The sequence below is a fragment of the Magnolia sinica genome, chromosome 1 (genome assembly GCF_029962835.1).
Source record: "Magnolia sinica isolate HGM2019 chromosome 1, MsV1, whole genome shotgun sequence".
Classification (NCBI taxonomy): domain Eukaryota; kingdom Viridiplantae; phylum Streptophyta; class Magnoliopsida; order Magnoliales; family Magnoliaceae; genus Magnolia; species Magnolia sinica.
In genome coordinates this window covers 23249984-23322072 of record NC_080573.1, presented here as the reverse complement: position 1 = coordinate 23322072, position 72089 = coordinate 23249984, and the positions used below count along the sequence as shown (strand labels likewise).

The 72089-nt window shown below is 40.0% G+C and overlaps 1 protein-coding gene and 1 long non-coding RNA gene across 8 annotated transcripts; one reads left to right on the top strand and one right to left on the bottom strand.

Moving 5' to 3' along the window:
* Positions 1 to 33934: 33934 nt before the first annotated feature.
* Positions 33935 to 54760, top strand: LOC131243086 (uncharacterized). Of its 7 annotated transcripts, none has more exons than XR_009169860.1 (7): positions 33935 to 34506; positions 38429 to 38584; positions 38939 to 39278; positions 40819 to 40893; positions 53312 to 53438; positions 53857 to 53962; positions 54225 to 54760. It is a non-coding gene; the product is annotated as an uncharacterized LOC131243086 (long non-coding RNA). The 7 variants fall into 7 exon arrangements; XR_009169856.1 differs by having other exon boundaries at positions 53847 to 53962; XR_009169857.1 differs by lacking the exon at positions 40819 to 40893 and having other exon boundaries at positions 54379 to 54760.
* A 3128-nt stretch (positions 54761 to 57888) lies between these two features.
* On the bottom strand, positions 57889 to 60700 carry LOC131243081 (F-box protein At5g46170). Its single transcript, XM_058242167.1, has 2 exons — positions 59427 to 60700; positions 57889 to 58251 (listed from the first exon to the last, which is right to left on the bottom strand). Exon 1 carries the CDS (start codon positions 60644 to 60646, stop codon positions 59456 to 59458), a length of 1191 nt encoding a protein of 396 aa, XP_058098150.1. The 5' UTR covers positions 60647 to 60700; the 3' UTR covers positions 57889 to 58251; positions 59427 to 59455.
* Positions 60701 to 72089: the final 11389 nt, after the last annotated feature.

The following is a 72089-nucleotide window of genomic DNA, read 5'->3' as shown; positions in this document are numbered from 1 at the left end:
TACAACAGTTATAGAGCTGATGTATTGATGTCATCAAGTGTGGTGGGCCCCTTCATGCAGTATGTTGTATCCCAACCGTCCACTGATGTGGACCCCACCAGCTAACGACAGATGAATTGGCATCAGCAAGTGTTGTGGGTCCCATGCAACTCAAAGCTGTTGACTGACATCAGCAACTTCTGAGGGTCTGATCATGGGTACGTGTTATACCTAAACCGTCCATCTATGTGGGTCCGACCTTGACATATATGTCGTACCATGGACCCCACCATGGCAGTGTTTAGGGCCCATCTTGATATCATGTGTTACATCCACACCGTCCAATCCATGAATGGTGGATGTGGATTGGCTGGTATACCTCACGCAATGATAAACTATTGTAGTTGACGTCTGTAAGTTCTGTTGGTCCCATGCATGATGCATGCTCTAGCCTACACCATCCAGATCATGGACCCCACCTGTTGGGCACGTGTGGTGCATCCACACCATTCCAGACCAAGGTAGAGGCAACCCTCTGGTGGGCCATGTGCGTGGAACCCACCTTGCTGCATGTATTATATATCCACACCGTCCACCTCTGGACGATGCTGTATAGGCCGCACCATGATGTATAGGTATATCCCCACCCTAGTGTATGTATTATGTCAGCACCATCCATATGGACGAATTGTGTGGTGTCGACCGTGATGTATATGCCTTACATCCGCACTGTGCAGTGATTTGGACGGTGGAAACCCACCTTGATATGTATAATATATATATATATATATATGCAGTGTTGTGGAACGCACTATGACGTATGTATTTTACTTGTGCACCATCCATCTAGATGGTGCATGTGAGGCCCATCTTGAGGTATATGTTGTATATTTACACCAGGCCATGGGGCCATATGATGTATGTGTTTTGTCCTTGCTGGCCATCAGCGATGGAGTCCACCATGATATATGCATTGTATATCCTAGCTATCCATCTAGTGGGGGCCCATTTGAAATTTGCAAGGCCCACCTCGATGTGTCGTATGTGAGGCCCATTATGATGTATTTGAGGCCCAGATATGAGGCCCATTGTGATGTGTTGGAGGCCCATGGGTTATGGACCATTGTGATGTATATGAGGCCCATATATTATGGCCCACTTGATGTATACGAGGCCCATGTGATGCAGCCCACTTGATATATATGAGGCCCATATATCATGGCCCACTTGATGTATAAGAGGCCCATTGTTCTGGCCCATTGCGATGTATATAAGGCCCATGAGATGTGGCCCATTATGATGTATATGCGGCCCGTATTTGAGACTCATTGTGATGTATATGCGGCCCGTACTTGAGGCTCATTGTGATGTATATGTGGCCAGTATTAGAAGCCCATTATGATGTATATACGGCCTGTGTAATGAGGCCTAACGTGATGTATTTGAGGCCCATGAGTGTGGCCCAATGCGATGTATATGAGGTCCTTGTATGAGGCCTATTATGATACATATTAGGCCCATGTGATGCGACCCATTGTGATGTATTTGAGGCCCATGAGAGGCCCATTATGATGTATATTAGGCCCTTATGTGAGGTCATGGACCCATTATACGTTAAGCTCCTTGTGGGCGACTCCTTGAGAGCAATGTTGGTTAAATGTCCACATTGTGACCTTCCCTTAGGCCTTTGTTAAGCCTATTCCCATCATTCTCTAAGTGGGTTGACCCTAATCATTAGGCCCTATTAATGTTTGCATGACCCACCTATTCATATTGGATTAGCCTATAACGTTGGGCCCCCATTAGTTGCTCGTAGGATTATTTACTTTTAATCTTGGAATCCATCTAGGACTTATTTGGGCCCCCTAAGGCATCTAGTGGGCCATATGATGGTATGGCGAAAGAAGGCCACTCTGAATCCTTAAGAATATAGGTAGGCTACCAAGGCCCGACCTTGATATAAGGGGATTACAACATCACCATAGATGGAGGGATTCGTGTTATCTAATTTGGTATATTCACTATCGAGGACCGATCCTCATATTATGGATTAGATCTACTATCCTTCTATGGACCCCGACATATATAGGCTGATCATTGATTACGACTATGTTGGTATATATTCACACCCCAAGTATAGGGTTGTGATGTAGTAATAAACTCGGTAAGACCGAGGTCGAATCCATAGGGACTGAACCTGTACGTAATTTGAAAACAACCAGAACTAGAACTAAAATGAGATGAAATCTAAATCAAGTGAATATGAGGGAATAATGGTAAAATAGGAAACTAAAATTTGTAGAAATCAAAGGTAGGGAACTAGGGATTCAGAGGATCCACTTGTAGAGATCAGGGAGGTCTACGCTTGATTCACGAACTTAACTGGACTTCGAGTCCCATCTTCATCCAGTTGGAAGATATATCACTAAAGCTCAATCTGAACTTCCTTCGATCTAGTTTTCAAAGAGCTGAGAGGCATGAGAATTAGAATGGATTCCATCACAAAACCATACCCATGAGACAAAGCAAACAACAGAATTAAACCAATTCACAACCAATCAGAAAGATGTATGAGTATTAGGAGGGATTCCATCATTCAACCATGTCTAAGGGGCAATGGTGAACAACAGGGCTTCCTAACATCACAATCACAATAATGAAAAGGAAATACTCAAAGCCATTGCAGATCTATTGTAATATCCGTCACAACAAACCATTAAAAACTAAAGGCATTCCTTAAAATCAAACCAGGATCAATATCAGTTCAAACATGAATTAAAGCCATAGAGATCTTCCCATCACGCCATAAGCTTCACCTCTTAGCCTAAGTGTAAGACCCATATCTTAGCCCGTACCGTTCCGTAGACTTTCGCAGTCCTCCCAGTTGAATTCCAACGACCCACGATCTGTTATTTGCAGTTGCGCGCGACCTTGAGTTGTGTCTCATATTTCAAAGTCAGCTCAATTCGAGACTTATACCCCAGTGACCGCGCCGTCGTCGTGTATTACGCACCGAGGCGATACCCAGGCCAAAAGATACAGACCCGCGTTCAGTTCGAGGAAAACGTCACGCATTTGTAAATCCAAGACAATCCTTCAAATCAATTACATCACATCCCATCAATCAAGTACCACATCACCTCATATGTCAAGTACATGCCCCATCCACAAGCAACCCCAAAGTCAACTCTCTCTCTCTCCACCCGTCACTCCCCCATCTCTCTCTCTCTTACAACCCTCTCTCTTATCTCTCTCCCTTATTCTCCAAGCAACCCACGTCTAACATTTTCATGGGAGAGAGGAGAAGCTAGTGTGGCCCACCTCCCTACCACTCAATCCCACCATCCAAAGACCATCTCCACCATTGAAATGCATCCCTTGGAGCTATAGGATGCGTTGATAGAAGAAGTCCAAGAAGATCAAAGGTGGGTGATTTTATTTGTTAATTTTGATGATTAGAGGGCCCACTTATGGTGGGACCCATCTTGATGTATGATATGTATCAAGAGGGGCCCATAGTGGTGGGGCCCCTCCGCTACTCTGATCCTCCTCTCTCTCTCTCCTGATGTGTGGCCCACCAACGATGCATGCGTTTCATCCATGTTGTGGGACCAACCGTGATGTTTATGCCTTGCATCCACCGTCCAGATATGCTGGACGTGGAGCCCACCATGATGTATGTGTTTCATCCAGGCTGCCCACCATCCAGACCTTGGACGGTGGGGCCAGCCCCAATGTGCATGTTTTATCCACCATCCACGTGGATGTGTGGACCTCACCGTGATGAACGAGATGTGGGACTCACCTATAATGAAAATCCAAACTGTCCAGGGGGTGGTGGGTCCCAGCAGCCTTAGCTGCGTTGACATCAACAAGTTCTGTAACCCCACCATAACTTATGTTTTTTAATCCATACCGTCCATTTTTTGGGCATGCGGACCCACTGCCATGTGGGCCCCTCTGTGGTGTATGTGTAGATCTTCACCGTCCAATAGATCTGGACGGTGGGCCACATCTGGAAGTATGTGTTTTACTTCTGCCGTCCACCTATCTGGCTGGTGTACTAGCTGCTGCTTAGACATAGTAAATTTTGTGGGTCCCACCAGATATAACCATCCAGTCATTCATCTGCTATGGGATGCCACCGTGATGCAGTGTTTTATCCTTGCTTTAGAACGTGTGGCCACACCCATGTGGGACCCACCTCGCTGAATGTACCATGCCATCCACTATGTGGGATGGTGTGACCCACTATGATGTACGTGTCTTATCTCCACCGTCCAATGATCAGGACGGTGGACACCTCCATGATGTATTTATTTCTTCCACACCGTCCATAATGTTTGGACAATGCTGATCTTCATGGACAATGTTTGGACGGTGCTGTCCAATGTTTGGATGGTGCTGATTTACATAGACAATGTTTGGATGGTGCTAATTTACATAGACAATGTTTGGATAGAGCTGATTTACCTGGACAATGTTTGGATAGTGTCGATCATCATTAGTGGGCCATGTGCCCCATGGAATGACCGTGTATAGTGATACACAGGTTGCACCTGCAACTATTGAAATGATTTTAGAAGTGATCCAAGCTCTCACTTGTGAAGCCCACTTTGATGTATTTCATGGCCCATTCGAGAGACCCACTTTGATGTATTTTGTGGCCCATTCAAGAGGCCCACTTTGATATACTTGTGGCCCATCAAAATCCATCCGTGAGGCCCACCTTGATATATTTATAGCCCATTTATGAGGCCCATTAGTGCGGCCCATTGATGTAAACCACTTGATGTGTATGAGGCCCATTAATGCGGCCCATGTGATGCTTCCCATTGTGATGTATGTGGCTCACCGTGATATGGCCCATTGTGACGTGTATGAGGCCCGATGTGTTGTATATGAGACCCATATGATGCGGCCCGATGTGTTGTATAAGGCCCATGTGTAGGGCTCACATGTTATGTATTCGAGGCCCATGAGCAGGGCCCACTTGTTGTATATATGAGGCCATGGGCCCACTATAAGTTTAGCCCTATGAGGACCACTCCTTGGGAGCAATGTTGGTTAAATGTTCACATTAATGGGCGATGGTGGTTAAATGTCCACATTGTGACCTTCCCTTGGGCCCTTAGGCCGATTCTGATTATCGAGGCTGATTCTAATTGTCGAGGCTGATTCCAATTCTGATTGTTCAGGCTGATTATCGAGGTCAATTCTAATTGTTGATTCTGATTGTTGAGGCCGATTATCGAAGCCGATTCCAATTGTTGATACCGATTCCAATTGTCAAGGCCGATTCCGATTGTTGATACCGATTCCGATTGTTGAGGCTGATTCTAATTCCGATTGTCGAGGCCAATTCTAATTATCGATACTGATTCCGATTGTTGAGGTCGATTCCAATTTCGATTGTTGAGGCCGATTCCGATTCCGATTGTCGAGGTCGATTATTGAGGTCGATTCCAATTTCGATTGTCGAGGCCGATTCCAATTGTCGATACTGATTCCGATTGTCGAGGCCAATTTTTGAGGCTGATTCCGATTTTGATTATCAAGGCCGATTGTTGAGGCCAATTTCAATTCTGATTGTTGAGGTCGATTCCAATTGTCAATACTGATTCCAATTGTTGAGGCCGATTTCAATTGTCGAAGTTGATTATCGAGGCCGATCCCAATTATTGAGGTCGATTCCGATTCCGATTGTTGAGGCCGATTCCCATTCTGATTGTCGAAGCCAATTTCGATTGTTGAGGCCTACCTCAATTATCGAGGCTGATTGTTGAGGCCGATTCCAATTCTGATTGTCGAGGGCGATTTTGATTGTCTATTCAATTCTGATTGTTGAGGCCAATTCCGATTTCGATTGTCGAGGGCCAATGAAATGCATATACGACCCGTATTTGAGGCCATTGTGATGTGCATTTGGCTTGTGTTTGAGGCCTAATGTGATGTATATGCTGCCCGTTTTTGAGGCCCGTTGTAATGTGTATTCAGCCCATGTTTAAGGCCCAATGTGATGTATATGAGGCTTATATGATGAGGCCCATTGTGATGATTTGAGGGCCAGGCGAAGGAACCCATTGTGATATATGTTAGGCCCATCGTGATGTGTATTAAGCTCTTGACTGAGGCCCATGGTGTTATATATTTGGCCATTGTGTGAGGCCATAAGTCCACTATATGTTAGGCTCTATGTGGGTCATTCCTTGGGGGCAATGTTGGTTAAATGTCTACATTGTCGAGGTTAATTGTCGATGCCGATTATTGATACTGATTATGAGTATGAGATAAATGTACGTTAAAAATCTTCCTTGTAGGATCCCAAGATCGGAATTTGGCGTATGACGCTAGAAGCCGAGAATGGGGTACTACGGAGGCTGTCAGCACCGGATTCGGTGATCGAGAATTTTGTGAGCCCATTTTCCGAGTTTGAGGCGTGACACCTAGCTAAGAGGTTTAGCCCGACATGATCGAACTAGATCTATCAAAAATAATCATTAAAAAAAACAGTAAACAAATAAAGACTCAAAAAAAACTTTAAAACAAACTCTCTTTCTCTGACTCCTAACGTCCCAAGCACTTGATTGATCCCTTTCCTTCTCTTCTCCTTTCCTTTATATAGAACCAGAGGAGTCGGTGGAGAGAGGATGGTCGGTTGGATGTTCACAGCTGGAGTCGGTCACCGACCCTGTTTACGCACACCAATTCGCAGAAAAACAAACCACGCACATCTGTTTTGCACAGCAAAACACAACTTGCTGAAGTTGATCTGATTTTAAGAGAACTGATCAACCCATTCAAGCAATCTGACTTCTTGGACAGGGTCAACACCCTCTTATTTGGCTTTTGGATGGTCTGGATCATTGATCCAATCACGTCCTTGATTATAGAATGGCCCACGGAGGGCCGGACGGCGTCCGCACGATGCTGCTGCGAATCTTGGTGTCGGTGGCATCGGTGGGGCCCATGATCGACATCTTCAGCGGAATCCACTCCGTCCATTAAATGCGGCTTGAAAATTCATGGAGATGGACGTTTTTCAGATTAAAGTCAGTGTGGCCCATAGGATTTTCTTTCCTGCCATCCATCAGACGTAATGGATGGTTGGAGACACATCCTGACCAGTTTTCAGCGGAGTTCGGGAAAGGTTTGGTCGGCGGCATCTTCTACTCTCACTGGACGATCCAGATCATCCTTTTGGATGATCGTGGTGGCCCACATCATGATCTCAATGGCCGGTCATGCATTCAAAATGCCAGCGGTGGGAAACAGTGGTAGCTCTCTGTTTCTTTGGAAAGTTGATCAAACTGACTTTGACCAAAGGAGTCGGTCCAGTGCACGTTGAGTGCACTTGTGCCCTGTGCACTGGCAGTGCCAGTTGGGTCCACTTGTGCTGTTTTTGAGAAATCCCCTCCATTCATCTATTCTGTTATCTTATATAATGGGTTAAAACCACACTTGAAGCATATCCAGATCTTAGGTGGGCCCCAAATCATCAATTCATGGACTGATCTGATCGTTGGACCACTTTCACAAGGATCTAATGGCTTAATTTCAACGTGTACGGTTAATTTATGGTTCCCAGGCCAGATCTAAAGTTTCATGCCAAACGAATGGTGGGAACCCTGTAATCTTGCATTCTAGACGACTTTCAGGCCTCTTTAGTGTGACACACGTGATTTTCTTAAATCTCGGCCATGTAAAATCGTCAATCTTGGTCTCTTGGAGTCCGTCCTTGCCTTGGTGACTTTAGACCGTCAAATCCACACTTTTAGTGCCATTTTTCAGTCCATGCTCGTAAATACATCTTGCATCACAAACATGATCAAAATAGTGTGTTAAACAGTATCATGCTCATAAAATCAGGTAATAAATGGGATCTAATATGCAATATTTGACCCTTAACAGTATACGCACTAAGTATGTTTTAGCATAACATTATGATTATATTATGCCCATTATGACTATGTGAGGCCCATTGTGATTACCTGAGGCCCATTGTGTGAGGCCCATTGTGATTGTATAAAGCCCCATCATGACCATGTAAGGCCTATTGTGATGGTATGAGGCCTACTGTGAATGTATGAGGCCCATTGCAATGTGTAAGGATCATTATGTTGTGATGGTATGAGGCACATTGTGATTGTATGAGACCCATTGTGAGTATATGAGGCCCATTACGATTGTGTGAGATCAATCATTATTATTTTCAATAATCATGCATAGCATCATGTTATATGCCCATACGCATCATTTACATGTTTGATATGAGATGTGATTGACCATTGCATATGCTATTGGGTAGGTTGTTTATGAGACTCCCTGATAGGAGGAGTTGCCCCATATGAGCGCGCGGTACACGCAAGTTTAATGTATAACTAGATGGTATGACTCATACATCTCATATTTTTTTATATGACCATCATACGCCCTAGTGACATCAAGATCGTAACCTCCACAAGCATATCGTGGATGGCTAGATAGGACACCGAAAATCTTTTCTACATGGGGTGTCATAGATGTCCCTGGGTGAAAGTTCTTAAACCCTCTTGGTACCAGAGAATGCCCCAATGTCTAGATCGAATGGATATATATGAGTGCATGAGGACCGGATACTAGTAGGCCGCGTCTTCCACTGTGTCGTGGTCGGTTGAGAGGGGGTATGGCCTTACCTTCCTAAGAGAGTAAGCAATGTTAGGCTAAGTCTAACCAGCTCATAAATGGATCTGCTATCAACGAGTCGGGCTCGATACTGGCAGGTGGATAGTGAGGTCTCTTCTACTCACCTAATTTGCGCTTGATGGGGCGGTAGATGGCGTAAAGTGTACTAAACCCCGGTGATGATCCCAAAGATGTATGGTACTAATATGTGGACTTATTGAGCATCAATTGCATACTCAGTATTTTACTCATTCATTCATTCATTCATTATCGACTCGGGTTGGTGGTGCGTAACTATTTTGATATGTGTACCTTTAAAATGGCCAGAATTTCGGTTAGGCATGCAACTAACCTGAGATCAAGAGTTTATCACATTGAGTCTAACTATCTAAATTTAGGTATGAGACTGGTTTGGATAGAAGTCCCTTGTGATGGACCCCACGACTTGCGATACTACGTACTATCATCCCAACTTCACGCTCTAGCTTGGTCATTTCATTCACACCGCATATTGCATTGCATTCTCAGCACATAGCATTTGGTTTACTATGCTCATGTATTGCATATTCTGAATGAGGTTGATAGTATGATGGACTCGCCAGGATTTGTATATTGCATTATATCCAAGGCATATAGGATTTGGGTCGCTATGTTTCAGCATTTATATAGCCTAGATGAGACTGGTAGAATTCATGGACTTGTCAGGATTTACATATTGTATTGCATCCTTAGTATATGATATTTGGCTTACTATGTCTCCACATTGCATAGCTGATCTACATTACTTCCTCAATATATAATATTGGCTTATTATGTTTTTGTACCGCATAGCCTGGATAAGGCTGATAGTACTTATGGACTTACTAGCATGTTTCCACATTACTTTGATATTGAATGACTTATAGCCTTGCCAGTATTCCGCTTACGCGGATATTTGCGTGCTTGACACTTATCTTGCACACACACATACATCACCCTCTAAGTTTTCTATAAGCTTATGCACGATAGATGCGTGCAGGTGACGATAAGACGTGATCGAGCTGAGGTAGAAGAGTGCAGCAGAGCTTTTGGAGCTTTTGACATTTACCTTGTATTTCTCTTTCAACACTGTATTCAACTATTAATATTAGTGGATATGTGATGATTATATTGCCTTTGTGATTTGGGTAAACTTGTGGTTATGCTTCTTACGATATAAATGTACATTGAAAAATCCTCCTTGTAGGATCCTAGGATTGGAATCTAACATATAGGTGCTGGGAGCCAATAATGGGGTATTATTGAGGCTGTCGGCACCGGTTTTAGCAATCAGGAATTCTAAGAGCCTGGTTTCCGAGTTTGGGGCGTGATATCCCAAATCAGCATTTTGCTAGTCCCGAGATGCGAAAAATATTTTAAGAATTACAAGACGATTTCTTATAAACCCGAGTGATTTTTGAAAAACAATCTAGTTAATAAAATTCTAAGATTCATAAATGTTGGGCATTACTTTCTCCTAGACTCAAGCGCATGGTAAACTTCATAGTTAAGTTCAAAGTATTAATCCATCCATTAAAACAATTCTAAACATTGAGTTCCACGGGTGTATAGTGTAACCTTTGCTTATCATCATTAAGAGTCTAATTATCAATTTTCATGATAAGATTGATAATTGAACAGAGCATTCCTGGATAACCCAACCTAAACCGAAACTTTCTTTATAGTTCAACCTTCTTATTCTTCCAGCTTTTGATTTTTCTATTGATGGCACCTTTTTAAAGATCTTTAACAGCTAGCCATTTTCGAAGACAACTGTTTTTTAGCTAGATATTCTTCTCTGTTTTCTTTTTTTCTTTTTTATTTTTTCAATGAACATGATGGACAAATTCCCAGGCTGGTTCCTTCTATGCTTAGTGATTACCAGGTTAATAATTTAATATCGAACTAAAACCTTAATGTGTAAGCTAGATGTGACATGTAAAATCATAACTCAATCAATGTTTAAAATTTCTAATCATGGATTAATAATCCAAATTTAACTGTGAAATCTAATAGGTAGCTAAATCCAAGAGTCATAATTACCAACATTACATATCTTATACTTCTAAATCAAAGATGACCGTCAAAATCACTTCAAATTCACAAAAAATTTCAGCAAAATTTGAAAAAAAATTCACAATTTTTTCTCAAGACCAAGAAAATACTGATTAGGTAACCTAATCTCCTATCCCAAACCTAAAATCTATATTGTCTTCAATGTAAAAGATATAAGCATGCAATGCACGTGAGATAATGAAATTGAAGGAGAAGTGATGGAAAGATGGTACCTGAAGAAGGAATCAAGAGGCTTTTTCCAAAGAGATCTCAGCGTGAAAGTAGGTCAGCATAACAGTGAAACCAACAAAAAGCAAATTATCCTAGAGCAACTAGAAAGCAAACTATCCTAATGGCATAAAGCCGACTATCTTAGAATGACAAAAAGTAAACTACCGTAGTCCTATGAAAGTAGGGAAAAAGATACTCAGTCATGCCATAAGGTTCCTCCTCCGGCCAATATCTTGATAAATTTCTCAGTAGGTTTCTCAACAAAATCATCCAAAAGCCCCTTTTGCAATAGGCTTGGATGCCCTAGAGCATGAATTTCACAAGAAATTGATGAACCTCAACAAAAATTTATCGTTGAATCGCTTGAAGTATCCAAAGTATATATGATTCACCTGTGACAAAAAAAAAGTGTCAATATTAGTACTCCATGGTGAATTAAAGACTACAAGCAAATAAAATTCAGAAAAATTCTCAGCAGATAATGTAGTCTTAACACATTCTGAAGTTTCATATTTCGGTTTAATTTCTATCTCCTTCTCCTTTAATGATAAACATTCAAGATCTGGGGAAGGAGGGGCTTTAGAATAAGGGTTCTTTTGGTCAGTGACAACTACCGAGGTATTGTCTTATGAGGCATCCACTACGTCCTATATCATAGGATCGTTTGAATTTGCATAGTATGCCAAATAATCATCCAAAGAGTTGGAAAATTCAGTTGAGAGTGACTTATTTTTTCCATTAAAGTGTGTGATGATTTGCCCAAGGATTCCATCATCTTTGGAAGTGGATGGAGGCATGCTCTCTTGCTCTTACCCTGCACAAATAAACTGAGGATCAATGAGTGACGCATTGATATGAAAACTCTGTTCATCGGTACCATCCAGTAGAGGCATTGTATTATCAAGGGTTGACAACTAGATGGTTTTAATTCCTAGAGTCATATGAGCTACTCGTCCATCTCCCAAATCATATCATCATTCAATTCAGTTGAGTAGTCCAAACATGTCTCGCAAGAGTTAGAAGGGTTGGTTGTAAGGGGCTCATCTTCCACATGTAAATCAGACATGTTAGATTAGTGGAGTAGATCCTTATGATTGACAAGTTCCTGAACCTCTTGATCATTGATATGGGCCAAACTTGAGATTGAATCCCAATACTCATTATCGTCTAATTCAGTACAGGCTACACTTGGGATGGGATCACATTCCTCATATTCTATTCTTAGATTGGGTTGAGGTTCAAATAAACTAACCTCTTCCTCATAATCAATTGTGTCATGTGAGTGAGGTGTGTCAGAATCATTATATTTGAAAGACACCCACGTCTCTTGATCTTTCCTTTATATTTTCATTGAGAACTACTCACCGGGAAATTGAACCATATGCTCATTAATAGAATCCAACTCCTCATTCCAGATTTCTAAATTCTCCACAAATGAGTTAGGATCACTCTCCTCGCATTATGTTTCTGGACTGGGTTGAGGCTGTGGTGAATTATCCTCCACTATCTTATCAATGTGCAAATTAAGCGCTTCTAATGTTTTTCTAATTTCCGCAAGACAGTCCATGTTATGCTGAAATGAATCCTCTTGGATCATTTCTGGTTGGATCTCAAAAGTAGAGGATCCAAGAGAATAATCACTATAACATGTTGTTGGTTCATCTTCCCAATTTTGATGTTTTCACTAGTTATAGTCATACGGATCATAGGTGGGAGAATATGATGGTTATTGATACATTTTATCAACCATAATATAATCTCTCATTGTTTTCTTCTTGTTTGATGGTTGATTATAATTCTCACTCCCATAATTCTGATAATCCCAACATTTACACACTGTTTCCTTAATCCATGGGGTGTAATATTCTCCCGCATATGATCATGTAAGGACTTCTCAACCAGTGGAATATTATACTTTAGTCGGTTCTCGATGATGGTTTTAGAAAATTTTTGAGACATAACTTGATTTCTATCATCATCATCATCATACATCCCTTCACACTTTTTCGCATTCTCAAAAGCTGTCTCAGCATATTGACGTTCCCACTCATGCATATACACGGTGAAACCCTAATCTTAAACCTAATCCTAAAAGAAAATAAAAGAAATAAAAATTCCTAGAGCAAATATGGAAAGTAGAAAGTTAGAAGGAAGTTACCAAATTAGAAGTTCCTATGTTAAGATCCTATAAAAGAAAACAAAAGAAATTAGTTTCTAAAAATAAAAATTCTAGAGTTAGAAAGTTCTTAAAATAGAAAGTAAACTAGCTTCTTAAAAAAAAAAAAAAATCTAGAAAGTTTCTAAAAACAAATTAGGAAAGCTCTAAACCTAAAATTAGAAAGTACGTTAGTTTCTAAAAATAAAAGAAAACCTAGAATTAGAAATTTTCTAAGAAAAGAAAATAAAACCCTAATCCTAAAAATAGAAGATAAAAAAATTAAAAAATTAGAAAGAGATTACAAATTTAGAAAATCTATGTCAAGATCCTACAAAACGGGAAAGGTTAATTTCTAAAAATCAAACAGAAAAACCCTAGACCTAAAATTAGAAAACCTTAATCTTAACATAATTCTTCAACTAGCTAATCTCAGAAAAACGTAACCGTCAATCCTCGACAACGGTGCAAAAACTTGTTCACCACCGCAAGTATAAGGTTACTCGCAGAGATTAGGGAGATCTATGCTTGATCCATGAACACAACTAGATTTAAAGTCTCATCTTCATCCAGTTGGAGGATATAACATTAAAAATCAAATCTGAACTTCCTTTGATCTAGTTTTCAAGAAATGAGAGGTATGAGAATTAGACTTGATTCCATCACAAAACTATACCCATGAGACAAAGCAAACAACAAAATTTAACCAATCCACATCCAATCTGAGAGAGTTATAAACGTAGGGGAGGATTCTATCATCCAACCATGTTCATGAGACGATGGTGAACAACAGGGTTCCTATGACCATAACCTATATTCATGCATGGAAAATACTCAAAGATATCGTAGATCTATTGTAATTTAAGTCACAACAAACCATTAAAAACTATGAATACTCCATATAACCAAACTATAATCAAAGCATAGAAAAACACCCCATCACACTACAAGCTTCACCTCTTAGCCCTAACTAAGAGGTTTATCCGATCATCACCATGATTAAACTAGACTCTTAAAAACATAAGGGAGGAAGAAAGAAAACCGAAGAGGAAGGATAGAAAAGGATGAAGAAGGAAGAGGCCGGCCAACGCCCACACACACTCTCTCTCTTTTTCTCTCTTCCTCCATGTCTCCACACGTCCCAAAATGCCAAGAATGAATTATTCTCTCTCTTTCTCTCTCCCTTTTATAGATAAAAGGAGGCTAGGTTGGTGGGTATATAGGTTACACAGCAAAAGCGTGCGCATAAAATAGCAAAACACAAACAAGTTACGTTTGGATGGACATTTTAGGACGCTGACCGTCCCAAACCCCTTTTGGTCTTCATGGTTGGGGTCGTGGCCACCCTTTAAAGATTCTGAATGGTTTAGATCTTGCATCCGATCACAGGTATGCTCGTACAATGCCCCACAACATCTGGTTTTCCTGGACGTGCGTTGCATGCGAAATCTATTGCGTTGAGATGCTCGGTGGGCCCCACAGTGATGTTTTTGGAGAAATCCACCCGTTCGTTAGATTCCTGGCGAGATTTCAGTCAGAAAGGGTGGTTTTCATCGAGTTTTGGTGTGGCCCACTGTATCAAATCACCCCCACCATTCATCCTGCACTTGATGGCGATCTACATGTGTACACGTGCATGGGAGCATTTAGACTCCATGAGTACGGTTGAAATTCTCTCCCGGACGCAATGTACGGTCATGATCGTCCAACGGGACGATGTCGGTGGCCTATTACATGTCCCAGCAGAGCCCACATCGGTCCGCTGCTCTCTCGTGTAAGAAGAGTTGGGTCAGCCCGACTTTGACCGGGCTTGCCGGTCCCGTGCGGTGCGTGATTACAACGCCTGTGCACTCCCACGTGTACATGTGGGGTCCATTGTGATGTATATGAAAAATTTGCTTCGTCCATCCAACTTCCCATCTAATTTTGAGGGTTGAGACCAAAATTGAAGCATATCCAGATATCAAGTGGGCCCCAAATCAGAGATTTAGTGGTCGATCTGTCCGTTAGGCTACTTCCACAAGGATCCAAGGGTTGAATTTAGACATGTACAGTTAATTTAGGGTCCTCAGGCCAGATATAAAGTTTCAAGCCAAGCGGATGGTGGGAACCCTGTGATCTTTCATTCAGGATGACTTTCAGGCCTCTTTATCATTGATCACTCGATTTTCTCAGATCTTTGGCATATAAATTCTTCGATCTCGATCCTCTAAGATCCGTCCCTTGCCTTGGTAACTCTTAAGTATCAAATCCATGCCTTTAACACCCTTTTTCAATCCAAGCTCTTAAATTCACCTTGCAATGAAAACACAATTAAAATAGGACGATAAATAGTATCATGTTCGTAAAATCATGTTATAACTGGGGGCTAATATGCAATATTTGACCTTCAACAGGCTTCAAATATGCTTAAATTTGGGACTCATTTTATAAAATGCACTGTTAAAATGGATGGACAGCGCGGATTAGACACATACATCATATGTAGGCCCCACATAATTTAATTAGTTTGCTTAGTTTAGAGGGTGTTAGTCGTTGTTACCCAGGCAACTACTTATAGAGAGAGAGAGAGAGAGAGAGAGAGAGACATGGGAGTGGATAAGTTGTTACCCAAGTAACAGCTTACCGGGTATTACCCCTACTGTGGGGCCCACCATGATGATTTATTGGATATCCACACCGTCCATCCATTTTCATGGCTCATTTTAGGATGCTTATTAAAAAATTAAGTATATCCAATGATTTTTTCTTTAGCCACTGGGAAAATCCGTCGGGAAATCACACTAATTTCTTGTAGTGTACTTTCTTAAAAACATTAATTGTGGATTCCACGTGATTGGGATGTTGATTAGGCGATCGTTTCCACCATTTGATTAAAACTACATTCGTCATAAAAGGTCTAATTTAGTGTTTTTATAACAAGTTTAACCAGTCGTCGCAAAAAATCTTTTCTGTCACGTAATTTCCCGTGAAAAAATTCAAGTGACAAGTTTTTACAACGACAATTGCAACTCATTACAAATAAGTTGACTATTGGGGATGATTTCAAATTGTAACGTCCTTAATTTTCATTATTTTGAAAATTTTAAAAATCCTCAAAATTTTTCAATATAACTAGCCTACATTGTCAATTACTGACCTTTGACGCTCGAGGTGAGCCTCTATATGGGTGGTACTAGTAAAGAACCACATAAAGCCGATTAATCAACCGTAGAAAGCCAATGAATCCACTCGATCACTTAAACATTAGGCTTTTTTTAAAAGAAGGGACAAGCCCCTATTCTATTGATGAAATAAACAGGAGATGTACAAACTGAAATTTCGGATGGGCCCTACACAAAACGAAGCAAGCCACATCTATCATATGGTCGGGTTAGCCTCTTAATTTATTCACATATGGACCAAATCAAGCTAGCTGACCTATCATTGACCAATCAAGACAATCGCATCTAAATAAAGACCTACCAAAAGCCAAGACAAGTAGAGGTCGAACCTTAATTGACAAACCAAATTGACCCAATTATCATTTTAGCCTAAGAACCAACGATTTAGGGCGATTATGATCGAATAGCTATTTTTGTTATTTGTAAATAGGCCACACTATGAACTTACATAATCTAAATCCTAATCATTACGCACAAGAAATCTTGATACCCAATTCATTTCAAAAATACCCTGATTATCCACACAAGCTTCAGACCGCACATTAGTGGGCCACTAAACCTGATGTTATAGAAATATGTTCGTCTTAGTGGGCTTGATGTCCATTGTGAGATATCGAACTGAGATCGCGTCTCGAATCGTTCAACTTGGACTCGCAAGACGAGTGCTTGAGTTGTGAAAATACCTTATATAAAAATCTAAAACTTAAACGAAATGAGTCCATTTGTTCTTTCAAAAAATTATAGCTTTCGGACAGTCAATTCACAACCAAATTCAAGGTGCCAACTAAAAACATTTCCTCACATATATCTGTATAGCCATGGCCCCGATTGATCATCGGTGACTGCCGATCTAAGTTAGGACCTTCCCAATATGTCTAATCATCAAATGATTATGTCCAAATATAGATCGCCTATTGAGACACTTATTACATGGCTTAGATTGACCCTTACACCTCTTAGTGGGTCCTATTAGTGGGAAACAACCCTTAATGGTTAATGTAAAGAATAAAGGGCCATTGAGGTCATTTGCACCACTTCTGGCATTATATAATGGGCTTGTTTGGGCACCCCCTCCTCCCATATGAATTTCAACAAGAGAAGAAGGGAGAAAGGGAGAAGAAAAAGAGGAGAAAGGAGAAGAGAGAGAGAGAGAGAGCTAGGGGTGTGAGTGTTGGTGCACTTCCACCCTCTCATCCCCTCTCTAGCCACATTGCTATAATAAGAGCTGTTGTCAAAACTTTTTCAGCAATGATTAGAGGTAAGTGTTGAATCTCACTTATAATTTAGAGCTTCAATAGGTGTTTGTCCCTATTCTTACAAGCTTGCATCTTATTTAAGTCTTTCAATGATATTTCTCTAACACTCTAACCCTACAAGAGCCGTAAGTCGAGCGGATCGTCAAAAGGTGCGGACCATTATTCGTAGGTTACCATTTATCGACCCTTGAGGGTCTCAGTTAATGATTTTGTTGTTTGTAGATAAGTTAGTGTATGCTAACATGTTCACACTTTAATCTGATCGTAACATGTGTTATTACTTAGTTATGGATACTCATATATTTGATAAAATGCGTAAGTGAATGAATGTGTGATTTATTGATGCTTACATGTTTGATGGAATGCCTAGGTGAATGTTTAGTTTTTTCAATACTCACATGTTCGATGAAATGCTTAAGTGATGGTGTTATATTATTGATGCTCATATATTCGAAAAAATGCATGGGTAATTATGTTATTAAATTTAAGTTTCATATAAAATCTTGTTTTGATTTCTTAATCAATTATTAGCCCGTAGCGATGTTTAGAATTGCTTAGGATATTGGGTCAGTCGGTAAATCACCCAAACCAATAGGTGGCCCGAGTTGGGGCAGCCACTCTAGGCTTGTTCGATTAACCCAAGTTGAATATGGATGACCGATAGTAGTTGGACTACATGGGATGCTTGCACCCAATGCTGGTTGTGCCGGGGTTCTCCCAAGTTAATCAAATTAGCCCACTAGTCGACTAATCATGTATGTTCAGAATATGTGACACGACCAAATAGAATCTAGGATACCCCATTCATAATGGATGAGTCCATTCATAACCGTTAGTTCGACATAATACTAGTAAGACTCATGAGTCGGGCATGGTGGTATGGGACACCGTGTCTGAGCTATTGACCTACGCTGAGGTGACGAGTTTTCTTGTAGTGACCAGTGAGCATTGATGGAGGTGAAAGATTGTTGTTCGAACGGCTCCCGTCAAATTACCTAGCCGATGGTTTCGTGCCAGAGTACGGTTCGAACGACCCAGGCATGAATGAAATTGGGTAACAAGCTCTTTCCTTTGTGGTAGTTTAGTTTTATGTGACAAGTTCACAACTCAGAACTAAGTGATCATACTTGGTGTTTAGGTAACGACTATACCGGGTTGATTCTCATACCTTTGGGTATCATGTCATTTGAAATTATTGATTAGTGAGATAAATGAGTGATACATAAAAGTGGATCAAGGGACACTGGTGAGGAGCTGCTAGGTGTCGCAACGAGCTACATGATCCGGATAAGAACTCGTAATATAACGTCGATATCGTAGCTTCGCCAATATGCTAGGTGAATAGAATTTAATAATCACTTGGCTAACATATGCATTAATCACAATATATTAGATAGGATGTAGCGATTTGGCATTGGAGTCGCGTGATGAGAAAGTGTTGGTATTTACGAAATAGGTGTTGAAGTCGGTTGTGAAGGAGTGTTAGATTGTGAGGTGCATGTATCGTTTCATAATCTCATTCATACTTTTAATAAGAGTATTTAGGAATTGTTTAATTTTTAGTTTTATCATTAACTACGCTGATTCAGTTGATAACATGTGTAACTTAGAACTAATGGAACCATTAAGTTAGCTACTCACTCCTACCTGGGATGGTATTTTAAAACACCAACCAGACAATATTATTAATCTAAGTACTAGCGAGCCCTCATATGGGTAGGCATAGATTGACTTGTGCCACCGTCGTTATGTTTTGGAGGATATGGTGAAAATGAAAAACTTTACACTTTAATCATCTTGGGTATGTATATTGTGACTTATATAATCTCCATTTTGGGCAATCACCACCATTGAAATTGTATTTTTTCTCTTAGCCCTATATTTATTAACTATTATTATCTTTACCTTGCTTTGGATCCGTTAATTTGAATTGCATTACTCTGATTGCCTGTATGTGAAATGAATGTAAATCCAAACTAAGTCACACGTGCATTTTCATTTAGTTAACACCCGGGAACTCGAGATTAGAATCTATGTACTTGGGTGCCGAATTTCAGGGTGTTATAAAAATATCATTGCAAATAGTTTACCTTTTCACAATGAAACTACATTCATCTTAAAAAGTCTAATTTGGTATTTTTGAACCAGTCATCGCTAAAATCGATTTTTGCAACAACTTTTGTGTTGTCACAAAAAATAACATTTTGTGACGACACCCAATTCATTGCATAAAGTAGCCATTAGCAATTATAATTGAAATGCGTCGCTGAAAGTCTTTCCCGCCACATAATTTCCCTCAAAAATTTTTGCATGATAAGTTTTTGCGACAACAATTGTAATTCGTCACAAAAATTGACTAGTGGCAACAATTTAAAATATTGTTGCAAATAGTCTACTTTTTCGCAATGAAACTACATTCGTCTTAAAAAGTTAATTTGGTATTTTTTGCAACGAGTTCAACCAGTCGTCATCAAAATTAACTTTTTGCGACAACTTGTGTGTCGCAAAAAATAACATTTTATGATGATATGTAATTCATTGTAAAAAGTCGCTTATTGTGACGACAATTTAAACTCATCGTATAAAGTCTTTCCTGCAACATAATTTCTAGTGAAAATTTTTACACTAAGGTATTTACAAAAAGTTTTTATGATGACAATTGCAGCTCGTCGCAAAATAGTTGACTAGTGACGATGATTGGAAATGCCGTCACAAATAGTCAATTTTTTGCGACGAGTTAAAATGTCGTCTAAAAAAAATTGACTTTTGCAATGACATTAGACTCATTGTTAAAAATGTCATCGCAAAAAGTCCAAATTGTTGTAGCGTGTGTTGAGGTCAGACTAGGGCCTTGCTATACACCATAAGGCCCTGAGGCAGCTAGATTTGATTGGGTTAGCATAGTGAATATGCTTTGGAGAAATTGACCATACTGGCCTCGATGTATGGTCAAATTCTCTAAAGAGATTCAACCTTTCAAATATTCCATAGGTGGCCTTCTGACACGCCTTTGAAAATTACTTCGACCAAAATGCCCTTGTAGTTGTATAATTTTTAAGGAATAAGAAGTTGCATCGTATTTAATGGCAAGAAAGTGATATATACGGAACCCTTTTTTGCGCGTGGGCAAGGACCAAACTCATGGGGCCCACATTGAAGTATGTGTATAATCCATGTCGCCCGTCTTCTTTGCCTTGTCATTTTAGGGCTAGGGCCCAAATATCAACCTAATCCAGAGCTCGTGTGGGTCACATAATAGAAAATAATGGTGACAATGGAACCCACTGTTGAAACTTTCCAAGCTCACTGTGATATTTGTTGGAAGTGGACACTGCCTAAGTCAGGACTTTTTGGGCCCATGGGGAGCTGGCTGACAAGGTGGATGGAACAAATCACCCCATTATGGGCCTTAGGCTACTATACCAATGGCTATCCTTTTATTTGGTAGTAAAAGAAGTAAACATGTAACAACCACGGCCCATATAACATAAGAACCAAGACTCATATAACATAATAACTATGACCCATGACAACCACGACCCATGACAACTACGACCCTTACCACATTACAACCACGACCCTTATCGCATTACAACCACGACCCGGGTATGGGTCGTGGTTGCCATGATATATGGGTCGTGGTTGTCATGGGGTAAGGGTCGTGGTTGTCATGCTATATGGGTTGTAATCTTCATTTTATAGGCCTTAGCAAAGACCAACTACTGGGGCCTACATTGATGTATGTGAATAATCCATGCCTCCCATCCTTTTTGTCGTGTCATTTTAGAGCTAGGGCTATCAGCCTGATCTAGAGCTTGTGTTGGCTCAAATATCAACATGGGTGTCATTGTCACCATTATTTTCTATTATGTGGCCCCCACGAGCTCTGGATCAGGCTGAAATTTGGGCCTAGGCCCTAAAATGACTCTGCAAAAAGGATGGGCGGCATGGATTATTCACATACATCAACGTAGGCCCCAATAGTTGGTCCTTGGCAAGGCCCATAAAATGAAGACTACGATCCATATAGCATGATAACCACAACCCTTACCTCATAACAACCACGACCCATACCCAGGTCATGGCTGTAATGTAGTAAGGGTCGTGGTTGTAATGTGGTAAGGGTCGTAGTTGTCATGGGTCATGGTTATCATGTTATATGTGGTAAGTGAACATGTAACAACCGTGACCCATATAACATGAGAATCACAACCCATATAACATGATAACTACAACCCATGACAACTAAGACCCATGACAACCATGACCAATGACAACTACGACCCTTACCACATTACAACTACGACCCATACTGCATTACAACCACGACCCGGGTATGGGTCATGGTTGTCATTATATATGGGTCGTGGTTTTCATGAGATAAGCGTCGTGGTTGCCATGATATATGGGTCGTGGTTTTCATGAGGTGAGGGTCATGGTTGTCATGAGATAAAGGTCATGGTTGTCATGCTATATGGGGCGTAGTCTTCATTTTATAGGCTTTGGCAAGGACCAACTAATGGGGCCTACATTGATGTATGTGAATAATCCATGCCGCCCATCCTTTTTGCCGTGTCATTTTAGGGCTAAGACTCAAATATCAGCCTAATCCAAAGCTCATGTGGGCTCAAATATCAACATTGGGTGCCATAGTCACCATTATTTTCTTTTATGTGGCCCACACGAGCTCTGGATCAGGCTGATATTTGGAACCTAGTCCTAAAATGACACGGCAAAAAGGATGGGCGACATGGATTATTCACATACATCAATGTAGGCCCCACTAGTTACTCCTTGCCAAGGCTTATAAAATGAAGACTACGACCCGTATAACATGACAACTACGACCCTTACCTCATGACAACCACGACCCTTACCTCATGAGTCATGACAACCACGACCCATATATCATGGCAACCATGACCCATACCTGGGTCATGGTTGTAACACGGTAAGGATCATGGTTGTAATGTGGTTAGGGTTGTAGTTGTCATGGGTCGTGGTTGTCATGCGTCGTAGTTGTCATGGGTCGTAGTTATCATATTATATGGGTCGTGGTTTTCATGTTATGTGGGCCGCGGTTGTTACATGTTCACTTCCTTTACTACCAAATGAAAGGATAGTCATTGGTACAATAGCCTAAGGCCCACAATGGGTTGATCTGTACAGTCCACCTTGTCGGCCAGCTCATCGTGAGCCCGAAAAGTCCTGACTTGGGCAGTGTCCACTTCTAACAAACATCACAATGAGCTTGGAAAGTTTCAACTATGAGTTCCATTATCACCATTATTTTTTATTATGTAACCCACACAACCTCTAGATCAGGCTGATATTTGGGCCCTAGCCCTAAAATGACACGGCAAAAAGGATGGGCAGCATGGATTATATACATACATCAATGTGGGCCCCACGAGTTTGGTCCTTGCCCACGTGCAACAAAGAGTTCCGTACATATCACTTTCTTAGTATTAAATAAGACGTAACTTCTTATTCCCTAAAAAACCGTACAACTACTGAAACAAGGACAAGGGCAATTTGGCTCAATTAATTTTCGGAAGCTTGTTAGAAGGCCAGCTTCGGAATATTTAAAAGGTTGAATCTCTCTAGGGAACTTGACCATACACCGAGGCTAGTACAGTCAATTTCTCTATGCTTTGCATGGTGTAGATGGCCCAATGAAATCAGCCACACTGGGGCCTTACCGTGTTCATAGAGACCTAGCCTCATGTAATCCGATCTCATTTTCAACATGCTTTGTGTGGTTCACTTATAATAGTCGCGTGAGACCCAATTAAATCTCACACATCATAGGCGAGACGAGGGATTACAGGGATTGCATATGACATTGCCAGGAGTGACTTTCTACTGGATGGTGCTTTATGGCCTCACTATGATATATGTGTTTTATCTATGCCATTCATCCATTCTATGGCCAACTTATTTCAGTGCGTGAGCCCAGTAACAAGGCTGATCCAAATCTCAAGTAGGTCACACCACAGGAAAAAATGGTGATCGAGAACCCACCATTAAAAACTCATTGAGGGCCACAAAATTTTTGGATCAAACTGATATTTTTGTTTTCCCTTCATCCATCATCGAGGTCTGTGACCTAATGTTGATCGAGTGCCTTTAATTTGCCTAGATAGAGCAATTTTCAGTTCAACCAAACCCTTTTTTATTCAACCAAAAATTCTGATTTTGGGTTGTTGCTCGTTGTGATGTTTTGGCTGATTTTGGTTTGACCGAAATTTGTACTTTGGTTCAATTTGGTCCGATCGAAAATCCGATTTGACTGGACTTAACACATAAGTGTGGTATTAGTTTCTAATCGAGTACAATGTGTGTGTGTGTGTGTACTTATAATTACACGATTAAGGTGGGGAAGAAACGAGCCAAAGTGTTTTGAGGGGGAAAGCTAGGGTTTTCTATCTGGACATTGTTCCATCTCTTACAACTTTCTGATTATAGTAGATTGTTTGTCGCTTGGTGCCATGGTTTTTTTTCGTAAGGATTTTTCCACATAAAATTCATGTGTTCTCTATGGTTGCTTGAATTTTCTTTCCCTATTATATTGTGTGATTACATCTAAGGTTCCTTTCGCACCAGACAAGTCATGTTAGGGCTTGTTGTGTCCCCAATAAATGGTATCAGAGAGAACGTTGGGTTTTCAGATAGAATCTGAGACATGGCATTGAGAGGATCGAATATGAAGTTTGAGATAGAGAAATTCAAGGGTAAAAATAATTTTGAATTATAGAGGTTGAAGATAAAAGTCCCAATTCAGCAAGAGTTGTAGCAAGCACTCATTCGCAAAGCAACATGTCTTAAATCGATGAAAGAAGATGACTGGGTTGAACTTGATCAAAGGATAATTAACACAATTTAATTATGTTTGGTCGACAAAGTCCTTTATAATGTCATAAATGAGACGACTACCATGGGTTTATGAGCGAAGTTGGAGAGCATTTACATGACGAAGTTGCTCTCCAATCATCTATATTTGAAGAGACTATTGTACAATCTGAAGATGGCAGAAGAGTCGGATCTCTCTACGCACATCAACACCTTCAACAAACTAATTGACAAGTATGGAAATGGAGATCGACGAAAAAAACAACACCTTAATTTTTTTGGTGTCTCTTTCAAATTCCTATGAGTATCTGGTGGATACTCAGTGCCATTGTACGAATACCTTAGACCTTGATATTGTTATCTCATATCTTTAGTTGAAGTAGTTGAGAATGAATAACGGTGGGGAATATACTTATACATGTGCACTTGTTGTTAAGGAAGAACGTATGAGCAAGAGAAGGGAAAGTCGTGACCGAGGTTTAAGTCAAAGGGCAAAGGAAAGTTGAAGTGTTAAAATTGTGGCACGATAGGACATGTGAAGAATGACTGTACAAATCTCAAAACCCATAAGAATGAGAAATCAGATAATTCGGCGAAGGAAGCAAATTCAACAGAATCCAAGGAGGGGACGAGTGGTTGTACCTCCAAACCATCTCGACAGCTCTTGTTCGCACACTTTTACCTCCAAACCAGCTCACGTTCATTGGTTTAATGGCTACATAGTGTTTGCCTTATGTTGTAAATGAATGAAACCCAAGTCATCAATATTTCCTCAAGATCCCTCCCTAGAGATGTAAATACCCCAGATCTTCCCAAAACCCACTCGTTGGGTAGAGATGAACAATGTGCAGAGATTAACCCATGTGATTCTCAGTCTTTTCGAACTCTTAAAGTATTCCAGTCAGGTTGTTCTTCCTTCAAAACTCTGAAGGCCATCTTCTCTTGCTATACCACAAACACGTCTCATGTATCAAATGATTTTTTTCATTAAAAAAAAAATCTCAATTATTTTCTTGTCCTTAGCTATAACTTTAAGAGTTTATTATCTTTGCTTTTCAGGAGTTAAATTGTTTGATGATACTCCAGTTTCAGTCACAAATTGTTTAATACTGCATACTTTTCAGGTCAATGGCAATTTAATGTTTATGACTAATAACTTCGCAATTTATGGAAAAAAGCCAAGTAAATGACTTAGATCTTGGGATTGCATGTATCACTTTATCATGTGTTTATATAAAACTAATGTAATGTCTCTCAATGTTCAAGATGACTATCATGGTAGCATTCATGATGCAACATCAATGGAAGCAACTTATAGGTCTATCATCTCTACCATTTCTCTTTTATTTCAATTGTGTTATGTTTCATTTGGATGTTAGTAGAAATATTGAGAATAAAAGTATCTCCTGGATTTGTATTTTAATCGATGGGACATAATTATGATCATTTGTTTAGTTTCCAGGCCAGATGATATTCTTTACATTACTTTTTTCCTTAGTAGCTGACCCCATTTTGGCTATTTGCTATATATTTAGTTCATTTTATTCAAGCCAACTGAGCTTCCAAACACACCTAAAATGATATTTAGTCTAGTTTCATATCTAGCAAAATCTTTTGAATTTTGTGAATGAGATTCTTATTAAACAATTGTGTGATTTTTTTTGGATGACTATCAAGTGTAACAAATTCAAGAAATTAAAAAAAAAAAAAAAAAAAATCTAACGTTGTTTGTTTCATTTGCTGAAATTTTAGCGACGGACCAAATCCATTGCTAATTTCTGAACAAGTTGAAAATCAATGACGGATTTGAGGTCCGTCACTTCTCCTAAGATCAGTGATGGATCGTATTCTTTGCCAAAATTTATAATGACATGGTTTTTCCATAGTTCAATTACGGATTTTTAATTTTTATGACGGATAGGATCTGTCACTGATTACCGATGGATCCCATCCGTCGTTCAAGTTTTATGACACAGCAAACAACGATGAACTAATTCTGTCCTTAAATTCACGATTTTTGGCACCAAAATTAAAACCTGGACCCAAAAATCAGGTGTACCAAGTGTTTGTGGGCCACAACCTGTGAAACTGTTTGGAGGGTAAGTGACTTCCTATACACTTTCAAACATGTGGTTCACCTGAATCACAGATGTTACAGGGAAAATAGGCCAGATTTTTGCATCAACAACAGACATGGTTGATTTTTAAGTCGTGGGCTAAAATGGGGACCCACCCGATGGTCAGAGTGGACTTCACATAAATATCATGGTAAGTCCCACCCAAGCCACAAACCTTTGCTCTCAGGCCAACCATAGCCACGTCTCTCTTCTCTTCCCTCTTAATAGGGTTTTTGGTCCAAATAGCCCCATATTGTGACATGATCATGGTAGGAGCCCGTTCTTTCTTAAATTTTTGTAGCCCTTAAACCACTTTTTCAACTTGTAACATCCTGGATTTTCGCTGTTTTCGATTTCCAAAAATCCTTAAATTTATATATATATATATATATATATATATATATATATATATATATATATATATATATATATATATATATAATTAACTTATATTATCACTTACTGACCATTAATAACCAATGTTAGTTTATATATGGGTGGTACTAGTAAATAACTACACAAATTTAATAAATCAACCATAGAAAGCCGATGAACCCACCCAATCACTAAGTATTGAGTTTAACCTCGTGATTTGTTCACATAGGGCCCAAATCTAACCAACCTACCACTGATTAATTAAGATGATCATAACTAAATTAAAAGATCTACTCGAAGCCGAGTCAGATAAGGTTCAGATCTTAACTAATGAACCAAATTAACCCTATTACACTTTTAGCCTAAAACCGACGGTTTAGAGTAAACATGACCAAATCTCCACTTTCACTAACTTCTAATAGGCCATACTGTGAACTTAGTGAATCCATATCTCAACAACTACGCCCAAGAAATCCTCCTACCCATTTTATTCCAGAAATGTCTCGATTACCCGAACAAGCTCTATACCGCTCGTTAGTGGGTCACTAGTTCCGAAATTGTAGAGTAATGTCCATTTCACTGGGCTTGATGTCCCATGCAGACGCCAAACCCTAGAAATGCTCAGAAATAGTCAAATTGTGTTGCCCAGCCGGCACTTGCAAACTGCGAGTCACCTGGCCTAATTTGGGAAAAGTTTGAAATTTACTTATTTAGCCTCGTAACTGATGTTGCAATTACGGGCTTTCCGTCCATCAGATCTTTGCCAAATTTACACCAAAGGATGAAAATAAATTTAGGACCATGCTACAAAATCTGGTTGTTGATCGTGGAACGGTGACCGTTGATTGCGAACCGGGCCGCTACGGCAAAACCCCACGTCCGTTTTCTATCAAACCTCACCCAACCCTTCATCAGGCCTTGAGGCATCTATCCAATGGCTTAGATGGGCCAAGGGTCCATCAAAGCAACCCTTATAATCCAAATCAAGCCCCATTTGGCCATTTTTGTGATTTTTCAAACCTTGAGGCCAATTGAAATAATTCCACCCATATAAAAGCTCCAACCCTTCTCTCTCTTAGCCATTTCTAGCAACTGAGAGAGTGTGTGAGAGAGAGAGGAGAGAGAAAGTGGGGGCCACCACCTTGCATGCACCCCCGGTGGCCAGATCTCGTCTATTCTGGTATCTGTCTCCCCTTCTCCCTCAAAATTCCTAAATTTCTTGCTGTTGGAAGAGGGATGTCACCCTAATTAAGGTAATGTGGTGATTCTCCCTTTAATTTTTATGAATTTCAGCTTTATCTTTAATCCTTGTGTATCCTACACAATGTAAGGCCCCGGTACTTCAAGCCTACAAACCCGGCGCCGTTAAGATCGCCTCTTCACTCTCTGATCATAATTAAGTGAGGACCATTACCTTTAGGTAGTCGATTATTGCGCCTAGTAAAGGTTTAATGAACGTGCTTGGTGTATGTGGTGCATGTGAGCTTGGAGCTTGGGATGTTGAAATCCCGGCACTTTCACCTCTCCACGCCGACTCTAATCATTGTTGAAGTGGGATTCCAACCCATCTAAGGTAAGATGGGGTTCTGAATTATATTTTCTCTAATTTTTACAACATGTATACATCTTACCGCCATTTTCTTGCAACGTAGGGCCCCGACGCGTCGAGTTTGCGGACCCGGCTATGTTAGGATGCTTGCAAAAGCTTCCAGTCGATAATAGGTGCGGACCATTATCTTTGGGTTATCATTTATCAACCCTTGAGGGTCTCAATTAATAATTTGTTGTGGTGAATGATTTATAAATAGCTAGTATGTTCATATTTTGTGTTTTATTGTAATACGTGTCATTGTTTATCTATGCATGCTCACATGTTTGATAAAATGCATAGGTGATTAAACGTGTTATTCTAATGATGCTCACATGATTGATTGAACTATAAATTGAATGCATTGATTTGTTGATGCTCACGTGTTTGATTATATGCTTCAATAAATGTATTACTCTATTGTTGGTCACATGTTTGATGAAATGCTTGAATGGTAGAATGTATTGCACTTTCAATGCTCATGTACTGGATTTAATACTTAAGTGATTATATTACTTTATGCATGTTCACATGTTTGATTTAGTGCCTTAATGAATCTAATATCCTATGTATGCTTACATGTTCGATGAAATACCTATGTGGTTGTGTTGTTAAATCTATGTTGACGGCATGACAAATTGCTAAGTTTGTAGTAATACTTAGGTTACTTACAATGTTGGGCCAGTCAGTAAATCGCTCAAACCAAGGGGTGGCCTTAGTTAGGCCGGCCACCCTAAGCTTGTTTGATCGACCCGGGTGAACACGGACAACTGACAGTAGCTGGACTACACGGATTGCTTGCGCCCAATGCCGGTTGTGTCGTAGTTCTCCCAAGTCAATCAAATTAGTTCACTAGCCGACTAATCATATATGTTCATAATGTATAATAGACTAAATGGAATCTAGGATACCCCATTTCCAATGGATGTGTCCATTCATAACCGTAATGTGATATGATCCCACTAAGACTCATGAGCTGGGCATGGTGGTATGAGATACCGTGTCTGAACTGTCGGCCTATGCTGGGGTGACGAGCCTCCCCGTAGTGACCGGTGAACAACTAAGACTCATGAGCTAATCATGGTGGTATGGGACACTGTGTCCGAGCTGTTGGCCTATGATGGGGTGATGAGCCTCCCCATAGTGACAAGTGAGCATTGATAGAGGTGATAGACCATTGTTCGAACAACCCCTGTCAAATTACTCAGCCGATGGTTGCGTGTTAGAGTACTGTTCAACACTCAGGGTGTGAATGAAATTGGGTGATGAGCCCTTTTCCTCTATGTTTTTGTTCTATGTGATAAGCCCACAGCTCATAATTGAGTGACCATACCCAGTATTGGGTGACGATTCATATTGGGTTCATCCTCATACATTTAGGTATTATGCCGTACCTTTGGAATTGTTGATTTATGAGATAAATGGGTGATACCTAAAGTTGGATCAAGGGACACTGGTAAAGAGTCGCTACGTGCGGCAACGAGCCACATGATCCACTTAAGGACTCGTGATATAACGTCGGTATCCTAGCTTTGCCAATATGCTGGATGAATTGAACTTAATAATTACTTGACTAACATGATCATGCACCGCATTACATTAGTTAGAATGTGGTGGAACAGGCGTTGAAATCGCACGTTTGAGGGAGTGTTGTCATTTGTGAACCATATGATCAGAGTCACATGTGAGGGAATGTTGTTTGGAAAGGGCATGCATCATGTCATATCTTCATATGCACATTTAACAAGAGTATTTAGGAAATGTTTGATTTCTTATTTTATCATTACTTGCACTGATTTGGTTGATAACATGTGTAACTTAGAACTAATGGAACCACTGAGTTAGCTACTCACTCCCACCTGGGACAGTGTTCTAAAACACTAACCAGAACACATTATAAATGCAGAGTTGATAGAGCTGGACGCGCTGGAGGATGCCGGCATGGACAACGAGGAGGAGAGAGCGCACTACCAAACTTATGGTAGATCTTCCTAGACTAAGCTTGGCGACCGCGGGGAATGAGCCAAGGCCCTAATCACTTTGGGGGACATATGTATGGGTGAGACTAGTTCCCTGTTTGGATATTTTTAGATTTTTGGTTTGAATATTTTTACATTTAGTGACACTTGATTATGTTTTATGAGTTTTATGTTTCATGCCCTGTTAAACTCTCCATTACTTATGAAGTCATCCAAATGTAATTAAAGTCTGAAGCCCATTCTGGTACATGTGGCATTTAGGAATTCGGGAACCGAGTTCCTGCTCGACCCCTGAAAAACCGGGGCGTTACACATTTTTTTAGAAGGCAAAAATGCCCTCTACCATGGTCGTTCCTCGTACCACATGCTCTAGCTTTAAAACGTGATTTTTTTTTTTTTTTTTTAAGGATGTGAACCGCAACAAAAATTGAAATTCAGTCGACCCCTTGGCTGATCTAATCTGTTCATTTTAATTGGACAGTCGTGAATTCATAAAAAAAATCTATTTTCTGGTCAAAGTTCTTTATGGCCCACAACTGCACCAATATTGTGCATTAATTTTGAATTGTTTCCTTTGGAATAGTACATTTGTGATGAGTTTTACCCTCAAACTTGGGCCGATAACATGAAATTAAAACCCTTCACATGTGAACATGATCGATTTGCTTCAAGGCAACCCAGTAGGCCCTAGCTAAGATGTGGATGGGTTCAAAATGTGGTGCCTATCTGCACGAGGGCCATTTGACTGTTTCCTTCTTCCTTTATGTATATAAATATATATATATATATATATATATATATATATATATATATATATATATATTATGAGAGGGGAGGAGGGTGTGAAAGGGTGAATGATGTTTTTTTGTTCATTTCCTTCTTCTTCATTCTTACTTCATCCTTATTCCTTATTCATTTGTTTCCTTTATAGTTTTATTTATTATTATTATTATTATTTTATGAATGATGGGACTTTGTCAAAGAAAGGAATGTGTGATGGTTCCCTTTATAGTTATTTTTTTTTATTATTTTTTTGTTGGGTATGAATAGGGTTGTCAATGGGCCAGGTTAGGGCCAGGCCAAGCTCTGTCCAAGCCCAACTTGTAATTTTGAACATAACACAAATCTAGCCTAGGCCCATGACGAGCTGAAATAGTCTGGCCCGAGTCCGGCCTGGGACATTTACACAAAGCTCGACCCGAGTTTGCTCAAGCCCAAGTCCTGAATATCTTTATGGATAAATGATATTTTGGTGTGCCTCATGTGTGAGAGAGAGGGAGAAAATGAAAAAAATAAAAATAAAAATGAAGGAAAGTAGGTTTAGAAAAGACCTATTGAGCCGGGTTGGGTTTATGGGCTTTTGGGGAGCTAAGCCCGAGTCCGACCTAATTTACAATCGGGCTCCTGATTTAAGCCCAAACCTGACCGTCAAGCTTGATACACCACCCCAAACCCCGCCCAATACGTGCCAAGCTTGAAGGCCCATCGAGACGACCCGACCCATTAACAACCCTAGGTATGAATAGCAAGAGTTTGTGAAAAGTAGGGTGTGGAAGAATGTTATAATGAATGAATTTTTGTAATGGATGGATTTTGTTATGGAAGAATTCTAAATAGTGGGAGTTTTTGAAAGATACGAGGTATGGTGGTTCCCTTTATGCTTGTTTTTATTTTTGGTCTGATTGGGAATGATTGATGGAAGTTTGTGAAAGTAAAGAAGGTGTGGTGGCTCCCTTTATAATTGTTATGGATTTTATTTTTTTACAATTTTATTATTATTATTATTTTGCATAAATGTTTGTGAATAGGAGGAGAGTGTAGGTCTCTAATTTTTTGTTGTATGAATGGTAAGACAACATGGATCACGGAATTCACTATGGACCGCAGATATTAATTGTGGACTGGTGATATTCGGTGAGGACCGTGGACATTAACAGAGGACTGCTGATATTAATAGTGTAATTCATTGTGGACCACATATATTAGCAGTGGAGTATTGATATTCATTGAGGATGGATGATATTATTAGCAGTCCACTCTTAATATCAGCGATCCAAAGTGAATGTTGAAGATCCATAGTGAAAATATTGACAATCCACAGTGAAAATGATTGATCCACAGTAAATATCGATGATCTACCATACAACATTTATCCATTACAATAATTCATCCATTATAATAATCATCAATTATAATATTCATCCATTCCAATGTTCATCATGTTTATCCATTACAATATTTTTCAATTAAAAAATTCATGCATTATAACATTTTTCTATTAGAAATTTCACCCTTTACGTCTCCCCTTTCACAAACTTCCACCATTTATACTAAATTTTTTTTAAACAAAAAAAACCTTAAAAATAACTTTAAGAAAATTTAAGAAAAGAAGAAGGAAGAAGGAAGCCAAAAAACACCATCCTCTCATCCCATGAAAAAAAAAAAAACTAAGAAAGAAAGAAACGACTAAATGACACTCGTGGGGAGGAATCCATGTTTTGAACCCATTCACATCTTATGTAGGGCCCACTAAGGTTTTTGTGAATCAAATTCAAGTCATCCACATGTGAAGAGTTTTAATTTCATGTGATTAGTACAAGTTTAAGGACAAAAATCATCACAGTTGAACCACACCGAATGAAATAATTTAGAATTAATGCACAACATTAATGTATTTGTGGGTTATAGAGAATTTCAAATAGAAAATAAGAAAAATATAGTTGTGGAGTCACGATTGTCCAATTAAAAGTGAATGGATTGGATCAGACAAAGGTAGGCTGAATTTTAGTCTTTGATTAGAACGGACAAGGGTAGGTTGAATTTTAGTCTTTGATGGGCTCACATTTTCATCTTATAAACTCAAAATAAAAAATGGATTCAGAGCTAAAAAACTTATGTCAGGAAAGAATATAGAGGCTCTTTCCACGACTATGTCATTATACTAAGTTTTTAGAACAAAAAATCCCTCTGAATCCCAGGAGAAATCGGATTCCCTGTTGAGTTATTCAGTGCGCTTTTATCCCATCGAGTAAAGTCTTCTGGGCCTACCATGAATGTCTGCTATCGTGGCTTATCCACGCCGTCCATCTGTTTTTCCAACTCATTTTCGGGGATGATCCCAAAATTGAAGCATATCCAATTCTCAAGTGGACTACACCACATGAAACAGTGGGAATAATGATACTCACTGTTGAAACCTTTCTAGCGCCCACAGTGACGTTTATATGTCATCCACCCTGATCATGAGATCACACAGACGATGGATGAAAGTAAAACAAAAATATCAGCTTGATCCAAAACTTCACTGGCCCGGCCCCAAGAAATTTTCAATGGCAGACATTTAATTCACACTGTTCATGTGGTGAGGTCCACTTGAGCTTTACATATGCTTCCATTTTTTAGTAGATAAAAAACATAAATAAAGGTGGACCCACAGAGTTTACTCAGTACGCAGTCCGCTTCCATCCCAAAACGCTGAAACCGTTGTTCTCAGAGAGAGAGAGAGAAGAAATGGAAAAAAAAAAAAAATCAGAAAAAATGAAAAAAATGATAGCCGTTGGATTCGAGGGTTCGGCCAATAAGATCGGGGCGTGGGCTGTCCAATCCGGGCCACACATACATCACATCACACCACCTGATCATGGCTTCCTCCCACACGAGACAGCCCGCCACCATCTCAACCACATCCTCTCCCTCATCAAATCCGCCCTCGAAACCGCCCAAATTACAGCCCATGCCATCGACTGCCTCTGCTACACAAAGGGCCCCGGCATGGGCGCCCCTCTCCAGGTCCCCGCCATCGCCGTCCGCGTCCTCTCCCAGCTTTGAATCAAGCCCATCGTGGCCGTCGATCCCTGCGTCGCCCATATCGAGATGGGCCGGGTCGTGACCGGGGCTGACGACCCTATCGTGCTCTATGTCATCGGCGGCAACACTCAGGTCATCACCTACAACGAGGGGCGGCATCGTATCTTCATGAGACAATCGACATTGCCGTCGGGAATTGCTTGGATCGGTTTGCAAGGCTCCTGACACAGTCCAATGACCCGAGCCCTTGGTACAAGATCGAGCAGGTGGAAATTCACGCCCCGCTACTTAGTTTTTCTTGGAAATTATAGAAATACCATCGTTATCAATTCCTCAATATATATATATATATATATATATATATATATATATATATATATATATATATATATATATATATATATATATATATATATATATATATTTCCATTAGGTTGAATTGCATTGAATGTTGAATTGATTTGTTTGATGATTTTGGTACAGTTTTTTTTTTTTTTTTTTGATATTGATATGTACTTGAGGAATGTTCACATACATCTACTGTATCTTTCCTGTCAATGTGTCACTTGTTAGAATTTCTGAGCCGTGTGAAAGGTGGGACATGGCATAAGATCACCTTGGGAGAAAGCCTGGCTGATCAACTAACTTGGGTGGGCCAACTTTTGAAATGAATGGACATCTGATTGTTTGACTAATACAGGTGTGGCCCACCTAATTAGTAGATCGGCCTGATTTTAGCGGCTGGCTACTGTTGTGGTGTAGCCTGTCTATGGTACGGCTTAGATGTGCTTGCGCATGACACATTGGAAGAAAAGACAGGTTGTATGTGGAAGTTCACATACATTGCTTGTATATGATCACTTATCTATGCTTCATGGAGCAATTGGAATAAAATTGTTGTATCTCGTTTGCTTTGATTTGGGTATTATGCTATGGTGATGGCGTTATACCACGACTATGGTACTAGATACTCTCCTATTGTACACATGACATGTACCTCATAACTGAACCACCAAGAGGTGGGACCCACTATAGATTGGTCGTCTCCAAAAAATCAGATTGGTTAGACCATCCTGACCTCCCCCCCCCCCCCCTCTCTTTTCTTTACTTTTCTTCTTCTTCTCCTTTTTTTTTTTTTGGTAGAATTTGGACATTTACCATCCATTAGATGTTCAACAAACGGCTATTTAGGATAATAGTTTCAGCATAACATTTGCGTTATCCCATTTTTGGACTTTGGACAGATCAAATTTGAGGTACATGCACATGGATGGTAGGGCAGGTGCCCTCTTCACTGTATTTGTAGTCTAATGCTCAATATCCCATCAGTCCCCTTATTCATGTACTTTTATGCATGCGGAGTTGTTGTATGATAATGTTTGTACTTTGTAGATCTCACTGAGGAATTATTTGGATATTCAATCTGAGGTCTTGCACTGTAAATTCAGTTTCTTAATTTTGACAAGTGGGGCCTATGATTCCAGACAGCTGTTCTGTTGCATCCACCATCCGTGGAGTATTCCCTGCAGATATCCCGGGCTTTTAGCCTCTGATCTTGGGACTTTTTCCAGTTGAATCTGTACCATTGCTGTATTTCTCTTAATCAAAATGTTATGATTGTCCTAGACCTTTGGGCATGGCCCTTCCATGGTGGGATGCAACAAACTTGTGGTCTAGATCTCACAACCACGGACCACACTTATCATAACTAAAAACAGAGTGTACTGTGGAAAGCGTAAGGTCACGAATCCAATCATTCCTCATATGTCACCATATGAGTTTCATTGAGTTGCAGCGTCTTGGTGCTTCCCGTAGTTTGGAGTGGCACACAGGCTCACACTTGCGCATATGCATATACACATCTACATACATGTCTACATACTGGTGCATACAAGTTTCTCGCTATGCCTCTAGTACATTTGCGCTGAAGCCAGATTTTTGTTGATAATGAGCATCAGACACCATTGGACCATGGATGCCATGCTATATAAGTATAGGAAGTATGGGTAATCTGGTTGCTGCACTACGAATTTGTTCGAGAGATGGGGATTGTTATTTTCCCCATCAATTCACTTTTCACAATAATTAAAAGAAAAAAAATCATTTTTTTAAGGAAGAAGTTTATTCGATTATGTCTGGCTGTTGTTTTGGAAATCAAAGCCCAATCTTGGTGGAACGATATCTATTTTCTGCTAGTGGAGGCTGGGAGTGTAATGATTCACATGTTATCTAAGATTTTAGAGTCAATTTGGTTTGTTGAAATGGAGTCTTTGCCGCATGCCACCAGACATAGTATCTGCACCGTGTTTCAGAAGATGATGGTTTCAACGTATTCATGTTTGAATTTTCTTTTTTCTAGTAAGTTGGGATTGAACACGAACCAAGGTTGTGAACCATTGCATGCCTAAAAGAACTAGGAGCACTTCCCACTCATATTGACCGTGCTGATTATCGAGATAGATGTGGGATTTATATGTGACTCTTTTGAGTGCCAGTGGTCAGAGATCCTAGATAAACCATCTATAATTCTAGGAAAATAAACCATGTAAGAGAGACATGCAGATAGGAAGCACGGTGATAATTTAGGATCTTTACAACCACTCAGGCATCATGACATTCGTTTGCATGCTGTGGCCTAACTTGGCTGGTTCCATGAGTTTAAATTGACCGCTCTATTGGATAGCACCGTTGATGTTCAGAATATGGACTTCTAGCTGATTCTTGATTTTAGGGAGCTGCCTTATGATATATTTTGATGGCAGCATTAGGATGAATTCATGCTTAGTTGGTTTTGATGGAGTAGTTCGTTTTGAGATGCTTTGTTTCTCCCTGAGGCATTTCAAATGTGACAACTGGACTATTAGGAGGTTGGGCATGGCTCTAGAGCTGTAGTCCTTATACTCCCTGAGGGCTTCCTTCCAGAACCCATTAGAACTGTTGGTTTGGATGTATTATATTGATGTTATTATTGTTATTATTGACTTAAAGAGAAAGGAAAAGTAAAACTTTCTAGGTTTTCTATACTCTTAAAATAAGTCACTACAAAACTAAATTTCATTAGAACTGTGCCTATTCCCACATATGCCTTGATGGACCTTGTGAATTATTGCTGAACTGAACCTGTTGGTTTGGATGTATTATATTGATGTTATTATTGTTATTATTGACTTACAAAAAAGAGAGAAAGGAAAAGTAAAACTTTCTAGGTTTTCTATACTCTTAAAATAAGTCACTACAAAACTAAATTTCATTTTAGGTTAGCTGGCATTACCATATCTTGTGTTATATGGATTTACTATTTGTAGGGTTCTTTGTTGTGGGGTAAATTGTTTCCATTATCTGATTTGTTAGTTGATTTCAATGAAATTTCAACAACTATTTCTAACTCAGTGACATGATTATTGTCCTATGACAAGTCGACTTGGTATTGGTGGAGAGTGGAACCACTAGCCCCCATTGGTTCTGACTGAGTCATACAGGTTTCGGTCGCAAAGTGATTTGTACTCTGAAATTGATATGTAAAACGTTGCTTTGTGCCAAATACCTCTTCATGCTGTTTTGTCAAATGGTCCATCTTTCTTGAGTTTTTTGGAGCATCCTGATGGAGCTGACTCTATGGTACTCTGATACTTCAAAAATGAGAAATGTATCCCTGTCTATACTTCAATTTTAAGTGTGAAAGCTGTGCGTAAGTTGCATCATGTAATATCCACACATTGTCCTTGTCAGATCTGTGTATCCAATCCTGAACTTTGCTTAAGAGGCTAATTTGATAACACTGTATTGCTGGCGTTTGAAGTTTCCTCTTGGGAATGAGAAGCCATTAATTCCATGGAGTTTAGAACTCTATTATTTGTATTAGGAATCTGTTGTCAGGACAGGATCCTCCACTCACCGATTACCAATAGCAACAGAGAGAAATCTAGTGAAGTTGCAATGTAAACTAGGTTTCTGCATCATAACATGATTGAATTTTCAACAAACTTGAAAATGGGAATTTCAATTTGATACTATCACATCAACCACATGCAGCCAACTTCTTTCATGTATTATAGTTCCCTATGTTGGAATTTTCTAGAACCAGCTCGAACTGTTAGCTTGAAACAGGAGTCTTCTTCCCTTTCCATCTCTCAATATTGATTTCACTGTCTTTGAAGCTTATAATCTTTGTTGCTTATGTTATTCCAGCTTGCAAAGAAAGGAAAGCTATTTCTAGATATTCCTTATGTTTTGAAGGGAATGGATGTTTCTTTTAGCGGGATCTTGAGCTACATTGAAGCTTCTGCTGCTGAGAAGCTGAAAAACAATGAGTGCACCCCTCCAGATCTGTGCTACTCCTTGCAGGTTAGATGTATTTTTAAACTTCTCTGTTAAAAGCACATATTTGAACAAGAGGTTGTCGGAAATTTAAGATTTAATGACTTTTATCATATGAAGAAATGTACTGGAGCAACATATAGCACAGGTGATTCATGGAAAAGAGGACATTGATAAGTGGGCCCTAGAACCTGATTGAAGACCTGCTTGGATGGTCCTTAGGCATACCTATACAGATAGTGGCCCACTTATTTCCTCTGGCCGGCAGTGTAATGTTTAGTTTTTACTCTGTACCTGTCATCAATCCCAATAGATGTCTTATAATACTGTTTTCATTTACGATACTGGAAATGGTTTTTGCAATGCTCATTGAAATCACAGAGTGTGCAATGGCAAATTGGGACAAGAAAGATGTTCTCATTGTTGGTGGTGTTGGATGCAATGAATGCTTGCAAGAGATGATGAGGACAATGTGCTTCGAGAGGGGTGGCCAGCTTTTTGCAACTGACGATGGGCACTGCATTGATAATGGAGTGATGATAGCATATACTGGCCTTCTTGCTTATGCCCGTGGTGTGACAACCCCACTAGAGGAAGCAACAGTCAACCCAGAGGTTCTGAACTGACAAAGTCGAAGCAATCTGGAGAGTGAAGAACACACCAGATGCTGATGGGATTTGTGGCAGTGTTCGAATTGATGGGATTTGTGATGAGCTCTAAGGTACACGATTTCTAGCATTCTCTAAGAAGCAAGAGCATAAAATTTCCAGAGTTATATCAGTCTGGATTTTGGAACTAGACCTAATGTGGCTTGGCCTAGAGATTCATGTTTTGGTATTCCACATACATATCACAATGAGACCCACAGCTTGAATGCATCGTGGCTTAATGTGCGTTTGAAGGCATGTGAACAAAGCCCTAAATAACTGGCCAACATGCGATATGCATGTATAGCAAGGTATTCAAGAATGGTAACGGTGGCTGTAATGGTTAGCCTTATAATCATTACACTATAGACCAGTGTTTTAAGTATTGACGATATCGGCCGATATATCTTGTTTCCCACTTGTGCGATATGAAACGCACAAGTAGTGGTATATATCCCACATGTTCGATCCAGTGAGCATTTTTTATCATTTTTTTCTTCTTCTATAAATCAAATCAGTGTCAAATTGTTACAAATCCTTGATTTTTCATGTTTGGACTGGGAGCTTCCATTTCGAGATTTGGAGATGGGCCTAGTTGCGAAAATTTGAAAAAATTAAAAATTTCCAATTTCTCGCAAATCAGTTGCTATCTGTGTCCAAATATAAAATCAAACATGTATGTAACCTGATCCAGTAATTCTTCTTTTGCTTTTGAATGTATTGCTTGTGTTTCCACATGTCTTCTTACATTTATAAATTATATGAGCTTTTGTTGTTTACTTTCCTTGCTGTATTCTTTCCTGCCTGTTGCGGCTTTAGAATAAACTGGTTACCTTTCAAAAAAAAAAATTATAAATTATATGAATAGACTTCGAATATACTCGCATCAATTCAGTTAGACAACGCATAGATTAGGACCTCATACAAAGAGAACCTATTATGTGCACTTGTTTTTTTTATAATGTTTTGATTTATAAGTGTGTATTGGTGTCTTTTTTAACAATCATTGAAGTTTCATTGAAAAAATTGACCAATTTCCCCATGTTTCCCTATATTTCCAACAATAAAGATACATTGCGTGATACAACTGATATATCCCATGCGATAACCGATACGTATTTGTATCCTGAGGGTGCCATACGTAACGCGATACCGATATTTCGAACACTGCTATATGCCATAACGGCTGTTATGGGGGTGTTATGTCCTTGTAACGGTCATGAGGCCCTATAATGGTTGAATTCTTTTTAAAGGAAAAAATGTATCGGGCTTGTATCAGTACAAGCCCGGAATGGCTGTTACAGGCCCGTTATGGGTCTTTTCTCCCCCCAACTTGGGAGTTATGACCCTATATCGCATAACGGCACCACTTTACCGTTACGGCCGTCATGCAACCATTGTTGAATACCTTGATGTATGGCCCTCCTAAGGAGCGTGCTGCCCTGATTTTTGAGCCAGGGCACATTAAACCCAATGTCCACCTGATCAACAACTTGGATCTCACATCTGTTGGCATATATGGGCCAATAGGGGCTTAGTGTTCCTCACTACATGTCTACTGTTTCATTAGATTTTATGAACCACCAGTTCTGTCCTTTTCATGTTCTTGGTTAGGAACTTGTGATGCTGCTTACTTGAGAGCTCAAATCCAAGGGAGATGTATCATGCATGGGACTTTCCCTTGTTTTGGTGAGTTGTTTTGCCTGATATATGATTCCTCTATATTGTTATAAACTAGTCAAAGCACAAGTAGTTTCAAGTTGGCCACAGATGGCCTCAAATGGGTGGCTAGAATTAACTTAAAATGTATAATTGGATAACTTCCATTCTTATCTCTCATATCACCTACTTTGAGAATGGAATGCTTCTCATAAGTGAAGAGTAGATCCAGTGGGTTCAATTTGGATGGTTTTTGTGCATTCGCCAAAAGGAATTCATGTTGAATCTCTCATTGCATTTACTGGTAAGATGGACAATGCATGTGATAGGAATGTTATAAAGAGAACTGATCACCTATAGGCAACGGTACCACAACCGACGTTCTTGCCAACTTGCCCACTTTTGTAGACCATCTGTATAGGCCCCACCATGAACATCACCTTTCTCGAAAACTAGGCTGATCTTCTCACTGGATGGGCCACACCTATATGTTGAGTCAGGTCCTTCTGATGATTGGATCTGCCTTATTTTGTGTCAGGTGATCCTCATGGTGGGCCCCAGTGTTTTCATGGTAGTGATGTACTACGCAACTGGCGACTGGGTAGGAAACATGGTATTTTACCCATGGTATGCCAAAACGGTTATGTCATGGCTTTAATGGTGGTAATCATTACGCTTTATGGGGCCAAAACAGCCATAACGGTCCCGAAATTAGATTTTTTTTTTCTTTTCCGAAAAAAAAGGCGGTAACTGTCGTTACAGCCCATGACAGTAACATCGGCAGCTGTTACGACCACCGTTATTATTATGGAACACCTTGACACAACCATAACTCGTGGTACCTTGTCTGTAGGCAGTCAATTCTTTGGTGTAAATCATAGTTCTAAAACTCACCGACTCGACTCAGACTGTGCAGAGTCAACTCTACTCGATGAGATTCTGAGCGGAGTTGCTGTGAAACTCATTACTTGAACTGACTCAATGTCGACTTCGGTAAGACATGACAAGTTGACTTTAGGACTCAGTCTACTTGACGTGACTTGAACTGGGTCACATGTTATGATATTGTTGTCTTCTTTTTTTCTTCTCTCTCTTTTTTTTTTTTTTTTGTTTTTTTTGGAGAGAGAGAGAGAGAGAGAGAGAGAGAGAGAGAGAGAGAGAGAGCAATAGATTTCATTAAAGGCTCTGAGATAGCACTAAAAGAAACTACAAAAAGCGCACAGACAAAACAAAAGGAAAAGAAATTACAATTGCCTCGACCAGCCTTTGCACATCGCCCACTCAATAACAGAAAGCCAAACATTGGTAGCAACCCAATCGACCCCTCTACTTTCATTACGGACTCATCTTTGGTTCCTTTGGCCCCAATTTGACCATAAGCCTACAAGGAGACAAAACCTCTACATAGCTTGAGCATTTTTGTGAAGAGCTACATTGTGCCAAGCTGTAAAGAGGTCTCCCAGGTCATAGGACATAAGCCAGAACAAAGCTAGCAAAGGGACAATGAATGAATAGGGGGTCAACCGTCTTGGTCAAGGTATTCCATAATGGTAACGATCGTCGTAACGGCCACCACCGTTACCTTTATGATATGGGCCGCAACGGCTGTTACAGTCTCTCTCTTTTTTTCTTTTCTTTCTTTCTTTCTTCTTCTTCTTCTTCTTTCTTTTCCTTTTTTTTTTTTTTTTTTTTAAATTGGAATTTTTTTTCGAAAAAGTGGTATATGCCTTGTAATGGACTGTTTTGACCTTTACGGGGGTTATAACAGGCCATTATGGGGGTCTTAACCGCAGTTATGGCCTATGGGTCTTTTTTTTGATAATGGCTATTATGACCCCATAACGTGGAACAATTGCTACAGTTACCTTTATGTAACAGCTGTTACGATACACCATGGTCTTAGCATCAGACTTGCACATAAGGCACATGCTGGGGATAGGAAACCAATGTTCGAAATATCAGTATCACGCTATGTATCACACCCTTGGGATACAGATACCTATCGGTTATCGCATGGGATATATCGCTTGTATCAGGTAATTTATTGTACTTTTTGAGAAACATGGGGAAACAATGGGAAAATGGTTGAATTTTTTAATGAAACTTAAGTGATTGTTAAAATAGACCATAATACTTTTAAATCATAACATCTCAAAAAAAAAAAAAAAAAGTGCACATAATAGGTTTCCTTTATAAAGGGTCCTAAGCTATGTGTTGGTTGACTGAACTCATGCAATTATATTCAAATTGAATGCATAAGATTTATAAATGCATCAAGACATGTCTGAAAACACAATTAATTCATTCAAAAAAAAAAAAAGTAGTATAAATTGTAATACATACTCAACAATAATGTGACCGGATTGATTAACTTCCCACATCTCCCCGTGCAACAAAATGTGGATGCGAGTAGTGACTCGCTACTGAATGGTGCTTTGTGGGCTCCACCATGATGTGTGTGTTTTATCCACTCCGTCCATCCATTTTGCCGGCTCGTTTTAGGGAACGAGCCCAAAAATGAGGTAGATCTAAATCTCAGGTGGACCACACCACAGGAATAGGTGGTGATTGAATGGCCACCATTAAAAACTTTTTAGGAGCCACAAAACTTTTGGATCAAGTTGATATTTGTCTTTTCACTTCATCTAGGTCTTTGTGACCTAATCAACAGGTTGGATGGCAAATACACATTATAGTGGGCCCTAGGAAGTTTTTAATGGTGGGCATTCAATCACAACAATTTTCATTGTGTTTTCCACTTGAGATTTGGATTTGCCTCATTTTCAGGATCATGTCCTAAAATAATCTGAAAAAATAAATCAATGGCATGGATATAACACATACATCATGGTGGGGCCGACAAAGCACCGTCCAGCCACCCTGCCACCGGCAGTGTTAGTAGAGTCCCATAGATTTAGGAAGTTCCTGCGCTGGGATGATGGGTGGGGCTCACTGTGATGTTTGTGAGAAATCCACCCCATTCATCCGTTTTGAGAGCTCATTTTAGGACACGTGACCAAAAATGAAGCGGATACAAAACTCAAGTTAGCTGCATGAGAGGAAACCGTGGGGATTCAGTGACCACCATTGAAGCATTCATATGGCCACAAAAGTTTCGTATCAAGCTAAATTTTTGTGCTATCACTTCATCCCAGTGGGAATGGCCTTATAAATGGTTTGGATGACATATAAACATCAAAGGTGGAGTCCAAGGAAGGTTTCAGTGGTAGGTAACCCTTTCCCTAATTTTTCCCCTTGCGTGGCCCACTTATGTTTTGGATCCACCTCAATTTTAGTCGCATGTCCTAAAATGAGCTCTCAAAACGGATGAAACCTAAACACCTCCCAAATCCTTATAAGAGAAACAACTAGCAATTGAAATATTTGGACAAGGACACAGACTAGCTAATGCTGGAAAAGAGGATCTAAGGGTGGAATCACTACTCCAAATTGTCATTCCAAAACCTTACCCTAGTGCCCTCTCCAATTGCAAAGTTGAAACCCGAAAAAACGTTAGGGCCCACCCCCATAATAGATTTACAAAGGAAAGAGGCGCAATAGAGGGAGGAATCTCTATCCACCAACCAAGTAGAAGAACCATATTTAGCCTGAATAATGAGTCTCTAAAGACCAGAGGATTCCACCCCAAAATGCCACACCCACTTACCTAAAAGAGTTGACTTAATGACTTCTAGGCAACTTCTCCTAGCACCCCCTTCCTTGTAGGGAGTAGGGACTATTAGTGAGCGCACATAATGATGAGATCACGCACAACTGTATTCGTTTAAATTTTTACGCATAGATGGGACATGAAGAACATTAGAGAGAAGAAAGTGAGAAGAACGAGAGGTGAGAGTAAGACTACCAGAGTGTGCAATCTGAAGGGGATCACCATTGCCCAAAAAAACATGGTCATCGCCACCCTATCTGAACCGGTTCTTTCCCAAGTTGTTGTCCGTAATACCTCACAGGAGATTTGGCAATGTCTTAAACAAAACTTCTCCCAGCGATCCCTTGCCAATGCTACCCATCTCCGCTTCCAACTTCTTTCTATTTCCAAGTGAACCAAAACTATCTCAGAGTATCTTCAAACTGCCAAATCTCTCTAGACTCACTTGCCGCCATTAATGAACCCATCTCGCCCAATGATCTGGTGACTTTTGTTCTTCGTGGTCTTGGACCTGATAATGCCATGCTCGTCACTGTCATCCTTAACTTCCCTCCTCTTCCTACTTTCACCGACCTTCGTGCTCGCCTTCTATCCTTTGAATCCCAAATTTCCACTACATCAACCGCTGCTCTGCCTGCTGTTGCTCAGCCCACGACCTTCTTGTCATCTCCTGGTGGTCGCAACACCACCTTTCATGGTGGTCGTGGTGGTCGCTTTGGCCGGGGAGGTTCCCATGATTCTTCTTCTTCGGATTACTACCGCAGTAATGGTCGTGGTGGCCGTAGCCGTGGCCGCGGTGGTTTTAATCCTGGCATGCTTGGGCAAAACCCATCTTCTGATACTCGATAGTGTCAGATCTGTAATCGTTATGGCCACTTGGCCACCACCTGCATCCATCATTATCGCCAAACTCCTACAAATGATGCCCTTGCTTCAACCTTTGCTGGCATGCAAATCTCTCAACCTGCAGATCCAAACTGGTACCCTGACACTGGGGCGATCCACGTATAACAGGAGGACCATGATGGACCTTGATTTGTGAAAAATAAACATAGATGTATCAACTTTACTCTGGATAAAACCAAAGTCAAGAAGAAAGGAGCTGAAGCATTGGAATCATGCCCTTGGTGCGTGTTTAAGGCCATAAATGGCCTTGTGTAGTTTACAAACATGATGTGGATAGGCAGGATGAACAAAGCTGGGTGGTCATTGTTGTCAAATGCGATCGCGTACACGCATACTGTGGATCGAATTGCATATGCCATCATTGCATATGTGATTCAATCCACAATATGCACATATGTGATCGCATTTGACAACAATGACCACATACTGCATATGCGATCGCATATTTCCTAATAACCAGAGTGGAAGCAATTATTATTATTATTATTTTATTTTTTTTAATTTTTTCAATTTGGAGAACTTTTGCCTATAAATAGACACTCATATCCCCTCCATTTTCACTATTCTTTACTCGAAAGCTCTAAATCTCTTACTCTTTCTCTCTTACTTTAATCTCTCTACAATTATTTCAAGTGTGTTTATTTTTATCTATTTTGTAAGTTGTGCTTACTTTTTGTAAATTAAGTTGTAAGTTATAACTTGTAAGTTGTTTCAAGTTATCCATTTATTAGTAAAATTTCTTTGTTCGAAGTTTATAATAATTAGTTCTCTTTTAATGTAGCTTGATTGTTTTGTTAAAATTTATATAATATAATATAAGTAATTAAATATATCAGTCAATGAAACACTCACACTATAATGAAATAAGCAAAATAACTCAACCAATCATGTGTACTAATTAGGCAAGTTTTTCCTATTTTTTAAGATTTTTTTTTTTTCATTTTTTCCCTTTTAAAATTTTTTATTATTTTATAAAAAAATATGCCATGGCATATGCGAACAACATATGCCGATTGCATACAATCGCATATGTGATTTGACAACATTACAGGTGGTTGATGCATATAGACTTCTTCAGATAGAGAACCATGGAGAAAAGTATTTTTAACGTCAAGTTGACGAATAGGCCAAGCATTGGAGACAGCAAGACTGAGAACCGTCCGGATCGTAGTTGGTTTAACAACCGGACTAGAGGTCTCATCGTAATCAAGACCCGGTTGTTGGTGAAACCCTTTAGCAACGAGCCGAGCTTTGTAGTGTTCAATCCGACCATCCGAATGCCGCTTAATCTTGAATACCCATTTACACCCACATGAGTATCGTCACATTGTTGGTGTTCTTCAATATCTCACTCTCACTTAGTTGAATATTGCGTTTGCTGTCAATCATGCATCTCAGTTCATGAGTTATCCCTGAGGTCCTCACCCTTGTCACAGTAAAGCATATTCTGTGCTATTTAAAGGGCACCATTGGTCATGGTATCTTTCTAAAACATTCTAGTAGTCCTTTTAGACTTACTGCCTTTTCAGATGCTGATTGGGCTGGCTGCCTGGATAGCCAACGATCCACCTCAAGCTACTGTGTTTTCTTGGGTGCTAATTTGATCTCTTGGTGTGCTAAAAAGCAACCCACTGTTTCAAAGTCAAGTGCTGAATCTGAGTATCGTTCCCTTGCTTCCGCTTGTGCTGAAACTATTTGGATTCAACAACTCCTTCGAGAGTTAAGGGTTGTTCTTTGTCGCCCAACTGTTTTATTCTATGACAACCTTAGTGCTACATACATGGCATCTAACCCAGTCTTTAATCCATTCAAATGTATGGATGTCTCCAATTCCTTCTGTCACTGGTTTTAAGTATTGTCTTATTTATTGATGATTACACTCGTTATACTTGGATTTATCCTATGCGTCAGAAATCAGAGGTGTTTACTCACTTTTCTCATCTCCTTGCCTTTATTGAAAATCAATTCTCTTCCTCCATTAAAAGCTTTCAAAGTGATGGGGGAGGTGAATATGATAATAGCTCTTTCCATAACCTGTGTGCACAAAAAGGGATTCACCACCGCATGTCATGCCCACATACCCCTTAGTAAAATGGGCTTGCCGAACGGAAACACCACCATATTTCGGAGATGGGCCGAACCCTACTTATAGCTGCCCACCTACCATTTAATTTGTGGGTTGAAGCTGTTTCTACTATGGTTTTTCTTATAAATCGCCTACCCACACCTGTCTTGGAGTGGAGTTCTCCTTTTGAGGCCTTATTTGGTTCTCAGCCACGCTATCATGAGCTCCGTACTTTTGGTTGGGCCTACTATCCTTATCTTGGCAATTATATTCCTCACAAGTTGCTTCCAAGATCTCTTGAATGCCTTTTTCTAGGTTACTGTTCTCATCACAAAGGCTACCGGTGTCTTGATGCTGCCACTGGACGATTTTATATATCTCACCACATTCGTTTTGATGAAGCTACTTTTTCCTGTGCCAAGTCACCATTGAATCTGGTGTCTTCTTCTCGGCTGCCCTCCACTGATATGGTGTTCATTCCTGTTTTGCCTCAGCCAACACCGCCTATGCCAAAGTTTTCTTCGCGGTGCTTGGTACCTACTGGAGCAGCCCAAAGCCCCGTGAGTTTGCCCACTTGTGGACTCAACCCGGATTGCTTAACTGGTAGCACCACTTCTTCGGGCAGCACCATCCCAGCCCAGTCGATGTCTGTTGGTCCTTTGTTAGCCCATACGAGCTCTACAGTTGTCTCACCAGCAGGTCATGACATCCCTACCTCAGTGGCTCCACCTGCCCCTCCGACACCTGAGAGTTCTGCCCTTGTTGCTCCAAACCCTCCAAAAACTCACCGCATGGTTACCCGCTCAGATGATGGCACGCGTCGAGCTAAGGTTCACGGTGATTTCGTGACCTGTCATCCTCTCCCATAGGCATATGCGACTATACATTTTTCTCTTGATGTTGAATCATCCTGCTACACTCAAGCTGTTCGATCTCCTCAATGGCGTCAAGCTATGGCTGAGGAGTTCAATGCCCTCTTAAAGAATGGTACGTGGTCCCTTGTTCCAAGTAGTTCTGGTTCTAATATCGTTGGGTGTAAATGGGTATTCAAGATTAAGCGGCATTCGGATGGTCAGATTAAACACTACAAGGCTTGGCTCGTTGCTAAAGGGTTTCACCAACAACCGGGTCTTGATTACGATGAGACCTTCAGTCCGGTTTTTAAACCAACTACGATCCGGACGGTTCTTAGTCTTGCTGTCGCCAATGCTTGGCCTATTTGCCAACTTGACGTTAAAAATGCTTTTCTCCATGGTTCTCTATCTGAAGAAGTCTATATGCATCAATCACCCGGCTTTGTTCATCCTGCCTATCCACATCATGTTTGCAAACTACACAAGGCCATTTATGGCCTTAAACAAGCACCAAGGGCATGATTCCAATGCTTCAGCTCCTTTCTTCTTCACTTTGGTTTTATCTAGAGTAAAGCTGATACGTCTATGTTTATTTTTCACAAATCAAGGTCCATCATGGTCCTCCTATTATATGTGGATGATATTGTTCTCACTGGACACTCTCTCTCTTCTTCGCCTGTTTATCACTAAATTGGCAAAGGAATTTGAAATCAAAGATCTTGGTTCACTTCATTTTTTCTTGGGCATTAAGGTCAAATGTCAAGCAACTGGCGTGCATCTTTTTCAGACAAAGTATACTTTGGATCTCCTCCGACATGTTAACATGATTGATTGCAAACCATCCTTCACTCCTATTTCCAGTGCTTCACAGTTATCTGCCTTTGCTGGTTCTTCTCTACCTGACCCACATGAGTATCGTCACATTGTTGGTGCTCTTTAATATCTCACTCTCACTCGGCCAGATATTGCGTTTGTTGTCAATCATGCATCTCAGTTCATGAGTCATCCTCGACCTCCTCACCTTGTCGCAATAAAGCGTATTCTGCGCTATTTAAAGGGCACCATTGGTCATGGTTTCCTTCTAAAACATTCTAGTAGTCCTTTTAGACTTACGGCCTTTTCAGATGCTGATTGGGCTGGCTGCCCAGATAGCTAACGATCCACCTCAAGCTACTGTATTTTCTTGGGTGCTAATTTGATCTCTTGGTGTGCTAAAAAGCAACTCACTGTTTCGAAGTCAAGTGTTGAATCTGAGTATCGTTCCCTTGCTTTCGCTTGTGCTGAAACTATTTGGATTCAACAACTCCTTTGAGAGTTAAGGGTTGTTCTTTGTCGCCCAACTATTTTATTCTGTGACAACCTTAGTGCTACATACATGGCAGCTAACCTGGTCTTTCACGCGAGGAGCAAGTATATTGAGCTCGACTACCATTTTGTTCGAGAACGTGTGGCCACTAGAGGTCATCAAGTATGTTTTGTTGTGTTCTAGGGACCAGATCGCAGATATTTTTACAAAGGGCCTTCCTAAGCTACGATTTCATTCTCTGTCTACCAAACTAGTCAATTTACCACCATCTAGTTTGTGGGGGAGTATTAGTGAGTGCACAGAAGGATGAGATCACGCACAGCTATATCCATTTAGATTGTTGATCCTAAAGATAGGATCTCATAGCTGGTGTATTAATCTAGATCCTAAACTATAGGATCTCAAATCTTGTATAAATATGTGTACGCGAGAAACAAGAAATATATAAAAACACAATTTTGCTACTTCTCTATTTAGTGGTGAGCACACAGAAGGATGAGATCACGCACAGCTGTATCTGTTTAGATTGGGTGGCGTTAATGAGGTGGATGATGGTTTGATCTGTTCGATACTAGTGGAGAAAGTCAGGATTGGGTTCCATAGTTTTACCATCAAAAGAGGTTTTGGTAAGAGTTGGGCAGGGTGTGGAGCCATCGATGAAGCACCAATAGTTCTGTCCGATGAGGAAAGGTTTGATCTGGGATTGCCAAAGAAGAAAGTTGGAATCAGTTAGCTTGACAGAGACCAGGGTGGAGATACTGGGGAGGGAGATGGAGGAGAAACCAGAGGTTGATGAAGACGCCGGAGAAGAACCCATAATGTTTGTGGAAGACGCCTCAGAGGTGTTGGCCATTGGAAGAGATGAGCTAGGATCAAAGGAAGAAGAAGGGGTTAGCTGTTTGGCTTTGATATCATATAGAGAAGTAGCAAAATTGTGTTTTTATATATTTCTTGTTTCTCACGTACACATATTTATATAAGAATTGAGATCCCATATTTTAGGATCTAGATTGATACACTAACTATGAGATCCTATAGTTTAGGATCTAGATTGATACACCAACTATTAGATCCTATCTTTTAGGATTAGCAATCTAAATGGATACAGTTGTGTGGGATCTCATCCTTCTGTGCGCTCACTAATAGGGACAACACACCTTTTTTCAATTTAACAAATGATACTTACCCTTAGGGCATTTGAACAATGACATGAAGTAGAGAGGAAGATTGGATAGGCAGGATTTTGACAAGGTAAGCCTAACCCCCTGGAGAGAGTAACTTACTCTTTCAGGGGCTAAGCTTCCTTTCTCTTCTCTCCACAATCTTCTCCTAAAGATGGACTGCAAGCTTCCTAATGTAAGGGCATTTTCACACCAGGCTCGAGTGGGGTTGCCTGTGGGATGCAGAGGCACACTCAGGGTGGGTGACCCGTGTGAGGCGGGCTCCATCTGTGTGAAGCGGAACCCATATGAAGTAGGGCCCACGAGGGGGGGTTCGGCTGAGGTCCTAACCCATGTGATGTAGGGCTTGGGCTATGAGATAAAGGGATTAATTTGCCATGCTCTATCAGTTCGAGCTTTTAGAGCAAGTCGTTAATTGTCCTGCATCAAAGTTGTATCAGAGCGGGAGGTCTCATATTCGAGACTCCTCACCAGGGGTGATTATTGCAGGTGCATTTTCACACCTAGCTCGAGTGGGGTTGCCTGTGGGATACAGGGGCACACTCGCGGTGGGCGGTCCGTGTGTGGCGGGTGGCTCATGTGAGGTGGGCCCCATCTGTGTGAAGCAGGTGGCGGCTGCATAAAATAGGTGTTTCACTTCCCTAAGTAGAGAGGGAGGCCGAGATAGGAGGAAGACGTGCTGGTGCATAAAATAGGTGTTTCACTTCCCTAAGTAGAGAGGGAGGCCGAGATAGGAGGAAGACGTGCTGCTACATAAAATAGGTGTTTCCGAGGATTCCGGTACCTCATGGTGGGCCACTAATTTGTCTCTTCTCTCCAAACCATGCATTGTTGTCGTACATGTGTAGCTCTTGTGAATGAGTGGTCTAGGATAATTTAGTAACCATGTGGTAATCCCCACCCCCCCTTCTGCAATGTCCTTGTGACATCCACTTTGTTCGTCAGTCTCACCACCTCATGTCAGGACATGAGTCTGAAAATGAGGTAGTTCCAAAACTAAGTGCAGCACTCCACACGAATCAGGGGTTAGAACACCCACCTTTGAAACCTCCATACAAGAGTTTTGGATCAGGCTAATATTTGTCTTTTAAGTTCATCCTAATTGGAATAAGCCTATTAATGGTTTGGATGGTATTTAAACATACAGTGTTCCCAAGAAGTTTCAATGGTGCACGTTTCCATCCCCACTCTTTCCTGTTATGTGATCCACTTGAGTTTGGTTATGCCTCGTTTGTTCGAAGAACTCCTGACATGATTTTGGTGAAACTGATGGATAGAATGGATGTCATGCAGACATTGTGGTGTTCCCTACATAGCTTCTGCCTACTGGACGAACTTCCTGTAGGCAGGGGGCACATACAATTTGCCCCTAGATGGATTAGTTTCATTGACATGTATGCCACGTGGACAATTTACAAGCACGAGTCAGGTGTCACATTTTTTGCCTTGATATCATGGCTTTTTTCATTGGCGAGTTGTCAATACTCAGGAAGCATACAGATGCACTAAGAAATTATCCATGTGGTGTACATTAACTTAAACCAAACCCATTAAATTGTGAAACCCAGTGCCCCTGTTTGAATGATCCTGACTTCTTTTGGATGCTTGTTTGTTGAAATAGGACCATTGGATGCTTATCATTTTTAACTGTCCAATATGTCTTCAAATCAGATTGTCACGCAGTCAAGAAAGTTTGATTTTCTGGGAATCATAATTTGGAAAGTTTATTTGACTTCATTATTCCTGGGGGGGAGGTGTGCTGGGGGGCTCGGCTGACTGTCAACATAGAATGTAAAACTGCTCATGGGGGTTGTCCATTCCATGCCATTTTAACCGTGAATCATCTGAGGTCAAGACCCATGAAATTGACGGTGTCAATCAACTGCCTCACTGCTCACGCACTAGGTATTGAGTGATAGTATCCAATGTATTATATTTAGACTATTATCCTCAGAACGATGCTAGTAATTCATTGACAGGCGCCGGAATGTTGAGATGCCCAGTAGAACTCCAATGGCATGTCTTATTGGAACTTGAAATTCATTTAGCTTGTCTTAAGCTACAAGTTGCTACTGTAGTTGGCAGTGCCTATTGGCAAAGTCACAAATAGCTTTTTATTAATAGTATATCTTACCTGAGCCTGGGTCAGCTCACTGAAAAAGGCATGGTATTTTCTTTTATTATCACATAACATATTGATGGTTTGCATCCTGTACATGTGCCATCAACTGTCACATGTGAAAGGGGCACCTCCCAATCCGTGGTGTGGATTTATTAAATCATTTAAAAGCAAATCTAAACACACCACATTTCTTATTTTAACTTTCTTTTACTTCTTAAAACATCAGTTGCCCAAACAGTCCCCCCAGTGAATAAATTTCTGAAACCCCCTACTTGTTTTAAGGAAAATACTGAAAGTAGTGTTATTTGATATACATTGTTAAGAGTGTGATGCTTAATATGCAGGCACTTGGACTGCAGACGTGACATACATGAACTCAAATTGAATGTTTGCTGGTATTGGTGGAGACTTGTTTACTGAAGTCAAGATATTTCTCATCTCAACCATCCAATGATGTCCACCAACTGTTTGGTTAGTTATTGAAATCTTTAAAATTTTTGGCTTGTGATCCATCTATGTTGGGGCTTTTAATTTGGATGGTTTGGAACCTGTTATTTGCTGCATATCAACCATCAAGGCTGCTGAGTGCCTGAGTTTTTCTCAATATCCCTTTGTTATGGATATGAATTCAGTCCACACAGTGTGCATTGAGTGATTGGTGTGCATGTACCTCTCCTCCCCCATTTTGAAAGTTAAAGATAGCAGATATCTAGAAATTATTTCCAAAATGCATATATTTCAAAAGCTCAATTTTGAATTAGTGCTCCAATTCCTGCCCAACATTTTTGAATTGAGAGGGGTGCATCGTGGCTTGATGCATAAAATGCTCGCACAAGCTTCTCTTTTAAGTTATGTATACCTCCTAAATATTTCATTCAGATGGATGCAGGAAAGGAAAAGGCAAAGACGACAGGCAGCAGTGACAGTGGTAAAAGCATAAAAGTGCAGGCGCCTTCCCCACCGACCTAAGGCAACAAACTACAATTTTTATTTAGGTATTGAGATTATATAAATATAGTATCCTTATCTTCTACCCCTCCATTTTTATTTTTATGACTTTGCAATTATGTAATTGAAGTGATGATTTATATTCATGCCCCTGCTCTGGGGTCCACACAACGCATTTGTGACTCGATTTGATGGTTTTTATTTTTATTTTTTAATTATCAGTTTTCTCTTGCCATGATTGATAGGAAGAAAAAGAAAAGAAATTGGAAATTTCAAGTATGTATTTGCCAATTGCATTTTTGATAGTAGGAACACGAAGGAGAGGGATGGTAAGGGATTACCTGTGGTTTATAGCTCACATGCCAAAATGGCACATGTATGGGAGGTCTGGAGGATTTTTTAGGTAGGGCCGATCGTGAATGTTCCATGTCCACTAAATCAGTCCAATTCACTGATGTGACAGGCTGCACATATGGGGTCCACCTAACGAGTGGAACTTGCCATTGCAAACAGGGCCTGTTGACTTTGGGCACCATCAAGCGTATGGCCTGAATCTCACAAGCGTTGTGGCATGTCCTCAGTTCACATGTTTAAGCTCTCCTTCCGCTACTTGAGCATCACTTGGACTCTCGACAGCAACAGGTATCTCTCATTACAGTGGAAAATGCCTCTAGATTAATATCTTTGGGAAGAAACAAATTCACTTATTATTTTCTGATGAAAAGCATGGTTGATTTATAATACAAGCAACATATGACACTTTTGTTGTGAAATCAGTTTCATTTCCAACCATAACAGCTCTTTTGGACATGAGAAATTCAAGGAAAAAATATGAAAAAAAAAAACCATTATCTAACCGGTAGTTTCTGCACTTATGGTATTTTATGATTCACTTATGCTCTAGGTGAAGTTACAGCCCTTGATGTATAGGACTGGACAACATTCATGTAGCTGGGCCCAATTAGTTGGGATAAAGCTAAGATAGTGATGGTCCAAATGGCAAGTGAAATCTTAAGTAGATAATAATTAGAATATTGTGCTAGAAAATTCTTCCGAAGTGTAATGATTACTTTGTAGAAGTCACTTATCAAATAGCTTAAATACAGAATTTCAAATACACCATAAATTCAAGGTGATCCGGCTGCTATATAGGCCTAGAGCTAATCAAGATACAACCCGCTGTCCACGTGGCATGTGTTGGAAGCCTGAGGCTAATCAAGATTCGGCCAACGGACGCAGATGGCCTACTGAAGGCTTCAGTAGCTAGAAGGCTACTGAGGTGACGTGGCAGAAATTTATTAGTGTTCTATGGGCTCCACCAGGATATGTATTTTATCCGTGCTGTTCATCCATTTTTTCAGGTTATTTAAGGACATAATCCCGAAAATGAGGCAGATCTAAATCTCATGTGGACCACACCACAGGAATCAGTGGTGATTGAACATCCACCATTAAAAACTTCTTGCGGGTCACACAAGTTTTGGGTGAACCTGATATTTGTGTTTTTCCTTCATCCAGGTCTGTGCAACCTAGACAATAGGTTGAATGGCAAATAAACATTACAGTGGGCCCTGGGAAAATTTTAATGGTGGGTGTTCAATCACCACTGATTTCCTGTGATGTGGTCCACTTGAGATTTGGATCTGTCTCAATTTTGGGCTCATGCCTCGAAATGATCTGCAAAAATAGATGGATGGTGTGGATAAAACACATATCATAGTGGGGCTCATATAGCACTGTCAGTAGCCACCTAGCTACAGGCCGTATCAGTAGGCAATCCGCGTCCTTGCACACCAACCATTCTAGACTATTCTCAGGTGGGCCCCACAAGTGGAATAGGAACCGATGGTAAAATGGATGTAATAAAATGAAAATAGGACGGCTATGTAAAGACATCCATGCGTATAAGGCCTGAATAGGATGCATTTATTTTCAATTTGGACAAGTGGCCCTTTGTCAGGTACTTTCAGACCGTATAACTCCTGCCAAATGCCTCAGATTGTAAGATCCTAGCCATTAACACCAGCCCATGAGCTCAGAAGCCGTTGGGGCTGGGCTGGGTCACCATCCAATATAGGGCAACAAATTACAGGTTCGTGATCCATGAGTTTTAGGCCCTTGATTCTGTGGTCCACACCTTTGAACGAATAAGCCCCACCATGGATGAGGGTGGCTCCAAAATCATTAAGATCCATCACAACTGATCTTTGGCATTTTTCTGAAACTGTTGGTGTATTCTCCTTAACCGTCCATTCCTGGGACGCTGATTGAAGGTTTGTTCCCAGTGGGAAAATCTCAGGCATCCTCCATCCATGATATGCCGATCCAATTAACGGTCAAGATGACGGAACCATGAGGATCCAGGCCCAGAAAAATGATTTTGAGAGGACCATGGGCCAAACAAGGCCCGCCCATTTAGAGTCCAACTTCAATCATCACCAGAGGGGGATTTGCGACCCCCAGTGAAATCATGCACCATGTACAGTCATCGTCATAATACACGTTAGTTGCATATAAGACTGTTGGCGAGTTTAGGTAAACCATCCATTCTTTTCACAGCTGGATGGCCCACCTGATGAATGGACTGGCTTGATTTTTTAACCGTGCCCACCCGAAAGTCTCCCCGACTGTAAAAGATCCTCTCCACCTGTTTTAGGTATTACTCCAAAGTCTCTCTCTCTCTCTCTCTCTCTCTCTCTCTCTCTCTCAGTTGAAAGTCCCCCTGTTGGTGTGCTTCTTTCTTTCACCATAATTTGGACAGTTCAATTTCAGTTGGTTGCAATTTCTTAGTAATTAAGATGCGCCTGCGTATAGTCTACCACACATTGCCAGAGTATCAAATCCTTTCTCATCATGGTATACCATACAATTCCTCCAATAATGGCAAAAATGATAAGCAGGCACCGTTTCAGGCTATTGATGATCAGCCTCCTGAGGGCCCCATGGCCATTGATTGAAAACAATCAACCTCCTGAGGGACACATGGCAATCGATCACAAACGGCCCACTCGTTTAGATTGAATTCCCTTTGAATTAAATGACACTCCCGGCCTCAAATTGTACTTGTGTTTTTTTATTTTTTTCAAGCCCAATTCGAAGTATTGCAAATTTAAAGCTCTTGCCTGACTTGTGTAGATATAGATGGGAGTCGGTGCCTACTGCTTGTGTGAGGGCAAGCAGCATGCGTATGATATCTACACCGCCCATCCGTTGCACCAACCAATGTTTCATCTTGACCCCAAACATCACACAGATCCAAAACCCAGGTGGGCCTCACCATGGGAAAAGTGTCAAAATAGTGCCTAGAACCTCTAAATTCAGATGATGTGGTCTGCCTTAGTTTTTTGGACATCATCCTAGTAAGAAGCATCATATGAATCGATCGTTGATTTGATGGCAGATACAAATGACTGGCCCTCACATACTAATGGTGGGCATCCCCATCCTAACTCTTCCCTGTGATGTGGCCTAGCTGAGTTTTGAACTTGCCTAATTTTTCATTTCCAGGGTGAAAATGAGGCATTGAACCTGATGGACAGCCCATCAGGTGGAAACCATGCACATTCTCCACCATGGCTGAGTTAGGCCAGGGTGGTTCTGATGGCAATTCAAAGGCCACACCTTCAATGCAGCCCGTCGCTGAACTTCCACCAAGCAATCATGTGAATTCTTACCGCCAATCCCAAATCAGTGGGACGAGGCTTGTCCTCAAATGCGAATATAGTCCCGCATTTGCAGCGACATTTCAACTTCAACTTTGAAGTATGTGTGGATTGCAATTTGGAGCCCAAACCCTCCCTTTGAAAGCTAAGAAATCAAATTACAAATTATTTTTTTCTCACTCTGAGATTGAGAATTGTAATTTAATTTGATGGTGCATCCAAACACATGCTAACATAATAGCCCAAATCCCACTAAGTACTCTTTTAAGTCAGTTAAAAGCTGCAAACACATTAACCATGACACAGATGCATGCAAGAAATCTGCTCGAGAATGATTTTAACAGAAGACCTCAGATCATCCATACAATATCAATATTCACAGAGTAAGGAGATCATAACTGAAGTGAAAGAGTGTTATCTACAAGATCCTGTGAAACAAGTGCAGCTGGATGTGATAGCCATCTCATGAAGGAAAAGAAAAAGACGCATACATATCTCAGTACAAGGCAATACAACAAGCACAGCTCAGTCAACAGGGATGATCATATCAACTAGAGGAAATGTGTTACCACTGGATAGAAGACTTTTAAGTTGTCCAAAGGCCAAAATCCGCATCGTCCACCACCTGAAATGCCCACCTTCCCTCTTTCCTCTCTAATATGCATCCTGCCATCCTGAAATTCCACAACATGGTTGGGTAAAGCACAAGCAGAAAACAATCCCGGCGAAAAGCAAAGAACAAGACTCTAGGACATATACAGATCAACAGAACATTCAAATTTACAACTTCACCGCTTGTTTTCCTTCCCACAAACATCACCACCAGAATGCAAAAAAACAAAAAAAAAACGATGTGTTTGGACGCTTTATTGACTTATTCGCAATTCATTAGAAGGGGAAGGGAACTGCGTAGAAACCAGGCAGCAGCACCCTTATAGCTTGACAAGGTTGTCAATTCCATGCATTTCAAGGAAGAATTAAAGCATTGGAACTTCCTCATTCTGATCTGAGTCAAGCGTAGCAGCCAAAGTCAATTCAATTGAGAATCCAAACACAACCTTACAAACGGCAACAATATATCCAATCCAAGGAGGCAATCAGATTACCATTTGTCGGCAACAATATATCCAATCCAAACAATGCAGGATCAGTTCAATACTGAAAAGGAAAAAGCAAAAGATCCCAAGAGCAAACCGCCTTAATAATCAAGAGCAAGTCCTGAGACGATTAATGCATTAGATCTACTGCATTGAATTCATCTAGCTAAAACCAAACCAGATCAACAAGACAACCTGGAAATCTGTTCTTTTATCTGCATACTGAAATACCTACATTCCGTTTTCTGTACAACATTTGACTAATACTAAAATTTCCATGAAAGCCGTGAAAATCATAAAACAAGCAGCTCAATTGTCAATACTGAATGAAGAACTTCAGTTACTTCAACATTAATTAAAAAACCACTATCCAAAGAGACTATTTATCAGATGAAGAAAACCAAAAACGTTTATATACAAAATCATCTCCAATTCAAGGATACGATCGTCATAACATTCTCATCATCATCAAACAGAACTACAATCTAATGCTAGATTTCATTCTAAGGAAAAAGCATTAGAAGCCAGAAGCATTACATCTGCTTCATACAATTCATCTTCCCGGCCTAAGTTCAGTCCCATAGATTGAATCCGAACAGCATCCGCAATAAACAAAAACAACCCAAATAAGGAAAAATCAGTAAACAGTCATATTCCCCCCATTTCCATGCAAATCTCATCTCTTTTAGTCCTTCACCTTCTTCTTCCTTCTCTACTGAGATATTGAAAAGGGCAGAATCAGTGGAAATTACCTCAATTTCCTACAAAGAGTCCCCACATCTCAGAACGAATTCATCTCAAGGCAGTATGTCCGTCTCTTGACAAGCAGCCTCGCCGCCGTCCCATATGGCTCCTCAAATGCAGATGACACCCAACACCCCCCATCCAAAGGCTCCCTCTTCCTCCCCGTCTGCTCGCTGGGTCGTATCGCGACCAGTGTGGCGCCCATGAGCACAGTCCCATCCGGCAGCTCCAGGTAAGGGGCATACCAGAGCCTCATGTTGAGGGCTGGGACGAGCGTTCTATTCGCTGATGCCGATGCCGACAGTGGCTTAACCCTCAGCTCCTCCAGCTGCTCCCTGTCCATCCTCAGCACCCCTTGACCGTCCGAGTCCGTCAGCACCAAGCTCTCCAGCGTCCCATGCTCCGCGATGATCTGCTGCAGCAAGTAATGCCGGGCCGATGCCGCAATCAAGGAGCTGATCGTCCAGACCACTCGCAGCTTCAATTCACCATTGGTGTAGAACGATTCTGGAATGCTCCCATTATCCTCCCCACCGCCGCAGCTCGCATCATCACGCACAGCCGTGGATTTTTCTGCCGCAGACGCCGCAGCCAGGCTGGGGGCAAGAACAGATGATGCTCCGAGAATGACACATCTATCGAGGGTGGACCCAAAATCAGCCTTCCATTTGAGAAGAACATCATCAATTCCCAATTCCCCACCAGGAAGCTCGATCCTCAACCGTCGGATCTCGTTGAAGTTCTTCAGGACCTCAGTGGGGGAATGGTGGGACACGTCGCTGCCGCCCGCCGCCTCAGGGCGGGAGAGAACGTCGTTGGGGGAGATGGGTTTCTTTGGGCAGAGGAATTGGCCGAGGAATTGGAGGGGCTTCATGAGGACGAGGCGGACGAGGTTGGAAAAGACGGATTTACCCTTGTCGGTGGGGGAGGAAGATGAGGATGAAGGGGAGGAAGAGGTGTCGGAATTGTCATCGGAGATGACGCAATCGACCTTGACGACAACGTTATCCACCTGTGGGACCAGGCAATGGAATCGACGGGAGACGACGCAGCAGCGGCCCAGCGCTTTGACGTCCCCGATCTTGTTGAAAACCAGAAGAAGCAGCGAGTCAGGAAGTCGATCGAAATGGTCCGTCATCAATGGCGATGGTGGCTCGGATTCCATCGTGGACGGCTCGGATTTTTCGTGCGAGTTCATATCTGGCCGGATAACGGGCGGAGAAGACATTCGAGAGAGGGAGAGGGAGAGAGAGGGAGAGAAACCCTAACCCTTTCTAGCTGTTTTTTTTGTGAGATCCGCTCTACTTGAGAGAGCTGAGATGGAGCTGTCCGCGCCACACTCGTGTACGTATTACACAATCTACACGCCACCACATCTGCACGTCGTTTCAGACACTTAGGATATCTAATCCGTCCATCGCGTGTGATCTGGACATGATATATTTTTTCTACCAAAAATTAGATTGTTCTACTCGTCAGTTGGGTCTCTATGTTAGAAACATATTAACGTTTTAGAAAATTTCAATCAATTTTCTTCATAAATAACTATGAAACAATCTGATTATTTGGAAGGAATATAAAAATAGTGGGTCCCTCTCGACGATTGGACTGGATCTTTTATTTATCTTCAATACAATCACAATTTTGTGCGAGTACATTAGATGCGTGTGGGCTTAACAAAGCTATAGATAAAAAGGTTCCTTTCCTTTTTCTTTTTTATTTTTTTCCTTGAAATGTAATCTTTCTGAGAGAAAGATCATCTACAATGCTGTATATTAAAAAAACATACATCATCTTCACTTACCAATTAATTATTATTTAATTGTGAAATATCTGATCCGTTAAATATGTATAATTTACTATTATTATTATCCTTATTGAAATTATGTAGTTAAAAACAACATTCATTGAGATATTTCATTGAATATATATTGATTCGAATGGTGGATCTATCATAATGAATGAACATCCTTGTTATCTTTAAACTTATCTTAATAATTCTTCCCATCGTTTAGATGGTTCGGATGTTATGTATAATTTCCTTTTCAATGGAAAATAAAAGCGCTGTATGGTAATCTTACATACAACATCGTGTGAGATCTGTTTTTTAACGACGAGGTGTAGGAGATGGAGTGCGTGGGAAGGAATTATATCATACGCATGGCCCGCATCTTTGCACAATATACACGCGTTGTCTATTCTGGAAAATAGGGCCGTTGGTTTTGTAATCAAGTCCATTGGTCCATTGCATACCAACGTGGATGGACTATCTCTTTAGAGTAAATTACAAAATTTCTATTAATGAACTAGTTATATTGCTAAATAGAAAAATTCATCAACGGCCCATTTTTAATTGGTCGTCCAAATCTTGGTATTTGGAGATTTTTGTGGTGATTTATCAATAAACCAACGGGCTTGATTCGTAATTTACGGACGTAGTTGCCATAAATGAGAACCCGTATTTATTGTGCAAGAATCCGTGGCCATAATTCCACGTACGTGGACTTGATATTCGCTTAGGAATGATATATCACGCGTGCATCTTTGCACAGTGCATTTCCATTTCGGTTCTGACAAGTGGGGCCTAAGGATCGAAATCCGTACCATCTATCTGTTGGCTGCCACCGTCGATGGAGAAAGTATCAAAAATTTTAATGGTCGGATGATCATAGCTACCAATATTAGGATTATTTTCAGTTGAATGTAGACCGCCGATATATTTCTATCCTTGACCCTCCATCTGTAAGCCTCAAAGCAAATGCTTAAAAGTTATCCTATCATGAAGAAAATTATAGGCAGAATCCATGCACGGATCTACGTAACAGACCACTCATCCAGTGGCCCACTTGTCAGAATTTGAAACACGTGTCTTGCCACGTATCATGTAGTTACTGATGAGGAAGGAGGAGCGATGAGAAGGTGAGTAATTTAATACTCTGGCAGCGTACGAAACTTGATACTCAGAATTGAATTACCCTGATATACAGAACGTATCACCAACAGGCTCTTGCAGGGCTGTTTGTAGCATTAAAAATAATTATGTAATGCATCCAATGGCTAAAAATGAGTCGTACCAGAGCCACCTTTTGGTGACCAGTTCACTTTATAACTCTGATCATCCAGTGAACGGTGGATATTTGATCTGCTCAGTCAGAGGATCCGATGAACCCTTTTTTCAGGACGTAGAATGGTATCCAACGAATAGAAGCCATCAATAAAACTAGTCATCCTCTCGGTCTAAGGATGGTCCACTTTCTCAAGATTGTATTGTAAGCCTGATTTGAGAGTACTTAGTGTATCGAAATAGTACACGTTTGAAAATCGTATTTCTTCTGTGATTTGGTGGTTTGGGTGTATTCAAAATGAAATAGCTTGTTTAATTTTTCTAAATTAAAAGGGTTGCACGTGCAAGGAAGGTATTATAAATTAGTACATGATATTCAAAAGAGTACAATAAATTTATGTTAGTAAAATAATTCCAACCATCCAAATAGTGGTCATTCAAACTAATGGTTAAAAACATTAGCGAGCAAGCTATCTTTAGATTTGTGGTCCACTGATGGTGGAATTTTTTTCTCATTTTTTACTAAAGTATATATTTCAATGAGTTTGTTACCATCATTCTATCAAATATCAAATATATATTAATTTGGAATATTAAAGCTAACTTAGATAATCAAAATCAAATGTTATAATTATGCTAAAGAGTTCTAATGATTTATAAATACAAACTTTCAAACAAAAGGTTTAGGTTATTATTCATTCTTGCTAAGAATAGCAGAAGATTTAGAATCACCTTATAAAGTGATTAAAACCGCCGTTGATCACTTGATGTTAGTAAAAGAAGTGTCCAAGAAACACACCATCAAAATCAAATACTGCTTTAATTCTAATTACAAATGGAATATATAATAATCGTATACAATAAGTGGAAAGAAGATAATGGAGAAAAATTCAAAACTATAACCACACAAGAACACAATATATATATGGTTCACCACTTAAGGTACATACAGGGGCAATTTGATAAAGAAAAATTCACTATAGTAAGTGTTATGGTTTGATTTACAGATTCAACAATATGATAAATGTGTGTGTGGCTCAAGTCAAATTGTACAACTATAACTCCAAGCACCAAAATGGCAAATATATAGTATGTGATCAAAATAGAATAAGATCAGTTGCCTATTTAGCCACTCTCATGCAGTATATTGAAATAATTAGTTGATATTCAAATGGTAGGATTCATCTTCTAATAATAGGTTACACATTTCCATTTCATATGAAAGGATTTTTTCAATATAGATGAAAGAACAATAAATGAATTTTTACAGTCGGTCACGTAGAACATTCGCAAAACACTTTTTTAGATGGAGAATTCTTATTAATGCTTAGAATAAATTCAACGTATGAGCGTATACTTAAATTACAGTTAAAGTTAACAACTACTTGATCAATATTACAAATTATACTAAGGAATGTAAACAGCAGACAAAAGTAAATGATTAAACTACAGAATGTAATTGACTGACAAAAGTTAAGGGATTACAATAAAGAATATAAATGACGGATAATTAAAAGATAAATTTGGTTTGATTGGGTTGGTATGAGATAATTTGTTTTGCTGAAATCCTTTGCTATTTATAGCCTTAACCTGGCCATCCATATTCTTTTCACCTTTTAACAATTGTTATAACCGTTTACTACAACTTAACTCCATTTATTTCTAAACTTTTCATTTGTCTTGTAACTGCTTTAACACGATCACTTTTCACTAGACCACTTAGTAGATGGCGCGGCATTGCTCGATGCACTCCAGTTATATTACCGTGAAATCTTCTTCATATATCTCCAAAGATCTTCAAATACACCACATAAATTCATCCTGATTACACGCAATACATTTTGATTGGCTTTGAAAGAAACTGATAATAATAAAAATGAACAATAGGCAAAAATTACAAAGATAGAACACTTTTTTCAAGAATATAACAAAACTCCACTAAATCCAAGTTTGAAAGAAAGTTCCTCCACCATTGCATTGCCTGCAATAAATTTTCTCACATTGAATACATTGAGAAGAAAGCCTTGGAGCCATGAATCTAACCTTTAAGAAAAAAAAAAAAAAAAACTCCATTCTTGAAATCCTCTTATGCAAGAAGACACCTCTTTCTCCAAAATTCGTAACTCTACCTTAACTCCAATATCATAAAAAACACTCCTAAGTTTATTAATTGGGCCTTATTTGCTTAAGTGAAACATAAATCACATTAGCTTAAAAGGTAGCTAAATCTACAGTAATTTGGTGTTACAATTTTAACAATCACCTTACTTTCAATGCAACCTACTATTACACATATCACATGCAACCAAAAGTAATGGGTCAACCACCGCAATGTGTGTGTGACATCTATTCTATTCATCATTTTTGTTTTTACCTTGATACATGTGACACTCACCGGTGACATATGTACTCTACGGCGGGCTACACACAAGGTATCAGTGAGACTTTCTAGATGAACGGTCCGGATCATCGTGAGGTGGCCCACAAGGAAAGAGCAGCTTAGACAAGCCCCTGATGGAACCGACGCATCATCTCGGATTACAGACGTTCATAGGGTAGTCCTGTGTCGGTGACTTTGTTTGATTTAGAATAACAAATAACCGTACGATGTCTGTGGGACCCTTATCTACGTTCCAGATTCCAAGCAAACCATGATTTGCAATTACTCAGACGCATTACGAGTAGTTTGACATTTGGATCAATAAAGGTGGGCCCCACATGATGAAAGGCCTGATATTGTACACGTATGCAATGTTGAGAAGCGTCCCCACATAGAGTCTTCAATCACCATCGGCATGTACCAACTGGGGTGGACAGCATGAAGTTGGACCAGGTCAGATGCAACTTGTGGCCATGAGTGGAACTCGAATTAACTGCTGTAGGGAGCTCGTGAAACAAAAAGCTCTGTGGGGTCCACCTTGATGCGTCTTCTACATCGATTCCGTTCGTCATTTCCTCCAGCTCATTTTACCACTTGACCTCAAAAATAATTCCCATAGAAAAAATAATAATAATAATAAACCTAAGTGGGCCACACCAATGGGAGAATTTGGGATGGGGTCCCACTGTTCTCTGTGGTGTGGCCCGGATGAGCATTGGGCCAACCTGATTTTTGAGCTCACGTGCGAACATGAGCTGTCACAAGTAATGGACGGAGTAGATGTCACACACATCACGTTGGGTTTACTCATGGGTGGCCTGGATTTCGTACTCCCGTGCTGTGCTGACACGTAAGGTTGTTGTGGGTAATAATGGCAAACTGTTTTGGAAAAATGACCATTTGTGCGGTTTTGCATGCTTTCGTGCTCCACTTGATCCTGGCCGTTCATGTTGTGAAAATTTTTTATTAAAAAAATATTCAGCATATGTATTAAGAATTTTATTTGAAAAAACTTAGGTTTTCCCGGTGTTTTGAGAACAGTCCTTGTCCAAAAGCAAATGAAAAAACAGTGTTAATATACAGGGTGTAGACTACCTTATTATTTGCTTGGCTGGAATAAAGGGTCCTGCATGTTCGGGATACGCACATGTTTTTCCTACAGAGGATGAAAACTAGCCATTTGGTAAAAGTTTACTGCACATGTAACATTAAATCAATGTAAAAATTGTTACATATGGCAAACACCATGGTCATAAAATGGCTTGCATGTAGCAACTAATTGTCCCACATGTATAACAGTCAGAAACAACCAATAACAATTAGTTTCTCACTAGAAGTCGTAAAATGTTAATATTAAATTATGATCCTGGACTAAAACTATCAGCAACCTTGGCCTATATAAACAATGCTTTGGTGGTTTATTGGACCGTCATCAACAACACGAACCACTCTCACATGTGATCCAACAGAGAGAGTAAGATCAAGCCAGCCAAGTATAATATAAACCTTAGCTAACAGTCCTCAAAAAATAAATCAAAGTAGTGGTTTAAACCAGCAATAAATTTTCTAATTTTTTTTCCTATTAAAGATTTTATTTCATTTATATGCCAAAAAGAAATTTGTATACACAAAGTTTCATTTGTAGTTTTTTTATATTTGTTCAATGCAAAATCACATATAAGCTCATCGTATCATAGAAGTTATTTACCCATGACATATTAACATTTTTAATCACTTTGAGAATAAGAGAATAATGCTTCAACGACATTATGATCACACGTGCTTCATCTCGTCTCTATTTTTCCAATTTCTTTATTATTTCTAGAAAATTTGTACATCTATAATTTGCTATAACAGGTCCAATGGCATTTTAGTCACATTGCATTGATTCGACATAGGCATGGGCTGAATTATCATGAACGGTCCAAGTTCTTGACCGGTGAATAAAATGTTAATGGTCGAATTATCTTTTTAAGCAAAAAAATAAAAGCCTTTGCAACCATTTTGAGTGGAGCTGATTTTTGTGTGGTCTCTTTAAGCCTTTTATTTAGTGGGCCATATCACGGGATGAATCATGTCCCAACGTCTCATGCATCAGACAGAGAAGAATGATATTTGGGTGATTTTCTTAATCATTTCATCTGTGGTACGAGAACGAACGGGTCAAAATGATTCAAGATGAAGAATGATCACATCTCACATGTTCGAACTACGTGGGGCACACCGCGATGTGTAATGGCCATCCAAACCGTTCATTAGATGTATTTCCTCATATTATGCCTAGATCCCAAAGTCCAACTTGGTCCGTAACTCAGATGGGCCAGACCAAAGGGGAAAATGACGGCCATTGGAGAGTGTGATGCTCATCATAAAACTTTCAGATGGGACGAATTGTGCATATGCCATCCAAACCATTCATCGGTCCACCCCATCAAGATGAAGGGACACATCAAAACTCATGTGGATCACTCAACATGAATACATTGGTTTTAGGCGAGATAGTACATTTCTCGCTGTGGATGTCCCACCTGAGTTTTTGGATCCGGATGATTTTTGGTATGTACAGTGATGGTGAGGAGGCTCACCAGATGCATGGTCTGGATTCCAAATGAACGTCGCAGGTGGGCCCCACATCTCTCGTGTGATTATTCCAAAGGATACAACAATTCAAATGCACCGAAAATGTCCACCAGTGAACTCAGCCAATGGTCTTTATTTTTAAGATGGACCACATATGATGGTGGATGCTGGATGAACGGTTTAGATTAAAAGAAAATGTGTTTATATTTTCTGTTTTTTAATAGTTTTATGGAGTTATACGAGACTCGGGCAATGCCTGATTCAATTAAACCGTTCAAATCATGGGGTATATCATGGATGGGTGATCACCTCAAAATCAGATGGGATTAACAATCTTAAGCTTTGATGAATGGACATTTGTTTGTTGAATATAGAACCGTTGGCTATTTTCATCCAACCGTCCATTAAATAATCTCAAAGGATCCTATTTAGAAACCGAACATTCGTTTATGGTCCACTATGTTAGGTCCCACAAATTGCACTGTGGTGTGTTGATTTACACTTTTGCCACGTTTACAATTCTTAGTGCCTGTATATCAACCATCACACCCTTTCAGAACATCAAATATTTTCTCTTCATGTAATATGAAAAATAAAAATAAAAAATCCTGAGTGATTCTGGCTACATTTAGGCACTTGGATAATCCAATAGATTGATCTGGACCGTCCAATAGATCCATCAAATATTTGATAGGCTTCAACACTGAGGTCTTGGTATCAATCCATAGTGGGGGTGGCTAACAGTGAGGTGTGAACTGACAGTCGGGTGTACTAAAAAAGTTAACTGTCCAATTAATTGCCTAGAATCTCTACCATATAATGACTTTATCCTACTTGGCAAATCAAGTACCTAAAATTATCACTTGCTTGAGAATAACCCTTATCTCCTATCTCCGAGGTTAGAGCAAGGAAACCTTTCAATGATAGCATTAGCTGGATTGATATTTGACCATTGCACTAAGACTTTTGTGAAGCACAGTTCTATCTTTTTACAATTGTGCTTTTAGCCAGGAGTTCTAACTTGATTGTACGTTCATTGTCAATCTCTGACAAAGCTCCTGGTGGCACGAGTTCCTCCCGAGTTTCCTCTTCAAGCAAGAAACGTATATCCAGACTCAGAGGCACACAACGGAATTAAGGTAATCACGATCACACAAATAAATCCAATAAAGAATAATCTAAATTTATGAGGAAAATTTTTTATAGAAAAAACAACGGCGCAAAGTGAGAATGCACTATAGAAAACTAAGTTACAAGAGATGTAATCTTACTAATGAAAGCTCCAAGAGAAAGCCCTAAGATTTTCCTCTCTCCAAAACCCTCTCAAACATTCTTGCACCACTTGCATTAACTCTAATGCCCTTTACACTCTTATTTAAGCAAAAAATAGAAATAGAAATAATTCGTGCAAAAACACATAAATTGTGCAACACGTTGAACTGTCAAGTCGACCTATCGATCAACATTTTTGACATGTCAAAAACGCTAAAAACTGTCTAGAGATTTTTGCCAAAAAATTAATTTAATTCAATATATCCTTCGATCTGTCAAGCAGACTGTCAATCAGTCAAAAGCCTTTATTTCAGTACAGAGTTGAGGCATCCGATTTTTAACAATCTCCACCATGACTCTAATCTTCATGCTGCAACATGCCATGCTGAATCCTCCATCCTGCTTCGTCTCCATTATAACTTCACAATCATTACTTCTCGTGCACCCTCCGTCTTCACTCAATCTTTGTAAGACTCAAAGAAGTCACACAGAACTTAAACTTCTCTATAGGAATTACCTTTGTAAGTATATCTGTCAGATTCATGCTTGTGTGTATCTTTTTGAGGGTCATGTCACATTCCTTTAGCACCTATTAAATAAAATAATGACACACATCAATATGTTTAGTTCTAGAATGGTAAAGTGAGTTCTTTGCTGAATTGATCCCACTTCACTATCACAATTAACTAGCATGGCTTTCTACTGAAGCACCAACTAATTTATCATCCCCTCAACCAAGATGCTTCCTTAAATGCTTCCGTCAAACTGCTTCCTTATTTTCCACCACTAACACAAATAAGTAAACGAAAGTCGACATTTTATATCCACACTGCCTACATAATCTGAATCAACATAACATATTAACTTGTCCCCTAATTTTTTAAATGTTAAGATATAATATTGTGTACCTCAAATATATTAAAGTAGCCATTTCACTGCCTTCCAGTGTTGCTTGTCATGGTTAGACATGTATCTACCTACAACACCTACTACATTTGAAATATTCAGTCTTGTATACACCATGACATACATCAAGCTGCCAACCACACTTGAATAAGGCACACGAGAAATAACTTGTTTTTCTTCATCCGTTTCAGGACACTACTCAGAAGAAAGCCTAAAACGAGCCGCGTAGGGAATGCTAACCGGCTTTGCCTTGTCCATCCCCTACTTTACTAATATATTCTTAGGGTATTTTGCCTGAAATAACCCTAGCTTGCTCCTCTTCTTGTTTCTATTTACGTCAATATCGAAAACCTTCCTTGCAGCCCCCATATCCATCATCTCAAATGTCCTTGATAACTGAGCCTTCGGTATGCCAATCTCAAACATATTATGATTGGTAATAAGAATGTCATCAACATACAATACCAAGATAATGAACTTTTCAACACTTCGTATCCTATAATAGACACTATGATCATACTCACTGATGGTAAACACTTGATTTATCATAAAAGAATCAAATTTTTTATACCATTGTCTAGGTGAGTATTTCAAGTCGTATAATGACGTTTTTAACCTACAAATCTTGTTCTTTGTCCCTTGTATTTAGAAACTTTCTGCTTGCTTCATGTAAATTTGCTCTTCCAATTTCTCATGCAGGAAAGTAGTCTTCACATCCATATGTTCCAGTTCGAGATTATATTAGGCAACCAGTGCTAATACAAATCTAATAGATATTTCTTCACCACAAGTGCGAATATCATAGTTAAGTCGACATATTCTCTCTGAGCATATTCCTTTACTACCAACTTTATCTTATACATATCATGTTTCTTTTTTAAGATCCACTGCTCTACCAGCTTTGACATTTCATTCTTGTACAATGGGTCAATCTCATTATGATTCGCCACTTTCTACTTTTTAGCATTTATATCATCAATAGTCTCTTGAAAAGTAGATGGATCTCCATCATCCATAATGAGGGCAAATGCAATATTTAAGTCATATCTATATCTCGCCGGTAACGTATAATCTCTTGGCTGATTTCTTCTCATAAGTGGTTACTCCACCTACTACTGTACCTCTATCTGCATCTCAGTATCAGCATGTGTCTCATTTATGTCTATCTGAATGTCTACAACTGACTTTTTCGCTTCCCTGTTGACGTAGAAGAGGACATGATGAGGTCGATCACCATCTTCTTCGATTGATAAATAGCTTAAATCCATAAGGTGCTCTTAAATCCACAGAAAAAAAATCTCAAATCTACGAGAAGAAATAGAATTTCTAAAAAGATTAATTGAATGAAACATAAAAACAAGTTTAACACCTTTCAAATTACCCTAAACAAATCCTTAAAATGTAATCAACGAGTTTTAATCAAATAAGGAAATAAATTCCCAAAAAACGTGTAAATTTTCGCCATTTGTCGATATAGCCAAAAAGTGTCAAGAGAATGAAATTGGAAATTATGTGATTTTCGAATTCTCAACCTATTTTTTCGACCTATTGAATAGTATTTTGACTAGTTGAACGGACCTATGAACAGTATTTCGACCTGTCTAAAATAAAAATCTGTCAGTAAGCAATTTGGAATTTTTAGTAGAATTTCGACTACAAAGGTCGATCGGTCGAACTATGCTGAGTGTAGTTGATCCTTCTTGGCTTCTTCTCTTCGATCAATCTTAGTTATGAACAAATCCACGACTCATTTTTCATCAATCCCCTCCACTTCAAAAGAACTCTTCCTCGAGTTATCCTCCGGATTTGGCTTATGATACTCGTACAAGTCCTCCACGTTGAACGTGCTTGAAATCTCCATATCTTCAGGAAGATCAATAACATAAGCATTGTCATTGATCTTATAGAAGATAGGCACTAGTCTAATCTTCTTCTACTTCAACTTATTGTACGTCCCAGTCGAAAATATCTCTTTTCGCAGATGAACCATCACGTCGTCACCCATATTGAATACCTTCAGATGTAGATGCGTTTCAATCTTTTCCTTGTACTTGTCATTGGATGTCTTTAACTGGGCTTGAACATCAGCGTGTACACTTATGATTTGGTCCGCCATATGTTTTACGGCAATACTCATACCCAAGAGTTTTGGCAAAGGAACTAAATCGAGAGTATGTTGAGGCACTCGTCCATACGCAATTTCAAATGGGGACTTGCTGGTGGAACTGTTCAACATGTTATTGAACATGAATTCTACCTGAGCCAAGGCTAAGTCCCGTTTATTTGGTCTTATCTCCCGAGATGCATCGTATAAGTTTCCAAGTATACAATTCACTACCTCAGTCTGTCCATCAGTTTGCGGATGATATGCACTACTGAACTGTAGTTTGGTGTCAAATCATTGCTACCTTTAAAAGTGACCAAGGAACTTAGTATCAGGATATGAGGCAATGGATTTTGGGACATCAT

What these genes read in the sequence shown, in the direction of transcription:
- LOC131243081 (XM_058242167.1), bottom strand. Translation starts at nt 60,646, where the DNA reads ATGTCTTCTCCGCCCGTTATCCGGCCAGATATGAACTCGCACGAAAAA.